This window comes from Triticum dicoccoides, chromosome 4B (genome assembly GCF_002162155.2).
Source record: "Triticum dicoccoides isolate Atlit2015 ecotype Zavitan chromosome 4B, WEW_v2.0, whole genome shotgun sequence".
Taxonomy (NCBI): Eukaryota; Viridiplantae; Streptophyta; class Magnoliopsida; order Poales; family Poaceae; genus Triticum; species Triticum dicoccoides.
This window is the reverse complement of record NC_041387.1, coordinates 558,506,761-558,578,849: the sequence shown is the minus strand read 5'-3', so window position 1 is coordinate 558,578,849 and position 72,089 is coordinate 558,506,761.

Below are 72,089 nucleotides of genomic sequence, written 5' to 3'. Positions count from 1 at the left end.
GGGGGGGGGCACCGCACACGGCTAAGGAACGATCCGTAGATCAACTTGTGTGTCATGGGGTGCCCCCTGCCCCCATATATAAAGGAGCAAGGGGGGAAGAGGCCGGCCCTAGGAGGGGGCGCGCCAAGTGTGGAGTCCTACTAGGACTCCCTAGTCCTAGTAGGATTCCACCTCCCTTGTTGGAGTAGGAGAAGGGGAAAGAGGGGGAGAGGAAGAAGGAAAGGGGGGCTGCGCCCCTTGTCCAATTCGGACCAGAGGGGAGGGGGCGCAGGCCTCCTTCCTTTCGGCCTCTCTCCTCTATTCCCGTATGGCCCAATAAGGCCCATATACTCCCCAGTGAATTCCCGTAACTCTCCGGTACTCTGAAAAATACCCGAATCACTCGGAACCTTTGCGAACTCCGAATATAGTCGTCCAATATATCGATCTTTACGTCTCGACCATTTCGAGACTCCTCATCATGTCCCGGATCTCATGCGGGACTCCGAACTCCTTCGGTACATCAAAACTCATAATATAACTGTCATCGAAACCTTAAGCGTGCGGACCCTACGGGTTCGAGAACTATGTAGACATGACGTAGAACTATTTCCGGTCAATAACCAATAGTGGAACCTGGATGTTCATATTGGCTCCTACATATTCTACGAAGATCTTTATCGGTCAAACCGCATAACAACATACGTTGTTCCCTTTGTCATCGGTATGTTACTTGCCCGAGATTCGATCGTCGGTATCCAATACCTAGTTTAATCTCATTACTGGCAAGTCTCTTTACTCGTTCCATAATACATCATCCCACAACTAACTCATTAGTTGCAATGCTTGCAAGGCTTAAGTGATGAGTATTACCGAGAGGGCCCAGAGATACCTCTCCGACAATCGGAGTGACAAAACCTAATCTTGAATTATGCCAACTCAACATGCACCTTTGGAGACACCTGTAGAGCACCTTTATAATCACCCAGTTACGTTGTGACATTTGATAGCACACAAAGTGTTCCTCCGGTAAACGGGAGTTGCACAATCTCATAGTTGTAGGAACTTTGTATAAGTCATGAAGAAAGCAATAGCAACATACTAAACGATCAAGTGCTAAGCTAACGGAATGGGTCAAGTCAATCACATCATTCTCCTAATGATGTGATCCCGTTAATCAAATGACAACTCTTTTGTCCATGGCTAGGAAACTTAACCATCTTTGATTCACGAGCTAGTCAAGTAGAGGCATACTAGTGACACTATGTTTGTCTATGCATTCACACATGTATTATGTTTCCGGTTAATACAATTCTAGCATGAATAATAAACATTTATCATGAAATAAGGAAATAAATAATAACTTTATTATTGCCTCTAGGGCATATTTCCTTCAGTCTCCCACTTGCACTAGAGTCAATAATCTAGTTCACATCACCATGTGATTTAACACCAATATTCACATCTGTATGTGATTAACACCCATAGTTCACATCGTCATGTGATCAATGCCCAAAGGGTTTACTAGAGTCAATAGTCTAGTTCACATGGCTATGTGATTAACACCCAAAGAGTACTAAGGTATGATCATGTTTTGCTCATGAGAGAAGTTTAGTCAACGAGTCTGTCACATTCAGAGCCGTATGTATTTTGCAAATATTCTATGTCCACAATGCTCCGCACGGAGCTACTCTAGCTAATTGCTCCCACTTTCAATATGTATCCAGATTGAGACTTAGAGTCATCTGGATTGGTGTAAAAGCTTGCATCGTTGTAACTTTTTACGACTGGCTCTTTTATCACCTCCATAATCGAGAAACATCTCCTTAGTCCTCACTAAGGATATTCTTGACCGCTGTTCTAGTGATCTACTTTTAGATCAAAATTGTATTCCTTTGCCAAACTCAGAGCAAGGTATACAATAGGTCTAGTACACAGCATAGCATACTTTATAGAACCTATGACTGAGGCATAGGGAATGACTGTTCATTTTTTTCTATTTTCTGCCATGGTCGGGTTTTGAGTCTTACTCAACTTCACACCTTGCAACACAGACAAGAACTCTTTCTTTGACTGTTCCATTTTGAACTACTTCAAAAATCTTGTTAAGGTATGTACTCATTGAAAAATCTTATCAAGCGTCTTGATCTATCCCTATAGATCTTGATGCTCAATGTGTAAGCAGCTTCACCAAGGTCTTTCTTTGAAAAACTCCTTTCAAACACTCCTTTATGCTTTCCAGAAAAATTCTACATTATTTCCGATCAACAATATGTCATTCACATATACTTATCAGAAATGATGTAGTGCTCCCACTCACTTTCTTGTAAATACAGGCTTCACCGCAAGTCTGTATTAAAACTATATGCTTTGATAAACTTATCAAAGCGTATATTCCAACTCCGAGATGCTTGCACCAGTCCATTGATGGATCGCTGGAGCTTGCACATTTTGTTAGCACCTTTCGGATCGACAAAACCTTCTGGTTGCATCATATACAACTCTTCTTTAAAAAATCCATTAAGGAATGCAGTTTTGACATCCATTTGCCAGATTTCATAAAATGTGGCAATTGCTAACATGATTCAAACAGACTTAAGCATAGATACGAGTGAAAAACTCTCATCGTAGTCAACACCTTGAACTTGTCGAAAACCTTTTGCGACAATTCTAGCTTTGTAGATAGTAACATTATCAGCGCCCGTCTTCCTCTTGAAGATCCATTTAATCTCAATGTCTCGCCGATCATTGGGCAAGTCAATCAAAGTCCATACTTTGTTTTCATACGTGGATCTTATCTCAGATCTCATGGCCTCAAGCCATTTTGCGGAATCTGGGCTCACCATCGCTTCTTCATAGTTCGTAGGTTCGTCATGGTCTAGTAACATAACTTCCAGAACAGGATTACCGTACCACTCCGGTGCGGATCTTACTCTGGAAGACCTACGAGGTTCTGTAGTAACTTAATCTGAAGTTTCATGATCATCATCATTAACTTCCTCACTAATTGGTGTAGTAGTCACAGGAACAGATTTCTGTGATGAACTACTTTCAAATAAGAGAGCAGGTACAGTTACCTCATCAAATTCTACTTTCCTCCCACTCACTTCTTTCGAGAGAAACTCTTTCTCTAGAAAGGATCCATTCTAAGCAACGAATGTTTTGCCTTTGGATTTGTGATAGAAGGAGTACCCAACAGTTTCCTTTGGGTATTCTATGAAGACGCACTTCTCCAATTTGGGTTCGAGCTTATCAGGTTGAAACTTTTTCATATAAGCATCGCAACTCCAAACTTTAAGAAACGACAGCTTAGGTTTACTGCTAAACCATAGTTCATACGGTGTCGTCTCAACGGGTTTAGATGGTGCCCTTTTAAACGTGAATGCAGCTGTCTCTAATGCACAACCCCAAAATGATAGTGGTAAAACCGATAAGAGACATCATAGATCGCACCATATCCAATAAAGTGCAGTTACGACGTTCGGACACACCATAACGTTGTGGTGTTCCAGATGGCGTGAGCTGTGAAACTATTCCACATTGTTTTAATTGAAGACCAAACTCGTAACTCAAATATTCGTCTCCGCGATCAGATCGTAGAAACTTTATTTTCTTGTTACGATGATTTTTCCACTTCACTCTGAAATTCTTTGATCCTTTCAACTATTTCAGACTTATGTTTCATCAAGTAGATATACTCATATCTGCTCAATTCATCTTGTGAAGGTCAGAAAATAACGATACCGCCACGAGCATCAACACTCATTGGACCGCATACATCGGTATGTATTGTTTCCAATAAGTCAGTAGCTCGTTCCATTGTTCCAGAGAACGGAGTTTTAGTCATCTTGCCCAAAAGGCATGGTTCGCAAGCATCAAATGATTCATAACCAAGTGATTCCGAAAATCCATCTTTATGGAGTTTCTTCATGCGCTTTACACCGATATGACCCAAACGGCAGTGCCACAAATAAGTTGCACTATCATTATCAACTTTGCATCTTTTGGCATCAATATTATGAATATGTGTATCACTACGATCGAGATCCAACAAACTATTTTCATTGGGTGTATGACCATCAAAGGTTTTATTCATTTAAACAAAACAACAATTATTCTCTAATTTTAAATGAATAACCATATTGCAATAAACATGATCAAATCATATTCATGCTCAACGCAAATGCCAAATAACATTTATTTAGGTTCAACACTAATCCCGAAAGTATAGGGAGTGTGCGATGATGATCATATCAATCTTGGAACCACTTCCAACACTCATCGTCACTTCCCCTTCAACCAGTCTCTGTTTATATAACTCCTGTTTCGAGTTACTAATCTTAGCAACTGAACAAGTATCAAATACTCAGGGGCTACTATAAACACTAGTAAGGCACACATTAATAACCTGTATATCAAATATACCCTTGTTCACTTCGCCATCCTTCTTATCCACCAAATATTCAGGGCATTTCCGCTTCCAGTGACCATTTCCTTTGCAGTGTAAGCACTTAGTTTCAGGCTTTGGTCCAGCTGTGAGCTTCTTCGCGGGAATGACAACTTGCTTGTCATTCTACTTGAAGTTCCCTTTCTATCCCTTTGCCCTTTTCTTGAAACTAGTGGTCTTGTCAATCATCAACACTTGATGCTCTTTCTTGATTTCTACCTTCGTCGATTTCAACATCACGAAGAGCTCGGGAATCGTTTTCATCATCCCTTGCATACTATAGTTCATCACAAAGTTCTACTAACTTAGTGATGGTGACTAGAGAACTCTGTCAATCACTATCTTATTTGGAAGATTAACTCCCACTTGATTCAAGCGATTGTAGTACCCAGACAATCTGAGCACATGCTCACTAGTTGAGCGATTCTCCTCCATCTTTTAGCAATAGAACTTGTTGGAGACTTCATATCTCTCAACTCGGGTATTTGCTTGAAATATTAACTTCAATTCCTGGAACATCTCATATGGTCCATGACGTTCAAAACGTCTTTGAAGTCCCGATTCTAAGCCGTTTAAGCATGGTGCACTAAACTATCAAGTAGTCATCATATTGAGCTAGCCAAACGTTCATAATGTCTGCATCTGCTCCTGCAATAGGTTTGTCACCTAGCGGTGCATCAAGGACACAATTCTTCTGCGCAGCAATGAGGATAAACCTCAGATCACGGATCCAATCCGCATCATTGCTACTAACATTTTTCAACACAGTTTTCTCTAGGAACATATCAAAATAAACATATGAAAGCAACAACGCAAGCTATTGATCTACAACATAATTTGCAAAATACTACCAGGACTAAGTTCATGATAAATTTAAGTTCAATTAATCATATTACTTAAGAACTCCCACTTAGAAAAACATCCCTCTAATCCTCTAAGTGATCACGTGATCCAAATCAACTAAACCATAAGCGATCATCATGTGAAATGGAGTAGCTTTCAATGGTGAACATCATTATATTGATCATATCTACTACATGATTCACGCTCGACCTTTCGGTCTCCGTGTTCCGAGGCCATATCTGCATATGCTAGGCTCGTCAAGTTTAACCTGAGTATTCCGCGTGTGCAAAACTGGCTTGCACCCGTTGTAGATGGACGTAGAGCTTATCACACCCGATCATCACGTGGTGTCTGGGCACGACGAACTTTGGCAACGGTGCATACTCAGGGAGAACACTTCTTGATAATTAGTGAGAGATCATCTTATAATGCTACCGTCAAACAAAATAGAATAAGATGTATAACAGATAAACATCATATACAATCAAAATATGTGACATGATATGGCCATGATCATCTTGCGCCTTTGATCTCCATCTCCAAAGTACTGTCATGATCTCTATCGTCACCGGCACGACACCATGATCTTCATCATCTTGATCTATATCAATGTGTCGTCACATGGTCGTCTCGCCAACTATTGCTCTTGCAACTATTGCTATCGCATAGCGATAAAGTAAAGCAATTATTTGGCACTTGCATCTTATGCAACAAAGAGACAACCATAGAGCTTCTGCCAGTTGCCGATAACTTCAACAAAACATGATCATCTCATACAACAACTTATATCTCATCACGTCTTGACCATATCACATCACAACATGCCCTGCAAAAACAAGTTAGATGTCCTCTACTTTTTTGTTGCAAGTTTTACGTGGCTGCTACGGGCTGAGCAAGAACCGTTCTTACCTACGCATCAAAACCACAACGATAGTTCGTCAAGTTGGTGCTGTTTTAACCTTCTCAAGGACCGGGCGTAGCCACACTCGGTTCAACTAAAGTTGGAGAAACTGACACCCGCTAGTCACCTGTGTGCAAAGCACGGCGGTAAAACCAGTCTCGCGTAAGCGTACGCGTAATGTCGGTCCGGGCCGCTTCATCCAACAATACCGTTGAACCAAAGTATGACATGTTGGTAAGCAGTATGACTTGTATTGCCCACAACTCACTTGTGTTCTACTCGTGCATATAACATCTACGCATAAAACCTAGGCTCGGATGCCACTGTTGGGTAACGTAGTAATTTCAAAATTTTCCTACGCACACACAAGATCATGGTGATGGCATAGCAACGAGAGGGAAGAGTGTTGTCCATGTACCCTCGTAGACCGTAAGCGGAAGCGTTATGACAACGCGGTTGATGTAGTCGTACGTCTTCACGATCCAACCGATCCAAGCACCAAACGTACGGCACCTCCGTGTTCTGCACACGTTCAGCTCGATGACGATCCCCGGACTCCGATCCAGCAGGGTGTCGGGGATGAGTTCCGTCAGCACGACGGCGTGGTGACGATGATGATGTTGTACCGACGCAGGGCTTCGCCTAAGCACCGCTACGATATGACCGAGGTGGAATATGGTGGAGGGGGGGCACTGCACACGGCTAAGGAACGATCCGTAGATCAACTTGTGTGTCATGGGGTGCCCCCCTGCCCCCGTATATAAAGGAGCAAGGGGGGAGGAGGCCGGCCCTAGGAGGGGGCGCACCAAGTGTGGAGTCCTACTAGGACTCCCTAGTCCTAGTAGGATTCCACCTCCCTTGTTGGAGTAGGAGAAGGGGAAAGAGGGGGAGAGGAAGAAGGAAAGGGGGGCTGCGCCCCTTGTCCAATTCGGACCAGAGGGGGGGGGGGGCAGGCCTCCTTCCTTTTGGCCTCTCTCCTCTATTCCCGTATGGCCCAATAAGGCCCATATACTCCCCGGCGAATTCCCGTAACTCTCCGGTACTTCGAAAAATATCCGAATCACTCGGAACCTTTCCGAACTCCGAATATAGTCGTCCAATATATCGATCTTTACGTCTCGACCATTTCGAGACTCCTCGTCATGTCCCCGATCTCATGCGGGACTCCGAACTCCTTCGGTACATCAAAACTCATAATATAACTGTCATCGAAACCTTAAGCGTGGGGACCCCACGGGTCCGAGAACTATGTAGACATGACCTAGAACTGTTTCCGGTCGATAACCAATAGTGGAACCTGGATGTTCATATTGGCTCCTACATATTCTACGAAGATCTTTATCAGTCAAACCGCATAACAACATACGTTGTTCCCTTTGTCATCGGTATGTTACTTGCCCGAGATTCGATCGTCGGTATCCAATACCTAGTTTAATCTCGTTACCGGCAAGTCTCTTTACTCGTTCCGTAATACATCATGCCACAACTAACTCGTTAGTTGCAATGCTTGCAAGGCTTAAGTGATGAGTATTACCGAGAGGGCCCAGAGATACCTCTCCGACAATCGGAGTGACAAAACCTAATCTCGAATTATGCCAACTCAACATGTACCTTTGGAGACACCTGTAGAGCACCTTTATAATCACCCAGTTACGTTGTGATGTTTGGTATCACACAAAGTGTTCCTCCGGTAAACGGGAGTTGCACAATCTCATAGTTGTAGGAACTTTGTGTAAGTCATGAAGAAAGCAATAGCAACATACTAAACGATCAAGTGCTAAGCTAATGGAATGGGTCAAGTCAATCACATCATTCTCCTAATGATGTGATCCCGTTAATCAAATGACAACTCTTTTGTCCATGGCTAGGAAACTTAACCATCTTTGATTCACGAGCTAGTCAAGTAGAGGCATAGTAGTGACACTATGTTTGTCTATGCATTCACACATGTATTATGTTTCCGGTTAAAACAATTCTAGCATGAATAATAAACATTTATCATGAAATAAGGAAATAAATAATAACTTTATTATTGCCTCTAGGGCATATTTCCTTCAACTACTCGACTAAATCCGCGAATATTTGCCCAAGTTTGCCGAAATTTGTCGTGTTTTTGCCAAACTTTGCCTAAATTTGCTTTACAACTTTTTTTAACGCGCCTGGGGGCGGCCTTGGGGGCGGCGGCTGGGGACCAACTCGCCCCCAGGCACATTTTTTGCGCCGGGTCACCCCCAGGCGGTGACTTTAGGCGCCCCCTGGGGGGCCAATAGCTGGAGATGCTCTAAGGCTCTGAACATGTAAAACATGCCGTTTTGTTGTGCACTGCGTGTGATTTAGTCAGCTCTCTCATTGTTGGTGACCTTACCACATATTACACACGACATTAGAACATCACACCACATATGTAGTATGAATTAAACATACTTGTAATTAAATTGCAGTTCATCCTCCTCGAAACAGGCTTTCGCCCCCGCTTTATAAATAAAGCAACACCCGAAGAAGTATACGGCTGAACAATACAAGATGGTGAGGTAGCCTTCTTACAAAGTTGATCCTGAGATACCGATGCATGCATAAATGGCAGTTCATCCTAGCTACTAACAAATAACGGTACAAATTAACAGTCATATGGCTCAATAGGGGAAGTTCATTCATAGGGGGAGTCCATCCTCTACTGCTTCTTCTTCCACTTCTGTTGTTGTTGCTATTGCTTATTCCTCTCCTGCTGCTGTTGTTTGCTTCTTTCTCTCCTCCTGCTGCTACTTCTTCAAATCCTTGTGCTACCTCTATTTGCCCACATTGTCTCAGCTCATTCCAGTCTTTTGCTCTTCTAAACTTCATTGTCATGTGCCTTCACACCATGACCGGAGTTAATATCATTGGTTGTCACATTTTCCTCCTCCAACACAAACTCATCACAACCCCATTATAGGTTCCAGTTACGCAGAATGTAACATGCAAGAACAAGACTAACTTGAGCGTGGAAAGGGTGGAATGGCTTCTGATGCAAGATCTTAAATCGATTCTTCAGAACTACAAATACTCTCTCAGCCGTAACTCTAAGGATGTAGTGTCTGAAATTGAACCATTCTTGCACAGTCGTAGGATAGTTCCTACAAGAGAAATTAGTCAGATGGTACCTGGTTTCCTAAAGGGTGATAGAACACTGGGCTGGCATGCATGTCCAGCGTCAGTCCTAAGATTTTATGGGCCCGGGGCGAAACTAAAACTTAGGGGCCCTTAACATAAACATCATGATAATGAAATTATACTTTTGCTAAACATCAACGACGTCAACTGATTTTCCTAGACAAAAAGGCGAGGTGGCACCGTCTATGGCACCCCGACGAGACCTTCAGAATCACTAGTGGCGGGGAGTCGAAGGTTGATAGTTGCGGGTGTCATGCGGTCACTGACACCGGAGAAGGGGTCACTAGAGTGATGGTTGCAGAGGTGGCGTCCCGACAGCGGATGAAGAGGCTCGGGTAGACGCAATAGTGCAAGACCGATCCCGGGTAGTGGCGGACAACAGTTTGGCCATTAAGAGAGGACATATCTAACTTGGCGGGCTGGCGGAAAGATTGACTCACGCCAAAAAAAAGAGGCAGCTGAATGATAGCAGGCCAAGAAAAGGCATCAAAGGTTGAACAATGCAAGCCATGAATCATGTACATACAGATAAATTACTTAATTAGTAAAATAGGTACAGAGAATGATAAATTTATCAGTAATACCTGGTATTACCCGATACTCTCTGAAATCCTTTTGGTGACACCGAAACGCTTCCGGATCCTCTCGAAACTATTCTGAATATTAATAAAACAATTCCACAAATATGTTCTCAATCCCATCCTACTAACACTTAGCAGATCGTGATTGCCTTAACCTTGTGACCCCATAGGTTCGGTAAATCATAGACATGAACGAGACCGTTCATTGAATGTTCGATAGCAGAACCGTGTGGACGTCCATATCGATCCCTATGAGCACTCGAATGATATTCGAGTGAACCTTTGGTTATCATGCGATGTTCCCTTTGCTTCGCAATACTTCACAAAACCCGAGATGCATCGGTATCCTCCTGAGTCATCACAGGCAAGACAAGGAACCTTTTATTTAACCGTTTATCATTCCACACGTGCATATGAGTTTTCCACCTAATCGAATATTTCAGGATCATAGCAGTTATAGCATATAATATAAAATCTTTAATTATTAATACAAAAATATAATAATACAAATATTATTGCCCTTGGGGCATATTTCCAACACGTATGCTATGTTCTTGAGAGAGATGCCTCTAGTGAACTATGGCCCCGGGTCTATTCACCATATTTACTAAAATCCTAAAAGGCCCGTTGCAATTTACTTTCTTTTATTTTCTTTTGCAATTTATATATCTATCACTATCAGAATTAATCCTTGCAATTAACGAGTACAAGGGGGTTGACAACCCTCTTGCCTGCGTTGGGTGCAAGTATTTTGTTTGTGTGTATAGGCACTATCGACCTTTGTGCGCGTGAATCTCCTATTGGTTCGATAAACCTTGGTTCTCTAGTGAGGGGAATATTATCTACTATTATATTGCTTCCCCCTTCCTCTTCGGGAAAAAACCCAATGCAGCTCACAAGTAGCAGAAAGAATTTCTGGCGCCGTTGCCGGGGAGATTTCATCAAACAAAGTAAGTTCCCTTCACACACATTATCATTTACTCATTCTAATTTTTATTTGGCTTTATTTAATTTTATTAGTCTCGTTAAAAAATCAAAACCACAAAAATATTTTTTGCTTGCTTTCTTGAATTGTCACTATGTCTCAAGAAAACATCGCTAGAGATCCTATTGATGATGAACTTTATGTTTTAAATAAGGACCTTTATGGGGATGATTTAGATTTTGAAATTATGAATGTTAAAATCACCAATCAAAGCCCTTTTAATTACTTGAGCTCACCTACTAGAAAAATTGAGTATGAGAATAGAGAACTTTTGAGGAAAGTTTTTGAAGACTTGGTTCAAAAGGATTTGAAATCCAAAGATGAGAACACTTGAAACTATGCATTATGCCTAGCTAGGGGAATAAAACAATAACGCTTGTTAGGAGGCAACCCAATAGTTATCTTATATGCAATTGTTAATTTCTGTTTTGATGTGATGACATGATTATTTCTACTATAATGATTATATTTTTATCTTTTAATTAGTGTTTGTGCCAAGTAAAGCCTTTTGGGATGATTTGGATGATAGTTGAATTGATTCTGTGAAAAAACAAAAACTTTTGCGCCCAGTGCAGGAATTTATTATTTTTACTAGAACATGATATTGGTCTGAAATTTTTACACAATATTAAGATACAAATTGTCTTCCTAATATTTTCAGAAATTTTGGAGTTACATATGTATGGTTTTAGTTTAGATCATTACAGATTGTTTTGTTTTAGACAGATTCTGTTTTTATTGCATAGTGTGGTTATTTTAATGATGCTATGGATTATATCGGGGGTATAAGTCATGTAGAAGTTAGAATATAGTAGGTATTATGCAAGAACAATTATGAATCAATATATAACAATTCATAAGTTTATGGTTTACCGGTTGTACTAACGGATCTCATGATGTTTCTATTGAGTTTTGTGTGCTGGAGTTTTCAAGTTTTGGGTGAGATCACAATGAATGAAGGAATACGGGATGGCAAAACCCTAAGCTTGGGGATGCCCAAGGCACCCCAAGGTAATATTCAAGGAATACCCAAGCGTCTAAGCTTGGGGATGCCCCAGATGGCATACCCTCTTTCGTCTACAATTCATCGGTATGTTTCTTGGAGCTATATTTTTATTCATCACATGATATGAATTTTACTTGGAGAGTCTTGTGCCATAGTTTTATTTTGTTTGCTTTTAGTTTGCCACAATCATTGTTTGTCGGACACACCTTTTGAGAGAGATACACATTCATCATGATTTGTTAGAATACTCTATGTGCTTCACTTATATCTGTTGAGTTATGCAGTTGCTCACGCGCTCTACTTATATCCTTAGAGCACGGTGGTGGTTATATTTTATAGGAATCATTTACACTCTTATGATTCACTTAAATATTTGTGAGAGTCTCATAAAATAGGAAGTGGTAATTTGCACTAGTTATATGACCAAGTCTAAAAATGATAGGTATACATGAGTGGTATAATAAAAACTTTCATGTAGATTACTAAATATGATAAGTTTGATGCCATGCAATAGTTTTGCGATATAAAGATGGTAATATGTGGAGGTGCTAGTTGACTATCATGGCCTAGTAGAAATATCGATGTTAAAGTTTGTGATTCTCGAAGCATGCACATATAGTCTTTAGTTTTGCGATGAAGTTGGAGCATGATTTATTATTGATTATCTACCTTATGAGTGGCGGTCAGGGACGAGCGATGATCTTTTCCTCCCAATATATCCCCCTAGGGGTATGAAAAGTGATGCTTTGCTTCAAGGGCTAATAAACTTTTGCAATAAGTAGTTGAGTTCTTTATGACTAATGTGATGCTCTTGGACTTGCGCATTTCCACCTATCCATATTTTGCTAGCCTCTTTGGTACCATGCATTGCCCTTTCTCACCTCGAGAGTCGGTGCAAAATTCACCCGTGCATCCGAACCCCATGATATGACATGCTCTATCACACATAAGCCTCATATATCCTTCCCCAAAACAGCCACCATACCTACCTATCATGGAATTTCCATAGCCATTCCGAGATATATTGCCATGCAACTTCCACCATTCCATTTACATGATTTATGTGTTCATCATCATATTCCTTTGCATGATCATATATAGAGCTGACATGATATTTATGGCAAAGCCACCGTTCATCATTGTTATACATGTTACGCTAGTTCATTGCATATCCTGGTACACTACGAGAGGCATTCATATAGAGTCATATTCTTCAGTTTTATCGAGTTGTAAGTAAATAAAAGTGTGATGATCATCATTATTAGAGCATTGTCCCAGTGAGGTATAGTGTAACACCCTAGATGTCATGCTACAGTAATCTCACGCCTAATGATGCTATGTCATCATAATTATTTTACCAATCCTCTTTTTGTTTCAAACCAAACTCAAATCCAAATTCGAATGCCAAGTCGAATTACAATTTTGTAAAACAGTAAATCAAAAATGTTCCTTATGTTGAAAATATTCACTACATAATTGTCGTACATTAACAAACTTTTTTTGGAATGTTTAAAATGCCTATGGATATTAAACAGTGGACCAACGACCCCCCCCCTTTAGCCCTTTTAAATGCAATTATAATTTAAATGATTTCAATTTGGCCCCAAACTTTTTGTGCTACCCCAAAATTTTGTGTTGGATTTATGTGCCAAGTTTCAGTTATAGCAAAGTCGTTTGCTGCATAAATTAAATGCAGTAGAGTGGTGGAAATATTACAAGAGATAAAAAGGGAAAATATGGGAGACCTACTATGCACTAAGGCCTGCTAAGCTATAGTGCGGCCAGCCCACTTGGAGTCTCCCCCTCTCCTTTGTTCACATAACAGAGGCATGGAGGCCGTCTGAGGCGACATGGCCGGCCAAGCCTCACGTGGTGGCCATCCGTGGCCTCTCCCTCGCCTTCAAGTGCTCCTCCACCCCTGGGCCCCCTTTGAAACCATAGGCCCTCAGTTCCACACTCCCTTGCTCGCCATCGCCGTTCCTCTTACGCCCGAGGATGCCATCGCTGATACGTCTTTGTTGTATCTATAATTTTTGATTGTTTCATGCCTATATTATACAACTTTCACATATTTTTGGCAACTTTTTATATGATTTATTGGACTAACCTATTGATCCAGTGCCCAGTGCCAGTTCCTGTTTCTTGCATGTTTTTTGTATCACAGAAAATCCGTATCAAACGAAGTCCAAATGCGATAAAAATCTATGGAGAATTATTTTGGAATTTATGTGATTTTTGGGAGGTGGAATCAACGCAAACGGAGGCCCACAATGAGCACAACCCACCGGGGAGCACTTGGGGGCCCAGGCGCGCCCTGGTGTATCGTGCCCTCCTCGAACGTCGGTTGGAACCCTGCTTCTGTCGCAAGAAAGATAATTTATGGGAAAAAACCATGTAGAAATTTCAGCACAATCGGAGTTACGGATCTCTGGGAATTTAAGAAACTGTGAAGGGCCAGATCTGGGAGTGCAAAACATAAGAGAACAGAGAGGGAGATCCAATCTCGGAGGGGCTCCTGCCCCTCCGCCACCATGGAGGCCATGGACCAGAGGGGGAACCCTCCTCCCATCTAGGGGGGAGGCCAAGGAAGAACAAGGAGGAGGGGGCTCTCTCCCCCTCTCTCCCGGTGGCGCCGGAGTGCCGCCGGGGCAAGGATCGTGATAGCGATCTACATCAACAATCTTGCTACCGTCAACACCAACTCTCCCCCTATATGCAGTGGTGTAACACCTCTTCTCCCTGCTGTAATCTCTACTTAAACATGGTTCTCAACTCCATATATTATTTCCCAATGATCTATGGTTATCCTATGATGTTTGAGTAGATCCGTTTTGTCCTATGGGTTAATCGTGATCTTGGTTGGTACGATTGTATATTTTATTTATGGTGCTATCCTACAGTGCCCTCCGTCTCGCGCAAACGTGAGGGGCCCCCGCTGTAGGGTGTTGTAATATGTTCATGGTTCTCTTATTGTCAGTGTTGCGGGGGATGACAGCAACCCACACGCGGATAAGTGGGTTATGGCATATGGGAGTAAAGAGGACTTGATACTTAATGCTATGGTTGGGTTTCACGACCTTAATGATCTTTAGCAGTTGCAGATGCTTGCTAGGGGTCCAATCATAAGTGCATATGATCCAAGTAGAGAAAGTATGTTAGCTCATGCCTCTCCCTCATATAAAATTGCAAGAATGATTACCGGTACTTGTTATCGATTGCCTAGGGACAAATGACTTTCTTGTTGACAAAGCTATCCACTTTTATTACCTTGCAATTTATTTGTAGTTTTATTCTTGCAAAGTACTCATTGTTTTATTCTCGCAAAATAGTTTCATACTTGTTTTAGGTAAAGCAAACGTCAAGTGTGCGTAGAGTTGTATCGGTGGTCGATAGAACTTGAGGGAATATTTGTTCTGCCTTTAGCTCCTCGCTGGGTTCGACACTCTTATTTATTGAAGAAGGCTATAACTGATCCCATATACTTGTGGGTTATCAAGACCTTTTTTGGCGCCGTTACCGGGGAGCAATAGTGTGGGGTGAATATTTCGTGTGTGCTTGTTTGCTTTATCACTAAGTAATTTTTATTTCCTGTTCTAAGTTGTTCTCTATCTTTAGTTATGGATATGGAACACGAAACACCAAAAAAATTAGTTGTTCTTGCTACTCATGGAGATGGGGAACCTCCTAAAACCCTCGATGATCGTTATGTGAAAGATATTATGCACTACTTTGATAATCCTGAGAAAACCCCATTCAACTATATAATGGGAGTAACGTTGGATCAACGTGAATACTTTAGGGATTATCGCTTGATACAAAAAGGGAAACTTTTATTGATCAAATTTATATGTTGCATTGGTATGCTCGGGATTTTTGCTTGAGATATGATTTTACTTGTTGCTCTAGGATGAACAATCCACATATTCCCTTTACATGCAAATTTAGTGATAATGAAACCTTGGCTTCTTATGCTAATGGTATATATGATTACTATATGTGGAACGAATAGAAGAATTTGTTGCTTTTAAGGGTGCTTATGAAATTGAACCTTTGTTTTTAAAGTATGAAGCTTTTGATGATGATGTTTATAGACCTGAAAAATTTGGTATCCTTAAATATTGCTGTGATAATTACAAATACAATTCCGATATTGATGTATTTATTGAGAAAGTCTCCGCTGTCCAAGAAGAGACTAATATTTTACAGAAATCTATGGAAAAAGGAATTGATGAAACTATGAGCTCATTGGATGAAAAGATGATGGGGAGAGCGAAGAAAAAAAGGAGGAAGAGCGGATTGATCACCCGTGCCCACCTTCTAATGAGAGTAACTCTTCAACTCATACATTGTTTAACGTCCCTTCGTTCTTACCGAAGGATAATGCTATGATAATTGCTATTATCCCGTTGATTCTTTTAAAATATCCATTTTTGATGAACTTGATGCTTGTGGCCAAGATGCCAATATGAATTATGCTATTGGAGATGAACTTGCTATAGTTCCTTATGTTAAACATGAAATTATTGCTATTGCACCCACACATGATAGTCCTATTATCTTTTTGAATTCTCCAAATTACACTATATCGGAGAAGTTTGTTCTTATTAAGGATTACATTGATGGGTTGCCTTTTACCATTGCACATGATGATTTTGATGAATATAATATGCATGTGCTTGCTGCTCCTACTTGCAATTATTATGAGTGAGGAACTACATTTCCACCTCTCTATGTTTCCAGCACGAAAAAATTGCAAGAAGCTGCTTATGCTATGTATTGGCCTTTACTTGATGTGCATGAATTGTTCTTATATGACACGCGGATGCATAGGAAGAGAGTTAGAATTCGTCATTGCATGATATATGTTGCTTTGTGCTCACTACTAAATGCCAAATCATTGTTAATTAAAATTGGCTTTGATATACCTTGGGATCTGGGTGGATCCATTACTTGAGCACTTTATGCCTAGCTTAATGGCTTTAAAGAAAGCGCTGCCAGGGAGACAACTCGGAAATTTTAGAGAGTCATTTATTTCTGTTGAGTGCCTTTATATAGTTCAAAAACAAAAAATAATATAGAGAGGAACTTAAAACTTCACAAAAAGAAAAGTTAAAGTGAGATAGACGAGCACCATGGAAGCGGGAGCATGCCTTGAACTTTGTTCATGCCCATGGAAACTTTGTGAATCTTGAGTTCCAGAAACTTTTAAACAAAAATAATTATCCCCTTGTACAATTCCATTGCATTATAAAAATAATGTGCCAAGATTTTCCTTTAGGATGAGTAGATTGCTTGTTGGTATGTGCAGTGCAAAGACAGAAACTTTGGCTGTAGCGAGCGATTTTACATTTTTACTAGAATGACGAAAGGTTCTGAAACTTCTTGCCAGTCTTGATATACAAATTTTTTATTTTGTCATAATTTTTTCAGAATTTTTGGAGTACCAGATGTATGGTGAATGTTCGGATTACTACAGACAGTCCTGTTTAAGACAGATTCTGTTTTTTATGCATTGTTTTGCTCATTTTGATGAAACTATCGATTCCATCGGTGGTATAAGCCATGGAAAAGTTATATTACAATAGCTACAATGCAAAAACAAAATACGGATTGGTTTGCAACAATACTTAGAGTAGTGATTTTCTTTATTATACTAACGGATCTTACCGAACTTTCTGTTGAGTTTTGTGTGGATGAAGTGATCAAAGATCGAGGAGGTCTTAGAGAAGGAGAAGAGGCAAGAGCTCAAGCTTGGGGATGCCCAAGGCACCCCATGTAAATATTCAAGGAGACTCAAGCATCTAAGCTTGGGGATGCCCTGGAAGGCATCCCATCTTTCTTCAACAAGTATCGGTATGTTTTCATCTTTGTTTCGTTCTTGTGATATGTGCAAATCTTGGAGAGTCTTTTGCATTTAGTTTTCATTTTTATTTTATGCACCATGTTGGTATGAGATAGTCCATTGTTGATTTATAGAATGCTCATTGCACTTCACTTATATCTTTTGAGTATGGCTTTATAGAATGCTTCATGTGCTTCACTTATATCATTTGAAGTTTGGATTGCCTGTTTCTATCTCTACTACCTAAAAGAACTGTAAGGTTCCCTCTCCCCTCTTACGTCAATCTCTTCGTCCAACCTCCGTTATGTCGCCCCCCCTCTGAAAGTGCAACTATCCCTAGGTGGTTTTGGTAATTCCTAACAACATATAGCTCATTGAGCTAACATCATTCCAAGATGAACATTTCAGGAAAAACTCAAAGAATGGCATGGCATGGATAAGGAAAGTAGATCCCTCAAAATACTAAGGATAAAAGGATTGGCTCAAGCTCAAAAGCTCTAGACTCTACATTTTATATTTTAGTGATCCAAGATCACATTGAGTCTATAGGAAAAGCCAATACTATCAAGGAGGGATGAGATGTTGCTTAATGAGTTTCTTGCTCCACAGTGCTTAGTGATATGCTCCAAAAACCCTCAACTACTTTCTCATATCCACATATGACCCAAACCAAAAGTCAAACTCGGCCCCACCGATTCTTTCTATCCTTCGCCACCGAGTTCAGATGTCATAGCCACTGCCACAAACCCTAGGCAAATTGGTCTCACTGATAGGGATCTCGGTCTCACCGAGATGGGATTGTAATCTCTCTGTTTCCCTTCATAACGTTTCGGTACCACCGAGATGAGCGATCGGTCCCACCGAGATTGCAATGTAAACTCTCTATTTCCTTTTCGTAACATTTCGGTCCCACCAAAATGAGCGAACCGGTCCCACCGAGTTTACCTGACCAACTCTCTGGTTAGCTTATTACCAAAATCGGTCTCACCGAGTTTGTGTAATCGGTCTCACCGAGATTATGTTATGCCCTAACCCTAACCATATCGGTCCTACCGAGTTGCATGTTGGTCCCACCGAAAATCCTAACGGTCACTAGGTTTACTAAATCAGTCTGACCGAGTTTGTTGATTTGGTCCCACCGAGATTGGTAAATTGTGTGTAACGGTTAGATTTTGTGTGGAGGCTATATATACCCCTCCACCTCCTCTTCATTCGTGAAGAGAGCCATCAGAACAAGCCTACACTTCCAACTTACCATTTGTGAGAGAGAACCACCTACTCATGTGTTGAGGCCAAGATATTCCATTCCTACCATATGAATCTTGATGTCTAGCCTTCCCCAAGTTGCTTTCCACTCAAATCTTCTTTCCATAAATCCAAATCCTGTGAGAGAGAGTTGAGTGTTGGGGAGACTATCATTTGAAGCACAAGAGCAAGGAGTTCATCATCAACACACCATTTGTTACTTCTTGGAGAGTGGTGTCTCCTAGATTGGCTAGGTGTCACTTGGGAGCCTCCGACAAGATTGTGGAGTTGAACCAAGGAGTTTGTAAGGGCAAGGAGATCGCCTACTTCGTGAAGATCTACCGCTAGTGAGGCAAGTCCTTCGTGGGCGACGACCATGGTGGGATAGACAAGGTTGCTTCTTGTGGACCCTTCGTGGGTGGAGCCCTCCGTGGACTCGCGCAACCGTTACCCTTCGTGGGTTGAAGTCTCCATCAACGTGGATGTACGATAGCACCACCTATCGGAACCACGACAAAAACATCCGTGTCTCCAATTGCGTTTGAATTCTCCAAACCCTTTCCCTTTACATTCTTGCAAGTTGCATGCTTTACTTTCCGATGCTCATATACTCTTTGAATGCTTGCTTGAATTGTGTGAAGATTGCTTGACTTGTGCTAAGTTAGCTAAAATCTGCCAAAGACTAAAATTGGGAAAAGGTTAAGTTTTTAATTGGTCAAGTAGTCTAATCACCCCCCTCTAGACATACTTCCGATCCTACACCCTCCCATCTCGATTTTTTGGCCCACCTTCATTTCAACTGATTTTCCTCAAAATCAGCCTTAATTAGAGGTTCCTTTTCCTGCCCTATGCTTCGTCCGCCTCCTTCGTCGCCTCGCTACCGTTGTCAAGACATAGTAAATCACCCGCCGCTGAAACCGCCGTCTTCCCTTCCCAAAATCCCTCGTGGGACGTCTTCCTTCTTCAATCTACCCACACAGATTTTTCTCCTCACTCCATCCAGATCGAGATCTCTTCGTCCCATCACTCCTTCGCGTGGCAACACCGGCCGCCTCTGCCGTTGATAGGCAGCGCCACAGCACCACCGGACCCTGCCACATCTTTATAAAATACACCGCCTCCATGGTGTTCTGCTCTAGCACGCTGCACTATGGCCAACCCAAGCAGCGCGACGGCATCGACGACACCGACACGGCCTCCATGGCTCGGTGTTCCTCGCCTACGCAAGCGGCTTTGCCTCCTCTGCTTTGTTGGTGCGGCCGCCCACCTCAACGTCGAGGCCGCCCCTTATTCAACTCTGCCGCATTGTCGTTCTCATCTGGCACGACGTCTATGGCCGATTCCGGTCACCCGAGGGTCCACACAGAATTGTTCACACAGGAGAAGGCGGTCTTCCTCATCTCAGTTAGCCGCTGCCGCTCCCTGACTTCTCCACCACAGTGAGCCCCTCAACCAGCAGATCTTTCACCAGCTTATGTGGAAGCCAGAAGCATCCACTCTAATGTCGCTATCTCCTCACCTCCAGTCACAAGGTGATTAAGCCCCAGGTAGTCCTCCCAAATCTCGTTCCCCCATAGAAGATTGTGTGTTTGTGTTCATTGGGAGATGAGGGCCGCGCTGGTCCTCCAGACAAAGATGTCTAGAGTAAGTATGTGTTGTGACATTAATCAGTGCATCAAACCCAAAAATTTGGGCAGCAAATAGATTTGCCGGGAGTATGATGAACAAGCCTGGCACACAGCAAGCAGAATGCCAGAATTGTGGCCCTTGACTCCAATAGCATGTATGTCATTCAGAAATACATTCAGTAAAAGCAGAGTTGCTGAGCTCATGGCCACCTGTTATCTTCATAAATTCAGAGAAAGCAAAATCCTTTGCACATAGTCAAGTCGTCCTTACTCAACATTTTTTTAGTATTTTAATTGCTTGCACATTTCCATTGTTTACCTGCCATCATGTATGTAAGAAAATAAGAGTAGTGATTTTGATTTTATTTTATTTTGTTGAAGGCATACAAATTGTTTACTTTACCAGTACTCAATAGGCTTATGTAGAATGTATTCCCTTGATTGATATTTCAGTCATTTGGATTTAGGTGACATGTGGTGACATGGTAAAATGGAAGGCCTTCAAGATGTTTATGAATTGACAGAGAGATAAAATACTACTGTACGGTCTACGCTTGCTTTTGGTGATTTGGTGTTCTACATTTCATGAATCCAGTAATGCTAAATGAATCCAGCGTAGTTTTCTGTACTCAGATATGATTTTTGATTCATATATTTCTGGTACATCAACCATTCGTTGTTTTATTCATGTAATAGCCAAAAGTGACCAACGTTGCATTTTAGCAAGTCATTTTTTCTATTTCAAACAATGAATGTACATAGAAGCTTTTTCTGAATATATTTTCTTTCATCAGTTTAGAAGTCATATGGTACCATTCAATCATGCTTTTGATCCATGTTTGGTTATCATGTTGGCCCTAGGAAGCTGGTTTGCCCAACTTGTCTGAGAACTAGAAGGCCCGGCGAAAAAGGTCTCCACGAAATCTCACCTCTTGATTTCTTGCCATGTTGGACCCAGGTGCAGGGTGCCGGAGAGAACTTGTTCTTTCCCTGATAGCTTATAAACATGTAATTTGAATTTGGGTTAATGAGGGTGTTACTTTTGATGTGTAGGTACCCAAATCTACATTACTCTCTGGTTATATGTTTGTGTCCAACTTTTTTGTTTGTCCTTTGGAACATCTATTTATGTCTCCCTAGCATAATGTTTACCACCATTGACTGTGGCATTGCAACTATATATATAGAGAGGGAAGTAACACGCTATATATACTGGTGGCCATGCGAGCATCGGTGATGGATTTTGGACATGGATGATTAAGATGCGGAGGCGGTGGAGCACGGTTGTGTCACAGCTTCCTTTTGAGTCGGTGGTGTTGCTGCTTGCATGTTGTCCTTGCTCGACCTAGGCATCCTAGGTATTCGTATCTTTGTATCAAAGTCATTGGCGGGGATCATCTAGTGAACTCCCGCATGACTTTGTCCTAGCACCGCTACTATTTGTCAAGGTAACACATATCAAGTAGTTCTCACCACCAAGGGCCGATGCCAACGATGGAGGATGATGGTTGTGCTACAACCCCTACACAACATAGGATAATTGAAGAATAATGTGCAACTAACTGAACACATGGCCTAGAACTGATGGTTTTATGTTGCATTTGCCTGTCTACGTACTGTCATGGTAGCGTTTCAATAGACTATCTCCCGTTGCAACGCACGGGCAATTACCTATTCACATAGAAAACCGATGTTCGTAGAATGCTCTTTTGCTTCACTTATATTTATTAGAGCGTGATCTTTTGTAGAAAGAATTAAACTCTCATGCTTCACTTATATCCATTTAGAGAGCCAACAAAAATTGGTTCTTTGCATGGTTAGTCATAAAATCCTACATAAAACTTATGGATCACTGAATATGATATGTTTGACTCCTTGCAATAGTTTTGCGATATAGAGATGATAATATGTGGGAGGTAATAGTAAATGGTTGTGATTAGTAAGAATATTGGTGTTAAGTTTTGTGATTCCCGAAGCATGCACGTATAGTCTCTTGTTATGCTATGAAAGTTGGAACATGATTTATTATTGATTGTCTTCCTTATGAGTGGCGGTCGGGGATGAGCGATGGTCTTTTCCTACCAATCTATCCCCCTAGGGGCATGCATAGTAGTACTTTGCTTCGAGGGCTAATAAACTTTTGCAATAAGTATATGAGTTTTTTATGACTAATGTGAGTCCATGGATTATACGCACTCTTACCACTACAAAAAAAATACACTTTCGTGATGATACGTGTTTGTCATAGTAGGTCGCGTTTTCTGTCATGCATGTACATCCATGACGATTTTATGACAGAATCAAGATAGTCATACCTGTGTTGTCGTAGAAGTGTTCCATGACATTACCAAAATTATCATCACGGAACTGTCCACTTCCATGACGATAAATCATGCGTCACATAAGTGCTTTCGTCAAGGGTGACCGACATGTGGCATCCACCGTAACGGAATGCCGTTAAGCTATCGGGTCCGGTTTTGGATCCGATAACCCTTAATAGCCCGGACCAATGGGAAATTACCATGTGTAAATTCTGATTGTCCGGAGGAAACACATGTCAGCTCGTTAGTGGGCCAGATGTCGCCCGTCCATTGGAGGAGACATGCCTATGATACGTCGACATGTGGCGGGGCCCAACAGAGGCCCATATAGGTTAAAAAGGCCGGCCCAGTCAAAGGCCCGTAGTACTTACTCAGCTACTAGTGGGCCAGCCCAATAACGACATGTTTAATAAAGGCCCATTTATGGCCCGGAGCCAGATTTGGCCAGTTAATTGTTCGCCAATAATTGGGCCCAATTACAGCCCAGTGACTTTCAGCCTGTTAGCAGCCCAATGTAGACATGGGCCTATTTCCTCTCAGTGTGACTTTCGGCCTGGGAATGGCCCGTGCTGCCCATGCGCCATATATGGTCCGACGGGACATCGGGCCCACTAACGGCCAGTGATAAAGGTGGCAACAGTTCAGCCCAACGTGACTTTGGGCCTGTTAAAGTCCTGTCGTATAATTTGGCGCATTGATGCCTGTACTAAGCTTTCGGCCTCTTAAAGGCCCATGATAACAGTGGGCCAACTAAGGCCCGAGATATGTTTCGGCCTGGTAACGGACCGTAATATAACTAGGCCCCAAAAGGCCTGGTCTACATTTCAGCCCGCTGAAGGCCCATCGACGACTAGTGAAAATTGAGGCCCAACATGCATTTCGGCCTGCTAAATGCCCATGGTTTCATCTTGGCTGTAACAGACCGGTAGAATATTTAGCCTGTTAATGGCCCAACGCTACCTGGTCCAAACTAAGCGCTGGGTCCACAAAAGGCCCAACTAAAATATAGGCCGGAGTAAGTTGTGGGCCTGGCGCAAAGTGTGAAGGCCCCAATCATTCGGGCCCAAGAAAGATACAAGCCGACCCAATTGTGGCCCGCTAAAAACTAGGACCGTTAGAGGCGAATGTTTCGGCCCGGTCGACTATATCAGATTTTTTTCCAGATAGCGAATGATGGCAGTAACTAGTAGGAATTAAGAACAAACCTACTCTATACAATAAAGAAATTACAACATAGTAACTAAGAATAAACCTACACTATACAATAAAGGATTTATGGTATATTACATCCACTGGGCATCGAAGTTCGCCACTAGTGATCATAAAGCGCAATGAAGAAGCAGATTACAAAAACTAGGCACCATTGCAGCGTAACAAAATAATACTGAACCGAGACCACTTCCAAGACAGTTCAAGAAAGGTTAGCCTTGCGCGAGAACTGCTGCGCAAGCTGCTGAGCAAGGCTGTGAGACTAGCCTAGCATGTCGGTCATAGCTTCTAGGTGTAGCTGTTTAGCAATGAGGTTCTCATTGGTGTTCTCCGCAATCTTTCTTAGAGATAGGACTTCAAGTCGAATTTGAGTTGCAGAATGCCTTTCTGCTAGAACTTGGGACTGAAGAAGTCGAACTGATTCAGACAACAAATTCTATGAGCTTGTCTAACTGCTAGTCTCAAGTAACTTGAACACTGCATCAAGACAAGACTTTGGGGTTGTCTCGCTATCTTTAAGATGTTTTGCCTTCTTTGCTGCAATATATGTTGGGTTGTCTCACAACCTTCAGCAGACTTGTGCATGCCATCAGGCATATCACCCTGAAACAAGCAGAGAGATGACAGGTTTTGCACGTGTATAAACAAAGATGATAATTGTGCTGTCAATTCCATCCAATTTTAAATTAGAAAATAAAGAGTAAGTTCAAAATATCAATAGCATAATTTGGCATTGTTCATAATGCGGGGAGCTTAACCACACTACTGGATTACCATGTCAACATAACAAGCATAGATGAAGGGCAAAGACAATCATTGTATCTATTTTGGTTAATGTGCATGGCATGTTGTTCATATCATCAGCCACATTAGTAAGATAAAACATGAGATGACAAGGTGCAAACGTGGGCAGCTTCACCACACACTAGATTATAGATCCACAAAAACAAGCATACATATAGGGAGTATTGAGTAATGTGCATGGTATGAATAAGGAATTTGGTTTTACAAGTAAAACTTAGAACTCACGGTTGTTGCGAACATGCATTTTGATAGAAACAACAAACTAAACAGTAGTAAATGATAGGGAGTATGAGCAAATTAAACAATAGTTGAGGATAAAGACTTTAGAAGGACTGACTTACATTAATAGTTAACACCGGCTTTATAATGCCCTTCTCCATGTCAAGGGAAGGATAACTCAAGAATTTCACCACAAAATCTTCTTCATAAGCATTGCGTGTACTCTACATTTTGTAGAGAGTAATTATAGATATGATAATACTGGAAGGGATAGAGGATAATGAAGATAAGATGCAGATTGATGCTACATAAACCTGGACAAACATCGGGCCGGATCGGGTTTCGGGCCGGGCTTGTAAAAGCCTGAACTTCATTTCTTAAGCCCGAGCCCGGCCCGAAGCCCAAAATACTCCCTGATTTCAAGCCCAAGCCCGACCCGAAATCAAGCCCGAAGCCCGAAAGCCCGGCCGAAACGTTGTTTTCTAGTACGTGTACGTGCAAGCCCGGCCCGAAGCTCGAAGGCCCGGCCTAAAAAATATAAAAAGAGAAGCCTGAGCCCGGCCCGAACTACCTTTCGGGCTGCAAAACAAAGCCCGAGCCCGGCCCGAGTGTCAAGCCCGGCCCGGCCCGGCCTGGGTTTTTTGGGCCGGGCTCGGGCCGGGTCGTCGGGCCGGGCTGGCCATGCCCGGGTTTAATGCTACATAATCAACTACCAATCCCTGGAAGTACAAGCGTTACAGGACAAAATGTACTGACAAGAGCAATGGGCCACACTTCTGCACTGGCATTGTCTGTGTATTCTACTTTTTGGTAAGATTAAATATAGATCTGATCTTTTTTAGTAAATGGTGGGCGAGGGAGAAAAGATGCAGAATGCTACACAATGAACCAATCCCTCTTCCCATAATACAAGAGTGTTTTGAACACTGGTGTACTGTACAAAATATTCTTATATTATGGGACGAAGGGAGTAGCTGTTAATGTAAGTATAGTGATAGACGATGTTTAGTCCTTAAAAAAGGACTACAGAGCTAAACCTCTTCAAAAGCATTGGGTTGATTCTAAATTTATGTAAGAGTCCATACGGATCTTATAATGTCCACCAAATGGACGATAACGAGGCTAACATGTGTAGTGATGCTACATAATCAAACAACTATGAAAGTAAGTATGGTCATACAGGGCAAGAGGTACTCACAAGTGCAATGCAGTGTGCAGTATAGTTGCGAGATTCTGTGGTCCCTTGAGAATGAATGTTCTTCTGCTAACAGTTTTTGTACAAGTGAGTCATTAAGGCAAATGCAGAAATGTAGTTCAAATTGTGATGTAATATCGTACACAGTACCTGTCAGGACCCCGACTCGATGTCACATCGATCTAGCCGGTAACACCTCATATCACTTTGCGGCCTCACGCACGGTATCCCCACGGGTGTCGCCTTACCTTTGCCCGGGACCGTTTGCGCCTTTTGGCTCACGTATATGATAGTGTCGCTAGCATCCATATGATAAGGAGCCCGGGCTGACATGACTAGTCGTAAACCCAAAGTGGCACAGACTTACAGGGACAGGCATTCATGACCCAGCTTCGAACGTGTCGGTCATCAGCAAGTGGGTCCGGGCTGTAGCACTGGGCTAGCAGGACTCCGATAAACCGGGCTGTAGCGGGCTAACAGGACTTCGGTACTCAAAGCGTGACATTTCCCCGAAGGGACAGACACAGGAACGAAGAAGGACACATGCCGGCCAGCCTAAATGTTCCTGAGCAGTAGCAAGCTACCATGGCTCAGCGGTAACACTAGGAGACATTTCCCGGTAAGAGAGGCTACTAAAGATGAACAACTAGATAGTCAGATCCCACACATACCAAGCATTTCAATAACATACACACAATATGCTCAATATGTGCAATACAACATGGCATCACAAAATGACTCTACGACTCAAGTAGTTTATTCAATAGGCTCCGAGGAGCGAGATATTACAAACATGGGTCTCATGACCCAACACTCAGAGCATACAAATCAAGCACAAGCGGAAGCTATCATGTCTGGGTACAGACATCTATAAATGAAAAAGGCTGAGAAGCCTGACTATCTATCAGATCCTGCCGAGGGCACAAGATCGTAGCTGAGGTATCAAGCTAAACGTCGAAGTCCAAGCGGAACTACTAGTGAGACTGAAGTCTCTCTGCAAAAACATAAAATAGGCAAACGTGAGTACAAATGTACCCAGCAAGACTTACATCAGATCTATCTACACATGCATCATTATCAACAAAGGGGGTGGTGGAGTTTAACTGCAGCAAGCCAGCTTTGACTCGGTGGCTAACCTGAACTACGACTGCAAGTAACTCTTTTGAGGTGGCGCACACGAGTCCACATATTCACCATATCAATACACCACTATGGATCCGCTCCCGTCTCCCTACGAGAACGCCATCCATAGCACTCACGCTTATCTTGCGTATTTTAGAGTATCCACTTTCACTTGTCTATGAACTATGCAATGGGGTCCAAGTTTCCATATCCGAGGAATCCGGCTATTCGAATAGATGATGTTAACCCTGCAGGGGTGTACTTCTTCACACACGCTTTCGCCACTTACCGCCCTGTACACGTCTTGTACCTCGGCAACCTTCAAGCGGAAGCCGGGCGAGGGAGTCGGCCACGACCTGACTAACCGAACAAGTCTCTAGTCCAGGTTTATCGCCTATTCGGGTTCCATCCGCAAGGAGATCCGGCCGGGGTGTCGCTTACGGCCCCAAACGATGTGTGCAGGGTTCCCAAGCCCACCAACCGGGTGCCACTTGGTACACCGGGCCACTGTGCCTAGTCTGTCCCAAGCCCACCTGTACCGGGTGCCACTTGGTAGACTACTAACACTACCTACAAACACCAGAAACTAGTTGCAACTCCTGGACAGAGATCAAGTTGATTAATAAGCCGAGAGGGGCACTTAAGCATTCCAATGTGTGGTAGTAGCTGGTCATGGATCACAAACACAGAACTCAGTTCCTGAGGATGGCTGCAATGAGACAACCCACCATGTACTCCTACATGGCCTCTCACCACTACCTTTACCAAATCGTGTTCACACACTTAGCTCACACACAGTAGGACATGTTCACAAGCCTCTGATTCATCCCCGATGAATCAGACCTGACTCAACTCTAAGCAGTAGCAGGCATGACAAACAAACATGAATGAGTAGGCACAACAGGGCTCAAACAACTCCTACTCATGCTAGTGGGTTTCATCTATTTACTGTGGCAATGACAGGTCATGCAAAGGATAAAGGGGTTCAGCTACCGCAGCAAGTAACAAATATATCGTTGTTGTCCTAATGCAGTAAAAGAGAGCAGGAGCGAGAGAGTGGGATTTTATCGGAATGAACAAGGGGTTTTTGCTTGCCTGGCACTTCTGAAGATAACATTGAGTCTTCATCAGTGTCAACGATCACATCATCGGTATCACGTCTATCGAGAGGGGACAAATACCGGCAACACAGAAAGGAACACAATCAATGCAATGCACAATATGATGCATGATCATGACATGGCAAAATGAATGTGTTTTGGGCTAATGCAACTAAAACCAGATTAAATGAAGTTGGTTTGAATCCAAGATTCAAATTCAAACTCCATATGTGATTATTCAAATGTCATTCACTTGATTTGTGCTAAACAGTAGTGATAAGTTGTTCTAACATGCATGAAAATGGTACAGATGGATTCCTTGAATTTTTCTGATAATTTTTCATATATAAATTATTTAATTTGGAGTTACGGTTGAATTTCTATGATTTTTGGAAGTTTATACAATTTTCTGGAATTTTCTGAATATTAAAAAAATCCAGAAATGATTTAACTGCGTCAGCCTGACGCCAGCATGACGTCAGCGAGTCAACGAGCGCCGTCCAGGTCAAACCTGACGTGTGGGGTCCACACGTCAGTGACACAGGTGCTAATCCCGGTCAAACCCAGCGCTGACTGGGGTTTGACCAGGGGTGGGGCCCACTGTCAGTGGCTGTGGGGGTGTTTAGTGTGGTCATTAGTGCTAATTAGGCGTGCCACATCGGCAGTCGCCGGAGTTTCGCCGGCGGCGACCATTCCGCACGGCGGGGAAACGCCGGACTTGCGCTAGGGGCATCGGATCGACGCGCCAAGGGCACCAGGAGGTAGCCCGCGCCCGTGCGCATCTAGGGGGACCAACGGGAGGTGCGGGGGTGGCCGGGGTTCGCCGGAATGGAGCCCGAGGCGGCGGCCGGAGCTCGGGGTTTCGCGGGACCGGCGCTGCAGTGCACGGGAGGACGAATGGTTAAGTGCTTTGGGTTCATGAGGTTGCGGTGAGCACGCGGGTGGGCTCAGGAGCGAGCTGCGGTGGCTGTGGCCACGGCCACGCCATGGCCGGCGGCGAGGAGCAATCGGCTCCGGTGAAAAGGCGGCTAGGGTATGGGAACGAGCGCGAGGAGGAGGGGGAATGGAAGAGTAGCTCACAGGGGTTGCGACGGTGGCCTCGGGGAGCTCGGGGAGGCACCGGAGCCGACGAATTTGACGAAGATGGCCGGCGGTCCCGAGGTTGAAGAAGACGGCGGTGGCGACGTTGCAGGGGCTCCCGCGGTGCGCTTCTCGGCGAGAAGGAAGAGGTGGTCGAGGCGGATCTCCTGGGTACTTCGGGTGGCAGTGAGGAGCACGGTGGCTACGGCGAACGACGTCGGCGACGACGAGCTCCGTTCGGTCGCGGGAGGGAGAGGGGGCAGAGGGGGATAGGGACGGAGGGAAGGAGCGAGGAGAGTGAGAGAGGGAGCCAGGGGCTGCGTGGCGTCGCGGGAGGCGACCAGGGGAGGAGGAGGCAGCCAGGCAGGGAGGAGGTGGCCGGGGCGCGTGGCCGCGCGCGCCGGGCGCGTGCCCGTCCTCCTAGCAGGGAGGAAGACGACAGGGGTAGCGGTGGCGGGCTGGGCCGGCCAGCTACAGTGCTGGGCCGGTTTGGCTACCAGGTGAGCGCCAGGTAGGCTGCTGCTCCCTTTTTTTTATTTCTGTTTTCTATTTTCTGTAGTTTGTTTTGATTTAGTTTAGCAACTAAATCATTTAAATAAATTCTGTAGAATTTTATGTGGCTTGCTAAAATATATATAAAGCCACTCACAAACTTCCAGAATTATTGGAGTCATATTTAATATATATTAAATATAAATCCAAAGCAAATAGTTATTGGATTAATTCAAATGGCCAAAATAATTATCTCTGTGACTCCAAAAATATTGGTTTGAATTTTACCTCTTACCAATATTTCCATGGAATATCAGGAACATTTTCTTGGACACATTTGAGAAGATTTAATTGTTGGTTATTTTTAGAGGTTTCCTGAGGCTTTTGAAAATTCCTCAATTCAAATTTCATTTGAATTTAAACATGATGCACACATGGAAGCAAGCATAGGACAGGCCAGAACTAGGGATGTGACAACTCACCCCCACTAAACAAAAATCTCGTCCCGAGATTCAAGCGTAGGGTAAGGTGAAGGGGAAACGCAACTAGTATAATCTTCACGATCCAGGGTGCACTTCAGTTGAACGTTGATTCATTCACCATCATTGTCTTTTCGTATTGCTCTGAGAACTTCAGCTAATCATGACAAGAAGAGGAAAGGAAAACTCTGGAAGGATCGGTCTTCTCGAAGGTCGAACAACTCACAGAATGAGACATAGGACCATTTCTCGGGTTGAGACACGAGATACACATCGAGAGGGGTGGAAGAAACGGATGACGAAGGTTCACTAGGTAGACAATAATTCCACACCTAAGAAGGTGGTAAACGATCGTCAACGTAGCGAGGAGTTAAGTTGCCATGATACCACAATGATGCACCTTAGGGAAGGTGACTCGAAGATATATCCCCTTAAGTGGCAAAAAGAATTACCTTTGATATAGAGATCATTGAGACTCTCTATATCAGCCTAAGGCAAATCACAGCAATCGATTGGCGGGGGTCGGTAGAATGGCATACTCGGACTTGGATGATGTGGATTACCTTGTTGAAGACAACGCAATGGATGATTTTGCTTATCACCAGAAATGGAAGAGACCCATGGTAGAAGGGCACATTGGCGGTGCAAGCTGGGAACAAAATGCAAATGCTGGGAATGATTCTGGTAACTGGGGAAGAACCCAACAAAAGAGAGTGGATTCACTGTTTGAAAGGGTCATAGCATTGCCGAGGAAACTGAGAGGAATCCCAGTTAGTGCCGATGATAACACGTAGCGCTTGTGCGTGCTCTCAAGAACTTGAGCATTTCCATATTCATCAAGGTTTACCAGCATCCGTGTCAAGGATGCTGACAACACGACATACTACCATGATGAATAGCGATGGACGATGCAGATGCAAAGGAGGATAACACTTCCTCAGATTTCATCTTAGCGAGGCCAAGGAAATAAAAATCTGGATGATTGACCGAGAGACATTTAGCACTCCGCTTCTAATGTTCTCCTTGATGTGCTAGGGTAACCCATTCATAGATATGGTTTGATATCTAGAACATCAAGTAAAGGTCGGACTTCGGAAGCAATAGAATCCATAAGAAACAGTTACAGAGGTAAATCCTACGAAATCCTTATGGGGAGGTGGCCAACTTCCTCAATCAAGATACTACAATAACAGGTCTTTCGGCTGGGTGGTGCTGGCCACGACATCCACTTCACCAGTTATCGAGGGACCAATATCATAGTTCTTGGGAAATGCTCCAACCATCATATCTGCCTGAGATTCAGAACTGGTTGGTGTCAGAATATTCCAGACTCATTGAGTCTAGGAAGAAAACGAAAGTTTGCAACACAATTCGACGAGATGACGTTGCGAGATTCTCGGGAAATGATCTACGATAGCAAGCTCCAAAACATGAGCTGGTTCTGCTACACACGTGTGAACACGCTGTCCCAGACAAAACATGATCACATGGTAGTCTTACAATAAAACACTACCGAGTTCTGGTTGGGAACCATCAGCGAGGATATCGAAGTTCTTTCATAAGTCCGGATTAGCTCTTATGAAGATACTCCTTCTCCTTGAACAAATCAGTCAGTGGCTTGGTGTGCTAGGATATACATATGGAATGAAGATGATCAGTCTAACAGACCATAGAATTCTTCGCACGTGCATGACCGACTTGGGATGATTCCAAAGGAGCAAAAACAAACTTTCTCGAATTCACGACGGCAGCTTACATCAAAATGCACGTGAATCAAAGGAAGTCACTCCTTTCATCAAACAAGTACTTCATGAGCTAGCATGAAGAAAATGCTTTCAAAAGTTTCCAACACTAACTTAATGTTCAACAACATCATGGAGGAGATAAGGATGTTGTCAATGGACTCAACAACAACTCATCGGAATTTCCATATCACTGGACTTCCACCATCGTGTGAACACGGTGATAGCATTGGTCAGACCCAAAAAATATAATGGTGTATGCTCGAGGGATCAACCACGAGGAAGACAACATTACGAACATCGTTGGTTCTGACTTGATTTGACGATAGCCCACACTCAAATCAAAGGATTGATAAGACAATAGGTCCAGCAACTGATCACAGGGACCAATCGATGAAGATATCATCTTTCTTCAATACACACTACACAAGAATATCCTTTTGGGACGAACTAAGTCAGGCAAGCTTTTATCTTCCAACTCTCCAAGTTGTTGTCTAGCTTAACCAACTAGCTCAGGGATATCTAACACCGATTCTTGGAGAGAAGGTGGTTCACAAGAAACCAACTTGATCACGAGCTCAACATAGCGGTCAGGTGACAACCTGGTAATACTTCCGAGAAGATCTTCGGAAATCACGAACCACCGATATGTTACTAAGCTCGAGAACAATCTTGCTTTTCAGGGCAAGATGATATGATCAAATGAGCGAGGACTTAACAAATCCTATCTCATCAATCGAGGAGTGCACCAGGAAATAAGGACTAGGTAGCACGATCAATCTTAGAATGGTGATTCAATAACCAACATACTGAGAATAGGATTATTGTCCATTAACTACCAAGCAATGGGGTTGCTAGGAGTATTGAGTTCACACATCATGATTCACTTGTCGGCACTCCGGCTGCAACAACACGGAACCGAGGAATGAAAAAGGATGGCGAGAAGTATCACTATGTCAAGAATTCACAAAAGGTGGTGCAATTCTCATGAAATTCCTGTCATAAAGAAGGTAATACTTCAGGGTAGAACAGAATCAAAAGCTGGGCTGGCATTTTGATCTGCGGAGCACAATTGCTTTGACCCAATCCTAGATATGGAAGAGGTACTGGAGTTTGTTTCTCCCAGTCATTCTGCGATAGAATGGCTTGACGGACCACAAGAGTAATAGGCATCGATAAACGAACGCACGCATACTCTTGACTATCAATTGATAGACGAGGGTCAGAATACAACTAAAGGGAACAACTCAAAGGAACATATAATTTTCTGAGTTGTGGATGCATAGATTAGTATGTCGAACCAAGTTCAACATATTTCTTCCAGATAACCCATGCAGAAAGGTAGAACTGGCAGAGTCACGATTTATGAATGGGGAACTCCTCAAGAGCACTCTGGTTGTGATTGTTCAGTTCAACGAGGAACTTCTGCCATAAGTAGTTCATGGTATTTGGAAGAAGAAGATACCACGGACTTCAAGGACTATCGCAAAGGTTACTAATATCCTAAAGGCGCTAGCAATTACTATCAACATGAAGTAGGTAGAGTGAATCTCGGGTTCAAGAACCCCGGAATGGAATACCTACTAACTAAGTGGCATCAAGGGATGCTTGCGAGAATGATGGCCAGAATCATCACACTGGGACACAATCATGGCTAAATTACTAGATGATCCCCTAAGACACCTAGGGTCATAGTAATAACTCCAACATAAGGGTCGAGGCAGTAGAGTACCTCGACTCAACAATTTGTGTGATTGAGCTGGCATAAAGGAGCATCGAAACCAGAGGGAAAGGATTTTGCAAATGCATCAGACTGTTTAGAAACCTGGAATGACTCGGACAGCATAACAGCTGTAAATGCTCAAAAAAGATTTGAGACATTCACAAAAATGGTGGCATAACCACTCAAAAGCACAATATCAAGGTTTCGAGATCAACAGTTAACATACAGAAGTACTAGGAACTGAAACGAGGCTTAAGTCCAACAATCTATAAGTCTACGGATTAGTAACACGTGATCCTGATAGAAAGAAGAGATAGCTTAGTTCTTAATCCCCGTAGAAGAGAAGATGATGACTCTGATCAGAAGGCCATGAGGTACAAGGAGTAAAAAGAGCCTTACGTTCCCTCCCACAATCAATTCCCTTATATAACTAAAGAATTTCTAGACTCAACTTCGACCAGTTTGGCTTGGTAATCCTACAGGCAGTCAAGCTCTGATACCAACGCTGTCAGGACCCCGACTCGATGTCACATCGATCTAGCCGGTAACACCTCATATCACTTTGCGGCCTCACGCACGGTATCCCCACGGGTGTCGCCTTACCTTTGCCCGGGACCGTTTGCGCCTTTTGGCTCACGTATATGATAGTGTCGCTAGCATCCATATGATAAGGAGCCCGGGCTGACATGACTAGTCGTAAACCCAAAGTGGCACAGACTTACAGGGACAGGCATTCATGACCCAGCTTCGAACGTGTCGGTCATCAGCAAGTGGGTCCGGGCTGTAGCACTGGGCTAGCAGGACTCCGGTAAACCGGGCTGTAGCGGGCTAACAGGACTCCGGTACTCAAAGCGTGACATTTCCCCGAAGGGACAGACACAGGAACGAAGAAGGACACATGCCGGCCAGCCTAAATGTTCCAGAGCAGTAGCAAGCTACCATGGCTCAGCGGTAACACTAGGAGACATTTCCCGGTAAGAGAGGCTACTAAAGATGAACAACTAGATAGTCAGATCCCACACATACCAAGCATTTCAATAACATACACACAATATGCTCAATATGTGCAATACAACATGGCATCACAAAATGACTCTACGACTCAAGTAGTTTATTCAATAGGCTCCGAGGAGCGAGATATTACAAACATGGGTCTCATGACCCAACACTCAGAGCATACAAATCAAGCACAAGCGGAAGCTATCATGTCTGGGTACAGACATCTATAAATGAAAAAGGCTGAGAAGCCTGACTATCTATCAGATCCTGCCGAGGGCACAAGATCGTAGCTGAGGTATCAAGCTAAACGTCGAAGTCCAAGCGGAACTACTAGTGAGACTGAAGTCTCTCTGCAAAAACATAAAATAGGCAAACGTGAGTACAAATGTACCCAGCAAGACTTACATCAGATCTATCTACACATGCATCATTATCAACAAAGGGGGTGGTGGAGTTTAACTGCAGCAAGCCAGCTTTGACTCGGTGGCTAACCTGAACTACGACTGCAAGTAACTCTTTTGAGGTGGCGCACACGAGTCCACATATTCACCATATCAATACACCACTATGGATCCGCTCCCGTCTCCCTACGAGAACGCCATCCATAGCACTCACGCTTATCTTGCGTATTTTAGAGTATCCACTTTCACTTGTCTATGAACTATGCAATGGGGTCCAAGTTTCCATATCCGAGGAATCCGGCTATTCGAATAGATGATGTTAACCCTGCAGGGGTGTACTTCTTCACACACGCTCTCGCCACTTACCGCCCTGTACACGTCTTGTACCTCGGCAACCTTCAAGCGGAAGCCGGGCGAGGGAGTCGGCCACGACCTGACTAACCGAACAAGTCTCTAGTCCAGGTTTATCGCCTATTCGGGTTCCATCCGCAAGGAGATCCGGCCGGGGTGTCGCTCACGGCCCCAAACGATGTGTGCAGGGTTCCCAAGCCCACCAACCGGGTGCCACTTGGTACACCGTGCCACTGTGCCTAGTCTGTCCCAAGCCCACCTGTACCGGGTGCCACTTGGTAGACTACTAACACTACCTACAAACGCCAGAAACTAGTTGCAACTCCTGGACAAAGATCATGTTGATTAATAAGTCGAGAGGGGTCGAGTTACCGGAACCCAATGTGTGGTAGTAACTGGTCATGGATCACAAACACAGAACTCAGTTCCTGAAGACGGCTGCAATGAGACAACCCACCATGTACTCCTACATGGCCTCTCACCGCTACCTTTACCAAATCGTGTTCACACACTTAGCTCACACACAGTAGGACATGTTCACACGCCTCTGATTCATCCCCGATGAATCAGACCTGACTCAACTCTAAGCAGTAGCAGGCATGACAAACAAACATGAATGAGTAGGCACAACAGGGCTCAAACAACTCCTACTCATGCTAGTGGGTTTCATCTATTTACTGTGGCAATGACAGGTCATGCAAAGGATAAAGGGGTTCAGCTACCGCAGCAAGTAACAAATATATCGTTGTTGTCCTAATGCAGTAAAAGAGAGCAGGAGCGAGAGAGTGGGATTTTATCGGAATGAACAAGGGGTTTTTGCTTGCCTGGCACTTCTGAAGATAAAATTGAGTCTTCATCAGTGTCAACGATCACATCATCGGTATCACGTCTATCGAGAGGGGACAAATACCGGCAACACAGAAAGGAACACAATCAATGCAATGCACAATATGATGCATGATCATGACATGGCAAAATGAATGTGTTTTGGGCTAATGCAACTAAAACCAGATTAAATGAAGTTGGTTTGAATCCAAGATTCAAATTCAAACTCCATATGTGATTATTCAAATGTCATTCACTTGATTTGTGCTAAACAGTAGTGATAAGTTGTTCTAACATGCATGAAAATGGTACAGATGGATTCCTTGAATTTTTCTGATAATTTTTCATATATAAATTATTTAATTTGGAGTTACGGTTGAATTTCTATGATTTTTAGAAGTTTATACAATTTTCTGGAATTTTCTGAATATTAAAAAAATCCAGAAATGATTTAACTGCGTCAGCCTGACGCCAACATGACGTCAGCGAGTCAACGAGCGCCGTCCAGGTCAAACCTGACGTGTGGGGTCCACACGTCAGTGACACAGGTGCTAATCCCGGTCAAACCCAGCGCTGACTGGGGTTTGACCAGGGGTGGGGCCCACTGTCAGTGGCTGTGGGGGTGTTTAGTGTGGTCATTAGTGCTAATTAGGCGTGCCACATCGGCAGTCGCCGGAGTTTCGCCGGCGGCGACCATTCCGCACGGCGGGGAAACGCCGGACTTGCGCTAGGGGCATCGGATCGACGCGCCAAGGGCACCAGGAGGTAGCCCGCGCCCGTGCGCATCTAGGGGGACCAACAGGAGGTGCGGGGGTGGCCGGGGTTCGCCGGAATGGAGCCCGAGGCGGCGGCCGGAGCTCGGGGTTTCGCGGGACCGGCGCTGCAGTGCACGGGAGGACGAATGGTTAAGTGCTTTGGGTTCCTGAGGTTGCGGTGAGCACGCGGGTGGGCTCAGGAGCGAGCTGTGGTGGCTGTGGCCACGGCCACGCCATGGCCGGCGGCGAGGAGCAATCGGCTCCGGTGAAAAGGCGGCTAGGGTACGGGAACGAGCGCGAGGAGGAGGGGGAATGGAAGAGTAGCTCACAGGGGTTGCGACGGTGGCCTCGGGGAGCTCGGGGAGGCACCGGAGCCGACGAATTTGACGAAGATGGCCGGCGGTCCCGAGGTTGAAGAAGACGGCGGTGGCGACGTTGCAGGGGCTCCCGCGGTGCGCTTCTCGGCGAGAAGGAAGAGGTGGTCGAGGCGGATCTCCTGGGTACTTCGGGTGGCAGTGAGGAGCACGGTGGCTACGGCGAACGACGTCGGCGACGACGAGCTCCGTTCGGTCGCGGGAGGGAGAGGGGGCAGAGGGGGATAGGGACGGAGGGAAGGAGCGAGGAGAGTGAGAGAGGGAGCCAGGGGCTGCGTGGCGTCGCGGGAGGCGACCAGGGGAGGAGGAGGCAGCCAGGCAGGGAGGAGGTGGCCGGGGCGCGTGGCCGCGCGCGCCGGGCGCGTGCCCGTCCTCCTGGTAGGGAGGAAGACGACAGGGGTAGCGGTGGCGGGCTGGGCCGGCCAGCTACAGTGCTGGGCCGGTTTGGCTACCAGGTGAGCGCCAGGTAGGCTGCTGCTCCCTTTTTTTTTATTTCTGTTTTCTATTTTCTGTAGTTTGTTTTGATTTAGTTTAGCAACTAAATCATTTAAATAAATTCTGTAGAATTTTATGTGGCTTGCTAAAATATATATAAAGCCACTCACAAACTTCCAGAATTATTGGAGTCATATTTAATATATATTAAATATAAATCCAAAGCAAATAGTTATTGGATTAATTCAAATGGCCAAAATAATTATCTCTGTGACTCCAAAAATATTGGTTTGAATTTTACCTCTTACCAATATTTCCATGGAATATCAGGAACATTTTCTTGGACACATTTGAGAAGATTTAATTGTTGGTTATTTTTAGAGGTTTCCTGAGGCTTTTGAAAATTCCTCAATTCAAATTTCATTTGAATTTAAACATGATGCACACATGGAAGCAAGCATAGGACAGGCCAGAACTAGGGATGTGACAGTACCTTATGCTGCAGAAGAGACCAATGTGTAACGAGATTATTCTAGCCACCGTCGGATAAATGTAGCACCAGAGACTTTACAAAAATTTCATTTAGAGGCTTGCCATCGAAGTGCGCTTGCCTCAGGTAGGAACGATACTTCATCAACGAGTGCTTGAAAAGTGCAACCAACCCTTGCTCGTCTTCACAATCTAGTTTGTTCCTCGCCTATTTAAAAGAATGAAATCTCGTGTCTTCTGTCAGCAGAAACATATGCAGTAATGACCATGAATAAGATTAGTACATTACTTACGCGTAAGTTGCGAAAGAAAGACTGGAAATTGTTCTGTGTCTACGGTATAATCTTTCCATGAAGGAAAGATGCGCACAAAGTTCCTGACAACAATATAAGCTTCATCTTCTAAACTGGGAAGAAATGGAACAGGGGTCCTATTTGCTGCAATTGGGGCTCTATCTGGTTCGAAAAGGGATTTGGCAACTGGATTTGGTGTACTCTTTGATGGAATGGGGGTTTTGCATCGTAGAGCTGGTGCTATGTCAACTGGCGTCATCATACTGTTTGCTGCAGTTGGGGTGTGTTGAGTTGGGGCATCAGAAATGACCAGTGTAGTAGGGCTAGAGTCTGCTAGAGTTGGGGTGTTTTGTGGGTCAGGTGATATTGCAACTACACCTAATGGGCTATTTGATTTATCAGGTGCCACTACCTTTTCCAAATACTTTGCTTGTGCTCCTCCGTGATCAGCAATCACCCTCTTCCTTTTGAACGTCTGATACACAAGAACATCATTTGAATGGATAAATATGGTATGATGACAGATGGAATATGTACTGAAAATGGGTAGGCAGGGCGTATTCACATACACGATGTGTAAACTAAGCTAATGGCAGTGCAACAAAGTAGAAGCAATGCAAAGCTTCAGTTGCAAGATATGTGCGACCAATATAACCTTGGAAAGTTAGAGCAAGCACCTTGATGGGTGAATAAAATAGGGCATCTGCCTCTGACTCCTCCACTAGGGAGCTACATTGACTTAGGTCTCCCTCTAGCTCAGAATCAGTGTTACGAGCATGAATCTGTAGGTGGAGAGCGTTTGCATTGCATTGCATTGCATCTAGACTTGATTTCAGTCCCTTAATGCCAAGTTTGACAGCCATGGCATTGTTCTGATTTATTCTTTTCACGCGCGCAAGCTCATAATCATTATGATGTTGTTCAGAATATGAGATTCATGAAAACATAAAAAGTAGTTAGATTATCTATGGAATGCATTGCGGATGCAACTCGAAGAGTGTCTCCCTATAAACCCCTGCATATGCAAAGTTCACCCCAACCGTGCTGACCAGACCACACACAGAAATACAAACCCCTTATGTCTCTATAACAGGCAGACACACATTTCAAAACTCAAGTAGGAACATTAGAATCATATCAAATTCGTATTTGAACAAATAAACTAAGGAATTATGACTGGAATAATGTTTAGCTTCAAGGGTGGAGTGTTGGTAGTGCGACACAAAGCAAGTAGGCAGATTGTATTACATGTAAAAGATCGAAGCCTATGTAAAAGCTGGAAATGACACTTGCTTTCTATACAATGCAGTGTTCGTTGCCCACACATGATGGAAGAGATCACACAGAGAAATACTAATTCATGTCTACGGTTCCAGTATTTTGAAACAGGGTGGTCCACCCTAAAAGAATATTGACAACAAATATGACAAGGCAAGCATAGATGTAGTGAATCAGTCATTTAATAGTGAGCTTACTAGGACAAGTATGCAGAATTGTAACGGCAGTAAGAGACCGTCCAAAATCTGAATCAAGAAGTTTGTCTAGCACTTATTGTTTACAACTAATCGACGTGAATAATTGGATATTATATCGAATGAGTAAGAAAGACAAGTAAAATTGTCAACAAAACTGGCTTGCAGTAGTAATCTGGGTCAATGTCACTACGACCAACAATCCAAAATGACTAGTGTCTGTTCCTAGGGCTGGAATTTTTAAACTCTGTGAACTTTATAGGTACTAAAGATTACTGAAATACATCTGAACCATTAAGTGTAGGTAGCACTCAGCACACAAGAAACCCTAATGATAGTCCTGCCTAATGAGTAATGAATCAATTAGAAAATGGGTGATGAGGAGTGGCTACTGAGTGTTGAGAACGTATCTCAGGATAAATCGGGTTGGCTTAGTGGGTGCTGCACGCCTGAGCCCTGAACGGATTGGGAAGGTAGGCACGACGGCGCGCCCGGGCAGCGGTGACGCTGTTGGGCGAGCGGTTCCTAACCTCCTGTTAGTCTGGCGTCTCCTCCAAGAGTCATGCTGTCCGGGAACGGCAAGTCGTCGGCGAGGCAGGCGGCTGGGGGTGAGTAGAGATCGAAAGCGCGCAGCAGAACAGAGGGGAATTGGGGCCTGGGATGACCCAAAATCCCAGGGTGGGCCGGGGCCCACCGTGGGCACCCTATAGAGATACACACCCGAGCGGCGAACATGCATTTTTTGAAACTAAGTTAGGAACATTTAACTGACCAATTAAACAACTCTGTTTTATTAATATCATATTCGTATTTGAACAACTAAGCTTGTTTAGCTTGATGGGTGGAGCAGTGCTATTATGACACGAAGCATGTATTCTGATCGTATAGTGATCATAAAAGGGGGAACTCTAAGCTTATTTTTTTAGCAAAAGATGGTTTCCCCTCCGATTTGTATTAAAGAAACCACCACGGAACCAACATGATCAATTAAACCCTAAGCATGATCAATTAAACCGTATTATGACTGTGCCATGGCAGATTTGAAGCTGCAAATCGGAGAAATGATATTTAGCATTTATTGTTTGCTTAGAACTAAGAACTAAATTCTAAGAGCTAAAAAGAAAGTAGAGTAACCAAGTTATGATCTATTTTCTAGTTGAGATCAAAAAGTTGAGGAGATATGAAGTACCACCTCTCTTGCGGTGCCGTGTAGGCATCGGGGGTGCGATGGCTGTCGGTGGCGTTGAAGCAGATCTGCGATGGTAGACGGGTGCATCAGGGGATAAGTCCCGTTGCGGTGGAAGATAAGGTTCTGTGAGCGGCCCCGACAAAGAGGACGACAACGTTGTAGGATCGGAAGTATGTCTAGAGGGGGGGGGGTGATTAGACTACTTGACCAATTAAAAACTTAACCTTTTCCCAATTTTAGTCTTTGGCAGATTTTAGCTATCTTGGCACAAGTCAAGCAATCTTCACACAATTCAAGCAAGCATGCCAAGAGTATATGAGCAGCGGAAAGTAATGCATGCAACTTGCAAGAATGTAAAGGGGAAGGGTTTGGAGAATTCAAACGCAATTGGAGACACAGATGTTTTTGTCATGGTTCCGATAGGTGGTGCTATCGTACATCCACGTTGATGGAGACTTCAACCCACGAAGGGTAACGGCTGCGCGAGTCCACGGAGGGCTCCACCCACGAAAGGTCCACGAAGAAGCAACCTTGTCTATCCCACCATGGCCGTCGCCCACGAAGGACTTGCCTCACTAGCGGTAGATCTTCACGAAGTAGGTGATCTCCTTGCCCTTACAAACTCCTTGGTTCAACTCCACAATCTTGTCGGAGGCTCCCAAGTGACACCGAGCCAATCTAGGAGACACCACTCTCCAAGAACTAACAAATGGTGTGTTGATGATGAACTCCTTGCTCTTGTGCTTCAAATGATAGTCTCTCCAACACTCAACTCTCTCTCACAGGATTTGAATTTGCTGGAAAGAAGATTTGAGTGGAAAGCAACTTGGGGAAGGCTAGAGATCAAGATTCATATGGTAGGAATGGAATATATTGGCCTCAACACATGAGTAGGTGGTTCTCTCTCAGAAATGGTAAGTTGGAAGTGTAGGTTTGTTCTGATGGCTCTCTCCACGAATGAAGAGGAGGTGGAGGGATATATATAGCCTCCACACAAAATCTAACCGTTACACACAATTTACCAATCTCGGTGGGACCGAATCAACAAACTCTGTCAGACCGATTTAGTAAACCTAGTGACCGTTAGGGTTTTCGGTGGGACCGACATGCAACTCGATAGGACCGATATGGTTAGGGTTAGGGCATAACGTAATCTCATTGAGACCGATTACACAAACTCGGTGGGACCAATTTTGGTAATAAGCTAACCAGAGAGTTGGTCAGGTAAACTCGGTGGGACTGGTTCGCTCATTTCGGTGGGACCAAAATGTTACGAAAAGGAAACAGAGAGTTTACATTGCAATCTCGGTGGGATCGATCGCTCTTCTCGGTGGTACCGAAACGTTACAAAGGGAAAACAGAGAGATTACAATCCCATCTCGGTGAGACCGAGATCCCTATCAGTGAGACCGATTTGCCTAGGGTTTGTGGCAGTGGCTATGACATCTGAACTCGGTGGCTCCGGGTAGAAAGAATCAGTGGGGCCGAGTTTGACTTTTGGTTTGGGTCATATGTGGATATGAGAAAGTAGTTGAGGGTTTTTTGGAGCATATCACTAAGCACTGTGGAGCAAGAAACTCATTAAGCAACACCTCATCCCTCCTTGATAGTGTTGGCTTTTCCTATAGACTCAATGTGATCTTGGATCACTTAAATATAAAATGTAGAGTCTTGAGCTTTTGAGCTTGAGCCAATCCTTTTATCCTTAGTATTTTAAGGGATCCACTTTCCTCATCCATGCCATGCCATTCATTGAGCTTTTCCTGAAATGTTCATCTTGGAATGATGTTAGCTCAATGAGCTATATGTTGTTAGGAATTACCAAAACCACCTAGGGATAGTTGCACTTTCAATCTCCCCCTTTTTCGTAATTGATGACAACATATAGATCAAAGCTTCGACAAATGATAATGAGATTGAAAAACATCGTCGCTTTGAGAAGTATGTGATAGGCAAGAGCCCCCCCCTAAATTTGTGCATAGTTTTAAGATTTGCTTTGGACTGCAAATGCACAAGTAGTTAGGCTCATGGGTTACTCTTCCATGTCACATACATCTTGGTGGAGCGCTCAAAATAATAAAGATTGAATACATGCACTCATCACCAAGCAAAGTGAATGATCACATAGAGATAAATGAGATAATGTCATCCAACAAGCATAAATGTAGTATATGATCAAACACATGATCATCATTGTATCCCATAGGCAATAAAGTAGTATCTCAAGCAAGCAAAAGCAAAATAAAGTTCAACCACCAAAGCAAGAGAGAACAAAAGCAAACTCTCTCTCTCAAAGCCTATGATCTATACATTTTTCTCCCCCTTTGTCAACAAGTTACCAAAAAGTTCATAGAAAATGCATAGCACTAGATCGACTCCCAGGCTTGATCTTCAGGTGGTGGTGTAGAGATGGCTCCTTGGACGAAGACTTCAGTTGATGTGGATGGAGCTGGAGGTGTAGGTGCTGGAGCTGGTTCAGATGAAGTGGCTCTGGTGTCTGTCACTGGCACTACAGCTGATCTCTGAGCTCTAGGCACTCTGGCAAATGCATATGTGGTTGTCTTTCCCTTCCTCTCCTGCATATCATCCTGAAGCTGCTCAACAACAGACTGGATCTTAGTTACCTTCACATCCAAGTCATAGAACTTCTGCTCCATGATCCTCTCCAGGCTCTCCTGGTTTTGAGTCAAGGTGGCCAGCCCTTTCTCAATCCTCAGAGTGGACGCAATCAAGTAGCCTAGTTGATCTTGTTTGCTCTTCAAAAAGTACTGAGATGCCTCTCCCATTGTTGGCATCTTGGTAGCCTTCTCTGTCCTTGCCTTCTCCTTCTTTGCTTGAGCATGCACAGAAGATGGTTCATCTTCATTCATAACCACTTGGTTATCCTCAAAATCTGGATAGATAGCAAAGTGTTCCTTATCCAACAAGTATGTGCCTGTGCCCATCTTGAGGTTAATCAGCTCCTGGATTTGTGGGGCAAACCCACAGCTTCTCTTCTGGTCAGCTGCTGTCCTCTTAATAGTCTCAACTATGAGGCTCATGACCTTGAACTTTTGAGGCACATCAAATATGTGTAGCAGATTGATAGCATGGCCTCTGATCATGTTGTGATCACCTGACTTGGGCAAGAGTGTGTGCCTAAGGATCCAGTTGATGGTTAGCTGTCCTGACAGAAGGAAATGTACAGATCCAAACTTGTGAGTTTCAAGAGCGTCATCTGGGATCTCCTTGTACATGTGTGCCATAGAATTGTGATCCTTCTTCTTCTTGGCATAGACATCCAAGTCATCTTCACTCTCCTTTGGTGCATTGATCATATTTGCCCATTCCTCAATAGTTGATTGGTACCTTGTACCTTCAGACATCCATACTATCCTGCCATCTGGATAGAAGTGTGCTGTGGAGTAGAATTGCATTATGAGCTCATCATTCCACTTTGTGAACTTCTGTCCAACAAAGTCTGCAACTCCACAAGCACTAAAACTATCATACACACCTGGATAGTGTTCCTCATTCTCCTTCATGTATTTCCAGTCCACCCACCTCATGTCACAAACTATAGGCTTCTTGTCCAGCAACACAGTCTCATAGAAATCTTGCTGTTCCTTAGTGTGGAACCTGTAGTCCACAGCAGTCCTTCTCCTGATTGCATAAGGATCAGACAACCTCCACTGTCTGAGTCTTGCATCCTTCCTTAGCTTCATGTTTTTAGCCACATGATGAGCATCATTGTGGTCTGGAATCTTAGGTTTCAGCTTTCTCAGAACTTGTCCTTCATCTTCTTCTTCAGCAACTTCAGGCACTGGGGCCTTGTTCTTCTCAGCAGCTGTTATGCTCCTGGTATTCCTTTTAGGTGCAGTCTTGGGCTTGGAGGCAGCTTTGGGTGCTTCTTTGGGCTTTGATGTTGCAGCCCCTGACCTAATAGCATCACCCATAAGCTTTTGAGCCTTGGGTGCTGGTGCAGCAACCTCTTCTTCCTCTTCCTCTTCCATCATGGAAGGCTGTCCAACAACTCTGGCCATGGTCTTCTTGACCCTTTCCTTCCTCTTCTTCCCTTCTGCAGCAGCCTCTTTGGGATCATATTTCTCCGGTACTTGAGTAGAGGCTCTGGATTTAGACATGGGAGTTCTCTTTGCAGGTGCTTTGGTCTTCATACCAGGCTTAGTGGTTGCAGCTGTGCCATATTCCTTTTTGAGAACTTTCTTCTTGGAAGTGGCCTCATCCTCAATTGCCACATAGTCTTCATCCTTAGATTCTGAGTTTTCTTCTTTCTGGCCCTCGTGGCAGCTTTGGGCAAGTTCCTTGGGGTGCTCCTGCTGCCATCATCTGAGGTGCTAGAGGGATTAGTTCCCTCACTCATGTGAATTTGCTCCTCTGACTGGTTCTGGCTGTCACTTTGATCAGACATATTGCAAACACTGACTGCAGACCCTGTGAATTATAGATGAGATAGAGTGGATGAGCATCACAAAATGCAGAGGTTTTTGCAAAAGAATGATGCAAAAACTTAGTTTTAGTTTTCCACAGAAAGCATTTCGGATCAACCGATTTGCAAACTCGGTGATTCCGAAGCAGCTTTTGGAACCTAAACTAGTGAACTCGGTTAGACCGAGTCACAGCTTGGTGGCACCGAGACTGCTAGGGTTTCACAAAGTCCTGAACTCGATCACACCAATTTGCAATTCTCGGTCAGACCGAGAATCACTTGTGCAATGGCCTTAGCCGAATCGGTGGAACCGAGTTTTACAATTCGGTGGGTCCGAGATGGTTTCGGCGGAAACCTAACCCTAAATTTCCAATTCACTTCTAATCTAAGGATTGTTTTGAGTGGATAGAATCGTTTCAATCGTGGCAAGAATCATGATGAACACAATGTGCTAGGAATTGGACTGGGATAGCACTGTGATCGAGTCCATACCCTAGCTTGGCGATGAACTCGCTATGGCGGCAACGGCGGGGTTGAATTCCGTTGACGACGGCGGAAACCAGCGACAGGAGGCGGCTGGCGACGAAGTCGACGATCCGGAGACCCTGGAGGCAGAGCGAGCTATGCGCGGGCGAAGGGGTTTGGAGAAAGTTTTCCAATTTTTTGCCCGTGAGTATATATAGCCCGATCCTGTCGGTGTGACCGAGTGGAACTACTCGGTGGCACCGAGATGCATAACTGTTGACAGTTATAGCAACTTGGTGAGACCAAAAAGTTCAAATCGGTTGCACCGAGATTGAAAACCTAGATCGACTTAGTGATCTTGGTATGACCAAAATGGAAGAATCGGTCAGACCAAAATGCACAAAGAAGTTTTGGAGGTTTAAGTCTATGACGAATCGGGGACTCCAAGTGCTCTTCACACAGAGTGGTTCGAATCTAACTTGATCAAATTTTGTGATGTAGCATGAATAGAGTTTGAGACAAGAAAAGCATAGATAGCTAGAGAAGGTTCTTAGGCATTCTTGTTCATCCACTTAGCAAAAGAAAAGAAACCAATCAATCAAAGCAACAAGTGGATGTCCTTGAATGAGTTAAATATGCAACCAACATGCTCACACAATAAAATGGCAAATGAAATATGTGGCAAAGCATGCATAACCAATTCTAGCATCTATCAAACAATTGGCGATGACTAGGTCATCTATATATGAGTATATTGACTTAGGAGTCAAATGAGAACATTTGATCATAGGTCATACTAATCGTTTAAGCTCAAGTGGGGTTACCACTTTTACATAATGCATTGATGTGTTCACACCATTAGAGTTGCTTTGACACAATTCTTAGAGTTAAGCTCCCCCTAGATGTGAGATCCCCCCTTAGAGGGATGAACTAACCTTGGGTTTTGTCGATGATGACTTCATGTAGGTGTTGAAGATGTGGATGCTCAATGTTGATGAAGATCATTTGGAGAAATCCTTTGGAGTGAGTTGCACTTGCAATACCTACACGGGTTAGTCCCACAAGAACAAACAAGGATATCCATAGATATAGAGTGATGCACACATAAGATGATGTCCATGAAAGCATTAGGTTACCTTGTCCCTTGTCTTACCAAAAAGAGGGTTTGTGACTCCTTGAACTAGTGCAAGATGTGGAAGTTGATTGCACTTGTTGTTGCCAAAATGATATGAGTGAAATATGTTGGCGGAGTCACCCTCAAGAACTCTCTAGTTCTTCTTCTTTGGAATCCACATCATCTTGACGGGAATCCTCGGAGTTGTAGTCGTACTTGATGAAGTAGAACTTGACGTTGTCTTGGGAACCCACTTGACCAAGGCCTTAGGAGCTTCTTCAAATGCATCAATCTCCTCTTGAAGCTTGTCCTTGCCTTTTTGCTTGTGGTCTTGTGGTGGAAGATCATCTTGAGCTTGTGTTCCCTTGAAGGAAGTAGGATCATACTTCTCTTGTTGAGGAACAAACTTCGTCTTGGGATATTGATCTTCTTCCCACTCAACTCCATTGGCATTGAACTTTTGTTAAAACCAACACCTTGGTTCTTCCGGTGCCTTCCTTGCTTGCACACAATTTCCTCAAATTGCTTACTCCCGGCAAGGCTCTTGTAAACACCTTTCTCTATAATTCCCTTCAATAAGCTATTTTCTTGCTCAAGTGTAACTTGGCTAAGAGAATCATTAGTGGAATCAAGAGAACTACTAGAAGCAACAATATTGGATTTAGCATGATTATTGTTACTACTAGAGGAAGAATCTTTCTTGTTTTTGTTAATGGACTTGACTTGAGGCATGTAAGTTGATAAGAGTAAACTCTTGGCAATGTAAGAAGAACTTTTCTTACGGATATCATCATTGATTGCCTTTAATAACTCATGCTCTTGCTCAAGGTTGAGCTTTTCAAAGCGTAATTTCTCATGAGTCCTTAAAAGTTCTCGATGATCTTCTAAGATAGTTTCATGAGCTAACATAAGAGTGTTTAGTACTTTAGTAAGAAGCTCAATCTTCTCCTTAAAATTGTCATTCGTTTTATCTTGATTAGCATGATTGATTGATGTTTCATCATAGTATTCATCACTAGAGTTGTCAATAAGTAAATCATCATCACCTAACAAGTCATCTTCATCACTATTGAAATCAACATACTCGGGGTGTGTTACCTTAGGTCCTTTAGCCATGAAGCATCTTCCAAGTCCTTCATTTTGTGAATCAAATATGTCGTAGGAGTTGGTGGACACAAGTGCTAGACCAACAACACCTTCATCTTGAGTATGTTCGGAGTCGGAGTGATAGCTTCTCTCAGAGTGATGTTCAGAGTCGGAACCGGATACCCATTCACCAACATGAGCTTGATGTCTTCGTTTTGTGTAGCTCCTTGATGACTTGTCCTTCCATTCCGAATCCTTGCTTCTCCGGGATGTTCTTCATTCATAACGATCATCTCTACTCCTTCTCTCTCTTGGAGGTGATTCTTCTCTTCTACTTCTTCTCTTGGGAGAATCTTCTCTTCTTTTGTAGGGTACCGTACACTCATTGGAATAGTGTCCGGGTCTCCCACAATTGTAGCAATTGTGCTCTCGATTGGAAGATCTTTTGTCATTGTAGGACCTTGACTTAGAGCTTCTCTCTTTGCTTCTACTCTTGTAGAATTTGTTGAAGTTCTTCACCATTAAGCTCAATTCTTCATTGAAGGTTTGTTTCTCAATTGATGATGTAGGGGCTTCACGTGAGGCTTTGTAAGCACCGCTTGACTTGTTGTGAAGTTCCTCCTTATCCTTGAGTGACATCTCATGAGCAACAATTCTTCCAATGACCTTCGTTGGCTTGAGATTCTTGTAATTGGGCATCATTTGGATCAATGTGCACACGGTATCATATTTTCCATCCAATGCTCTTAGGATCTTCTTGATGATGAATTTGTCGGTCATCTCTTCACTTCCTAAGCCCGCAATCTCATTTGTGATAAGAGCAAGCCTAGAGTACATTTCAGCGACACCTTCACCATCCTTCATTTTGAACTTGTCAAGTTGACTTTGGAGCACATCCAATTTGGATTCCTTGACGGAGTCGATACCTTCATGCATATCAATCAAAGTATCCAAAATTTCTTTGCATTCTCAAGACGGCTAATTTTGTTGAATTCTTCGGGGCACAGTCCGTTGAAGAGGATATCACAAGCTTGAGCGTTGTATTGCAGCATCTTTAACTCATCCGCGCTAGCTTCACGGTTCAGTTCTCTCCCATCAAAGAATTCACCTTGCAAGCCAATACACACAATAGCCCAAATGGCGGGGTTATGTCCGAGAATATGCATTTTCATCTTATGCTTCCAACTAGCAAAATTCGTACCATCAAAGTAAGGAACTCTACGGTGATAATTTCCCTCGCTAGACGCCATACTCTCCTAGGTTGTGAAACCAAGGCTATGACCACCAAAAGCTATGGAAATCAAAGCAAATGGAGACCAAAGCTCTGATACCACTTGTAGGATCGGAAGTATGTCTAGAGGGGGGGGGGTGATTAGACTACTTGACCAATTAAAAACTTAACCTTTTCCCAATTTTAGTCTTTGGCAGATTTTAGCTATCTTGGCACAAGTCAAGCAATCTTCACACAATTCAAGCAAGCATGCAAAGAGTATATGAGCAGCGGAAAGTAAAGCATGCAACTTTCAAGAATGTAAAGGGGAAGGGTTTGGAGAATTCAAACGCAATTGGAGACACGGATGTTTTTGTCATGGTTCCAATAGGTGGTGCTATCGTACATCCACGTTGATGGAGACTTCAACCCACGAAGGGTAACGGCTGCGCGAGTCCACGGAGGGCTCCACCCACGAAGGGTCCACGAAGAAGCAACCCTGTCTATCCCACCATGGCCGTCGCCCACGAAGGACTTGCCTCACTAGCGGTAGATCTTCACAAAGTAGGCGATCTCCTTGCCCTTACAGACTCCTTGGTTCAACTCCACAATCTTGTCGAAGGCTCCCAAGTGACACCTAGCCAATCTAGGAGACACCACTCTCCAAGAAGTAACAAATGGTGTGTTGATGATGAACTCCTTGCTCTTGCGCTTCAAATGATAGTCTCCCCAACACTCAACTCTCTCTCATAGGATTTGAATTTGGTGGAAAGAAGATTTGAGTGGAAAGCAACTTGGGGAAGGCTAGATATCAAGATTCATATGGTAGGAATGGAATATCTTGGACTCAACACATGAGTAGGTGGTTCTCTCTCTGAAATGGTAAGTTGGAAGTGTAGGTTTGTTCTGATGGCTCTCTCCACGAATGAAGAGGAGGTGGAGGGATATATATAGCCTCCACACAAAATCTAACCATTACACACAATTTACCAATCTCGGTGGGACCGAATCAACAAACTCGGTCAGACCGATTTAGTAAACCTAGTGACCATTAGGGTTTTCGGTGGGACCGACATGCAACTCGGTAGGACCGATATGGTTAGGGTTAGGGCATAACGTAATCTTGGTCACACCGATTACACAAACTCGGTGGGACCGATTGGTAATATGCTAACCAGAGAGTTGGTCAGGTAAACTCGATGGGACCGGTTCGCTCATTTCGGAGGGACCGAAATGTTACGAAAAGGAAACAGAGAGTTTACATTGCAACCTCGGTGGGACCGATCGCTCTTCTCGGTGGTACCGAAATGTTATGAAGGGAAACAGAGAGATTACAATCCCATCTCAGTGAGACCGAGATCCCTATCGGTGAGACCGATTTGCCTAGGGTTTGTGGCAGTGGCTATGACATCTGAACTCGGTGGCTCCGGGTAGAAAGAATCGGTGGGGCCGAGTTTGACTTTTGGTTTGGGTCATATGTGGATATGAGAAAGTAGTTGAGGGTTTTTTGGAGCATATCACTAAGAACTATGGAGCAAGAAACTCATTAAGCAACACCTCATCCCTCCTTGATAGTATTGGCTTTTCCTATAGACTCAATGTGATCTTGGATCACTAAAATATAAAATGTAGAGTCTTGAGATTTTAAGCTTGAGCCAATCCTTTTATCCTTAGTATTTTGAGGGATCCACTTTCCTCATCCATGCCATGCCATTCATTGATCTTTTTCTGAAATGTTCATCTTGGAATGATGTTAGCTCAATGAGCTATATGTTGTTAGGAATTACCAAAACCATCTAGGGATAGTTGCACTTTTAGGCGTTGATGAAGCGAGAGGACGTGATGCAAGGCTCTTGGTCCATTGCCGTGGATGAGAAATGTCCATCTGTAGCAGTGGATGACGCGGTCTTGGTAGGCGCTCCGGCATGGTGGAGGATGGTGACGATGGATGGGGTGGAGGACAGTGGCGATGGATGGGGTGGAGGATGGCGGCAATGGATGGGGTGGCGGACGGAGGAGGCTGGCGTGGGGATGGTGTTCTAGAGCGAATGGTGTATGAATGGGGAAATGGAGGGAGAGGTACGGGGAACCATGTTTTTAGGACGCGCCTGTCTGAAATATGGGAAAGTTACGAACTTAGTCCCCATTTAAAATTTGGATGTCTCGTTGGTTGTGGATAGGACGGTAATCTTGCATCTCGCCAATATTTGCCCAGAGCAATTTTGGGCGAGGAGAGGGTGGTTGGTGCCCATGGTTGGCGCACACGGTGTATGAACATGGCTGACAGGTAGGGCGCTTGTGTCACGTCTGAGTGAAGTTACAAACCTGCCCCTGTTGAAAATATTTGCCTACATCGATTTCGGCCGAGTCGAGTTTGTTTTGCCGCCCACCGTGTATGAATGGGGAAATGGAAGGAGAAACAGATGTCTTTTGGACGAGCTTGAATCAAATGTGCTTGCCACCCATGTTTGGCGCCCACCGTGTCGGAATGGGCTCAGAGGTGGTCGTGTCACGTCTAATTGAAGTTACTAACCTACTGATACGTCTCCAACGTATCTATAATTTATGAAGCATTCATGCTATTTTATTATTTGTTTTGAATGATTATGGGCTTTATTATACACTTTTATATTACTTTTGGGACTAACCTATTAACCGGAGGCCCAGCCCATATTGCTGTTTTATTGCCTGTTTCAGTATTTCGAAGAAAAGGAATATCAAACAGAGTCCAAACGGAATGAAACCTTCGGCAACGTGATTTTTTGGAAGATTATCATCCTAGAGACTTGGAGTTCACGTCAGAAGATACTCGAGGAGCCCATGAGATAGGGGGGTGCGCCCCCTGTCTCGTGGACCCCTCGAGCACCCCCCGACCGACTTCTTTTGCCTATATAAGCCTACGTACCCTAAAACCATCGAATATCAAGATAGATCGGGAGTTCCGCCGCCGCAAGCCTCTGTAGGCACCAAAATCCTCTCGGGAGCCCGTTCCGGCATCCTGCCGGAGGGGGGGGGACCCATCACCGATGGCCATCTTCATCATCCCGGCGCTCTCCATGACGAGGAGGGAGTAGTTCACCCTCGAGGCTGAGGGTATGTACTAGTAGCTATGTGTTTGATCTCTCTCTCTCTCTCTCGTGTTCCCTCTATGGCACGATCTTGATGTATCCCGAGCTTTGCTATTGTAGTTGGATCTTATGATGTTTCTCCCCCTCTACTCTATTGTGATGAATTGAGTTTCCCTCTTGAAGTTATCTTATCGGATTGAGTCTTTTATGAGAATACTTGATGTATGTCTTGCCGTGCTTATCTGTGGTGACAATGGGATATCATGTGCCACTTGATGTATGTTTTGGTGACCAACTTGCGGGTTCCGCCCATGAACCTATGCATAGGGGTTGGCACACGTTCTTGACTCTCTGGTAGAAACTTTGGGGCACTCTTTGAAGTACTTTGTGTTGGTTGGATGAATCTGAGATTGTGTGATGCATATCGTATAATCATGCCCACGGATACTTGAGGTGACAATGGTGTATCTAGGTGACATTAGGGTTTTGGTTGATTTGTGTCTTAAGGTGTTATTCTAGTACGAACTCTTTAATAAATCGATCCGAAAGAATAACTTTGAGGTGGTTTCGTACCCTACCATAATCTCTATGTTTGTTCTCCGCTATATGTGGCTTTGGAGTGACTCTTTGTTGCATGTTGAGTGATTGTTATATGATCTATCTATGTTATTATTGTTGAGAGAACTTGCACTAGTGAAAGTATGAACCTTAGGCCTTGTTTCCTACCATTGCAATACCATTTACGCTCACTTTTACCATTAGTTACCTTGCTGTTTTTATTATTTCAGATTACAAAAACTTATATCTACTATCTATTTTGCACTTGTATCACCATCTCTTCGCCGAACAAGTGCACCTATACAATTTACCATTATATTGGGTGTGTTGGGGACACAAGAGACTCTTTGTTATTTGGTTGCAGGGTTGCTTGAGAGAGACCGTCTTCATCCTACGCCTCCTACGGATTGATAAACCTTAGGTCATCCACCTTAGGGAAATTTGCTACTGTCCTACAAACCCGTGCACTTGCAGGCCCAACAACGTCTACAAGAAGAAGGTTGTGTAGTAGACATCAAGCTCTTTTCTGGCGACGTTGCAAGGGAGGTTAGCGCTTGAAGGTATATCTTTAGATCTTGCAATCGAATCTTTTTGTTTCTTGTTTTATCACTAGTTTAGTTATAAAAGAAAACTACAAAAATAAATGGAGTTAAGTTTGTCTCATACACTTCGTCTTTTTAATATCTTTCGTGAGTTTGATGGTAAGGAAAATTGTGCTCAAGTGCTAGAAGAGGAATGCATTAAAATGCTTGGTACTATGTATTTGAATGATGAGCATTATTGCAATGTTGTTAGTATGAACTCCTTGAATATCCATAGTACTAATGATGATTCCTCTAGTCATGATGAAAATATATCTTATGAGCATGTCAACTTTTGTGGAGCGCATGTTTGCATGAACGCACCAAATAGAGAAGATATATATTGCAATAAGCATAAGTATTTAGAAACTAAGAGGTTGCAAGAAAGGCTAGATAAGAGTGCGAAGAATTTAAGATATCTTTCCCGTGGTGAATTTTGCAATGACCAAGATCATTTACATCTCCAATGCAAATTGTTTCATGATCGGATCGTGTCCAAAAATTGTGATGATTTGATCTCCCTTTCTCATTATAATGAACTTAGATTGCTTTTGGGTTATGAAGAATTGAAACGTGAAACTAATCTTATTCCAAAATTTAATCTTGAGCATTTCCTTGATATTGATCTAGAGAAGATTTATTTGTATTGTACGGTGAATTGCATTGAAAATCCTTATATTGCCAATTACATAAAGAAAAGAAAGCAAATAGAAGATGAAGAGAATATTAATGAAAGGTAAGAGACTTCCCAATCTCCTCCTATTATTTCTTATGATGAATCAGGTAACGAGGAGGAGCTTTCTATTCAACCAATCTCATCAATAAGGGGCTCAAAGAGGAAGGTTGAACCCACACATAATGTGAAGAAGAAAAAGAAAAGAAGGAGCAACAAAGGTAGAAAGGTATCCCTCCCAAATTATGTTGCTCCTACTACTCATTGTGATGATGATAATTGCTTTACTATTGGTGCTATCCATATTTTTAATGATGAGAGTGATTATACTTATGATATGAAAGGGCCCAAGCTTGGGGAAGCTATGTTTGATGAGGATGAAATATTTGATAATATATTTGCTGAAATTAATGTTTGTCCCAAGCTTGGGGATTCTACGTTTAATGAAGATGATATTTTTAGTATCCCAAGTTTTGATGTGCAAAGTTGTTATGATGATAGCATGCCTTGTGCCTATGATGATTATATTGATGAAAGTGGGTTTGGAAGAGTGTCAACTTTAGGAAGTAGTGATCCCACTATTTTGGAGGATGTTGAATTTTATTGTGATGAATATGAAAGTGGATTTGGAAGAGTGTCAACTTTATTTAGTGATTCCACTATCTTGGGAGAGGTTTCAATCGATTATGATGAGAACGAAGTTGCTACTTATAATGATTATTGTGATGAAACTTATGCTATAAAAACTAGTGATGATTATATTTATAAATTTTGTCATGATTATGATTACCCTTTTTCTGAACATTACTCTTTTAATGTGTAAACATTTTTTAGTGTTCAAGTCTCTTATGATACTCTCACTATTCTGAATGAGAAGAATTTTGCTTATGTGGAGAGTAATAAACTTTCTATGCATATAGTGCTAGTTATATTGTTGAATTCATTCATGATGCTACTGATAATTATTATGAGGGAGGAACTTATGCTTGTTGGAATTGCAATAATGTCAAGTTTCCTCCCTATGTGTTGAAAATCTTGAAGTTATGCTTGTTGTGCCATCCTATGCTAGTTGATTATTGTTCCCATAAGTTGTTTGCTCACAAAATCCCTATGCATAGGAAGTGGGTTAGACTTAAATGTGCTAGTCATATTCTTCATGATGCTCTCTTTATGTTTCAATTCTTATCTTTTATGTGAGCATCATTGCCATCATCATGCCTATCTAAAAATGCATTATAGAAAAGCGCTTGTTGGGAGACAACCCAATATTTACCCTTACTGTTTTTATGTACATGATTATGCTACTGTAGTAATCATGTTTTATAGCTTTTGTTTCAATAAAGTGCCAAGTAGAACCTTTGGGAAGACTTGGGTGAAGTTTATGTGATCTTGCTATAAAAAACAGAAACTTTTACGCTCACGAGATTAGCTGCCATTTTTTTACTGGAGAGTGATTTTAGGTTGATTCTTTCTTCATATGATTAATAGACAAATTTATCATGTCCACCAATTTATTTCAGAATTTTTTGAGTTACATAGGTATACGTTTGATACAGATTACTACAGACTGTTCTGTTTTTGACAGATTCTGTTTTCTTTGTGTTATTTGCTTATTTTGATGCATCTATGGCTAGTATTAAGTGGTATGAACCATAGAGATGTTAGAATACAGTAGATATTACACCAATATGAATTTAGAATGAGTTCATTACAGTACCTAAGTTTTGTTTTGAGTTTTGTGTGGTTGAAGTTTTCAAGTTTTGGGTAAAAATTCGATGGACTATCGAATAAGGAGTGGCAAGAGCCTAAGCTTGGGGATGCCCAAGGCACCCCAAGGTAATATTCAAGGACAACCAAGAGCCTAAGCTTGGGGATGCCCCGGATGGCATCCCCTCTTTCTTCTTCGTTCATCAGTAACTTTACTTGGAGCTATATTTTTATTCGCCACATGATATGTGTTTTGCTTGGAGCGTCATTTTCTTTTGTTAGTGTTTGCTTGCTGTTAGTTAGAATAATGTTTTGCATCTTTAGTTTCAATAAAAATTTCAAGGATAGCCTTTGCCATGCTTATTTTGCTAGTATACATGTTGCTGTTTGGAAACAGAAAGTTTACCACTGTTGCAAAAATTCCCGAGAAAAGTCAGAGAATGGTATAACATTGAATCTTTTTGCATAATAAGCTCTGATAAATTTACTACAGTGGGAATTTTAGTTCATAATTTTTGGAGTCAGGGAAGTATTGATACTCTTGCATTCTTTATAGACTGTACTGTTTTGGCAGATTGCTGTTATGTTTGCATTGTTTGCATATGTTTGCTTGTTTAATGATTCTATTTGAGGATAGGAGTACTAAATATGCAGAGGCATTTAGTATGCAATGTTGAATAATAATTTTAGTAATTTGTTACAGTAGAAAATGATAAGGTTTTGCATTGGTTTATACTAACCTATCTCACGAGTTCTTATTGAGTTTGGTGTGGATGAAGCTTTTGATAAAAAGAGAAACCATGATATGAGAGGAATTAAGGAGACACAAAAGTTAAAGCTTGGGGATTCCCAAGGCACCCCAAGATAATATTTTAAGAAGTCTCAAGCATCTAAGCTTGGGGATGCCCCATTAGGCATCCCACCTTTCTTCTTCAACAACTATCGGTTAGTATCAGTTGAGCCTAAGTTTTTGCTTCTTCACATGAGTTGTGCTATCCTTGCAATGTCATTTTGTTTTGCTTTGCTTGCTGTTTGAATAAATACCAAGATCTGAAATCCTTTAATGAGAGAGAGTCTTCACATAGTTGCATAATTATTTAGCTACTCATTGATCTTCACTTATATTTGGAGTAGTTTTTCATTTACTCGTGTGCTTCACTTATATCCTATGAGTAGATGGTTGAATGAGTTGAATGTCATAAATCTGAAATTATATATGTTTCATTTGCTTATCCCATGGGGAGTAATGACTTCACATCTAAGAAGTAGAGGTTGTAAATTTATTGACGGTTAGCAAGCATTGTATTAGTCATCTGAACAATTCATGAAAGAATATTGAAGGAAGAGAGATTTCACATATAAATAAATTATCATAGACATCTTTTATAATTGTGAGCACTCATTATGTATGACATGCTAAAGAGTTGATGTTGGACAAGGAAGACAACGTAATGGGTTATGTTTTCTCGCATCTCAGTTAAAGTATATTGTCATGGATCATTCAAACATGTTGAGCTTGCCTTTCCCCCTCATGCTAGCCAAAATTCCTAGCACCAAGTAGAGATACTACTTGTGCTTCCAAATATCCTTAAACCCAATTTTGCCATGAGAGTCCACCATACCTACCTATGGATTGAGTAAGACCCTTCAAGTAAGTTATCATCAGTGCAAGCAATAAAAATTGCTCTCTAAATATGCATGACTTATTAGTGCGGAGAAAATAAGCTTTGTACGAACTTGTTACGGAAGCAATAAAAGCGACGAACTGCATAATAAAGTTCCATATACAAGGGGCAATATAAAGTGACGTTCTTTCGCATTAAGATTTTGTGTATCTAACCTTAAAAGCGCATGACAACCTCTGCTTCCCTCTGCGAAGGGCCTATCTTTTACTTTATGTCTTTTACTTTATGCAAGAGTCAAGGTGATCTTCACCTTTCCCTTTTTCATTTTATCCTTTGGCAAGCACTTTGTGTTAGGGTGATCCTGATATATATATATATATATATATATATATATATATATATATATATATATATCCAATTGGATGTACGTTAGCATGAATTATTATTGTTGACATCACCCAAAGGTGAATACGTTTGGAGGCAACATTATAAGCCCCAATCTTTCTCTGTGTGTGATTAAAACTTCATAACCACAAGTATTGCGTGAGTGTTAGCAATTGTAGAAGACTATATGATAGTTGAGTATGTGAGGTTTGCTAAATCAAAGCTCTGACATAGACTCTTCCTGAAAGTAAGATGAATTGCAATTGTTTGATGACTAATAATAAAGTTTGCTAGTTTTCAAGAAAGTTTATGGTCTATGCTTTAACATGTGAATTGCTTGTTACTTGATTATGAAAAGTTTTATGAGATGAACTACTGTTACGACATATTATCATGCAAGAAAAGGTGATTGCAATTATCATTGATCAAACTTGTGCACCTCTAGCATTCACACTTCGTAAATTTTTTCTTTATCATTTACCTACTCGAGGACGAGCAGGAATTAAGCTTGGGGATGCTTGATACGTCTCCAACGTATCTATAATTTATGAAGCATTCATGCTATTTTATTATCTGTTTTGAATGATTATGGGCTTTATTATACACTTTTATATTACTTTTGGGACTAACCTATTAACCGGGGGCGCAACACATATTGCTGTTTTATTGCCTGTTTCAGTATTTCAAAGAAAAGGAATATCAACGGAGTCCAAACGGAATAAAACCTTCGGCAACGTGATTTTTTGGAAGATTATCATCCTAGAGACTTGGAGTTCACGTCAGAAGATACTCGAGGAGCCTAGGAGATAGGGGGGCGCCCCCATCCTACTGGGCGCGCCCCCTGTCTCGTGGACCCCTCGAGCACCCCCCGACCGACTTCTTTTGCATATATAAGCCTACGTACCCTAAAACCATCGAATATCAAGATAGATCGGGAGTTCCGCCGCCACAAGCCTCTGTAGCCACCAAAAACCTCTCGGGAGCCCGTTCCGGCACCCTGCCGGAGGGGGGACCCATCACCGGTGGCCATCTTCATCATTCTGGTGCTCTCCATGACAAGGAGGGAGTAGTTCACCCTCGGGGCTGAGGGTATGTACCAGTAGCTATGTGTTTGATCTATGTCTCTCGTGTTCTCTCTCGTGTTCCCTCTATGGCACGATCTTGATGGATCCCGAGCTTTGTTATTGTAGTTGGATCTTATGATGTTTCTCCCCCTCTACTCTATTGTGATGAATTGAGTTTCCCTCTTGAAGTTATCTTATCGGATCGAGTCTTTTATGAGAACACTTGATGTATGTCTTGCCGTGCTTATCTGTGGTGACAATGGGATATCATGTGCCACTTGATGTATGTTTTGGTGACCAACTTGCGGTTCCGCCCATGAACCTATGCATAGGGGTTGGCACACGTTCTTGACTCTCCGGTAGAAACTTTGGGGCACTCTTTGAAGTACTTTGTGTTGGTTGGATGAATCTGAGATTGTGTGATGCATACCGTATAATCATGCCCACGGATACTTGAGGTGACAATGGAGTATCTAGGTGACATTAGGGTTTTGGTTGATTTGTGTCTTAAGGTGTTATTCTAGTATGAACTCTTTAATAGATCGATCCGAAAGAATAACTTTGAGGTGGTTTCGTACCCTACCATAATCTCTATGTTTGTTCTCCGCTATAGGTGGCTTTGGAGTGACTCTTTGTTGCATGTTGAGGGATTGTTATATGATCTATCTATGTTATTATTGTTGAGAGAACTTGCACTAGTGAAAGTATGAACCCTAGGCCTTGTTTCCTACCATTACAATACCGTTTACGCTCACTTTTACCATTAGTTACCTTGCTGTTTTTATTATTTCAGATTACAAAAACCTATATCTACTATCTATTTTGCACTTGTATCACCATCTCTTCGCCGAACTAGTGCACCTATACAATTTACCATTGTATTGGGTGTGTTGGGAACACAAGAGACTCTTTGTTATTTAGTTGCAGGGTTGCTTGAGAGAGACCATCTTCATCCTACACCTCCTACGGATTGATAAACTTTAGGTCATCCACTTGAGGAAAATTTGCTACTGTCCTACAAATGTGTGCACTTGCAGGCCCAACAACGTCTACAAGAAGAAGGTTGTGTAGTAGACATCACCTACCCCTATTGAAAGCAGTGGAAATCGGGCCGATGGATTGTCCGTGTAATGGGTAGACAATAATTTCCATCTCCCAAACACTTGGCTTCGGGCAACCGACGTGGGAGTGGACATTTTGCTGCTTCTTTCGAATTTTGGGACAATAAGCATCCACGTTTACCCTGGAACTAAATTCAAATCCATTTTGTATTCCTATACGAATCTTTATAGATCATTCTATGTGTTTTTATATATCTTCAAAAGCACGACAAAGATGTATTCCACTATCATATGTGAATATGATTTACAAATGCCGATACTCAAATTTAGAAGCTAGAATCCACTTTAAGGTGAATTCGAATATTTGGAACACTTTATGTCCAACTCAAATGTCACACGCAACATAATGTGTACTCCCATTTAGATATGTACACAAGCGATGTATCAAGATTCGAATACCGAGTCAATCAACCAAGAATGTACAGAACTAACAGACATATAGACACTTATAGAGTACTCCCTCCGTTCCTTGATATAAGGTGTATAGATTTTTGAGAAAAAATCTGAAATATAAGGTGTATTACGTTGCAGCACTCGTTTGGATAATTTTTTTGGGATTTGATTACATTGTCTTATACTAGGCAAGCTCCTCTATTTCCTCTTATCAATTAGTCAGGTGTAATCTCGCCCAAAACTTATGAAAATTTTCCTCCATGTGCGTTCTTTAATTTCCGTGCCAAAAACTATACACCTTATATTTAGGAACGGAGGGAGTATATGGATCAATAATATCAACTAACATACATAAGCCAGGCCCCTGTACTTTTTTTTGCTAGAACAACATCCTTTTTTTAGCCAAGCTACTACAACATCTCGGCCCTTTCCGATGCGTGCCACTTATGGTCCATCTATACCACTATTATTGCTAAATGCACATTCAGCCCGATTGGCATATTTGTAGGTCTGGCACAACAATCAAAATGAAATGTCTCCGAGTCTTATCAATTAATACAGACTTGTGCTCAAATAAAATTACAAACCAAAAAACAAAAAACAATTATTACATGATCTCTAAAACAAATGGTTTGATTGATTACATGAACAAACAACACAAAGGTTATTCAACAATGGAAAGAACATTTCATCTATGATTTACCAAGTGGGAATTTAATTTCCTTTTTTCCTTCAGGACCTTAACAATGCAGTCAGTCTCATCTTGCTTCATTTTGAATTCCACCAAATATTTAATGGTTGTCTTGAGTACTGCTTGTGAGTGTGCTGTTTGCTTCCTCAACATGTCAACTTCATCTCTAAGTGCAGAAGCAAAATCTCTTTCTACCACTAGTTTAGCCTCTAGAGCACCAGCAGTTGGCAATTCATAATGCACGATTGGGTCGGTGCCACTGTTGTGGGGTGATACAATGTCCATGAGGACCTCGCTCTTTGATCTTGGGCTAACCTGTTTTGCCATTAAAGTTCCGATTGGATTCAGAAAACTTGAAGTTAGCAAAACATCTCAACTGGAAGTTATAACAGCAAACCGGTTAAACAAACAAGGAATTAAAGAGTTTCAATTGGATGCTGAAAAGTAGTTATTAACATCATTGTAACTCATTGTTGCAGCAGCAAAGAAGTTAAACAAACAAGTAGCTATTTAAGTTCATGCAAACAGGTAATTCTTAACAATAAGTATCAAACACATAAATAGGCACAATGTATAATAAAATTAACAGGCTGTGGCATTATGTAATCAGTAGCAAACTAAATTAAGCTAAGCAACATAATTGAACACTTTTGCAATAAGTGGCTAACTAAAATTCCGAGAAGTAGGTAACTGAACTTACGCTAGCTCTTTGTACAGGCACACTGCAACTTCTTTTTCGCTTACAAGGTTCTACAAAGGAGTCCATGGCATCAATTGCTTGGATACGCAGTCCCAATACTTCTTTCTTCCCACACTGCATTGGTAAGTCGAATGGTTAATCTGGTAAGATGGTGCGTCCTTGATATGTTATATGAGGACGTGTAGTCAGACTAGTTGTAGCCACACACATCACACTGGCTTTTACTGTATATTTCATGTGATTACATTTGGCATATTGAGATCTAAGCAATCTACAATAGGATGAAAATACTGGCATCCTTCACATTATTGGCGAACTCAGTTCATAGAAACAAGCAATTCAACCATTCTGTGGGTAAATCAAAAGCGCCACTGTAATATTTTCACTACCGCAATCATACACGCAAAAAGGGGCGACACCACCATAGGGGCTGGTATGGGTAGCCGCCTCGAGGGGCTGGAAAGTGTGCACCTAGTTTGAGTCGTCCAGGTTGGCCCAGGCTAGTTTTATTCGTCCCAACGCACGAGTAGGCAATGTAAAAAATGAAGAAAAATGTTTCAATTTGGATGGGCCAATAACATAAGTGCAAGGCAGGCCCTATAGCAGGCTCGCGGCCCAAACGAGCGCCTCCCATATGGATCAACATCAGGAAAAATACCAATTCATTCGCTCCAGCCTCTAGTCTGGTTCACTCCTAACCTAGTCACCGCTGGACAGACCGACATAGCACTTCCTCGCGTCCTCGTTGGAGGGTGGTCGCCAGGCTTTAAGCGAACAAAAGGACAAGAAGATGAAGATCCAACCCTGGGTGTAGCCTGCATGGGAGGCAACAACGGGAACACGGGCATGGCATCCAGTTTGCGCAAACGGACAACCGCAGCTTTCAAGAGTAGCATGTGCAACGAGCAGGTACATCACATCCCTGATTATATCTAATTCAATTGTTCAATTTCTGGCCAATAGTTAAACCTGACGGTGTTGTAAAACTGCTTGTATGTAGGGAATCTATGAGAAAATGAGACCAATTTTTGCTTATTTTATAACTCCCCCAATCAATACTGAACTGACTGAATCTGATGTATCCAATCAAGTTTCCGGTGCAAACATACAAGCTCATGTTGTTCTTGAGCCTGAAGTGTCTAATGAACAGACTGCTAATGAAGGATTTGATGCAAACATTTTACATGCTCCTGGTGACGAACATATAGTGTCTAATGAGGGATCTAATGCAAGCAATTTGCAAGCTCCCATTGAAGGATTTAGTGTCTAATGATGTTCTGCTATGTTGAGAGAGACATAGAGATTTGCAGGCATGGATGACAAGAAAATTATAGTGCATTTTCATGGCTTGAGGAAACGTTGATGCCATTGATGTCTACTACGCAACCTTCTTCTTGTAGACGTTGTTGGGCCTCCAAGTGCAGAGGTTTGTAGGACAATAGCAAATTTCCCTCAAGTGGATGACCTAAGGTTTATCAATCCATGGGAGGCGTAGGATGAAGATGGTCTCTCTCAAACAACCCTGCAACCAAATAACAAAGATTCTCTTGTGTCCCCAACACACCCAATACAATGGTAAATTGTATAGGTGCACTTGTTTGGCGAAGAGATGGTGATACAAGTGCAATACGGATGGTAGATATGAGTATTTGTAATCTGAAAATATAAAAACAGCAAGGTAACTAATGATAGAAGTGAGCGTAAACGGTATTATAATGCTAGGAAACAAGGCCTAAGGTCCATACTTTCACTAGTGCAAGTTCTCTCAACAATAATAACAGAATTGGATCATATAACTATCCCTCAACATGCAACAAAGAGTCACTCCAAAGCCACTAATAGCGGAGAACAAACGAAGAGATTATGGCAGGGTACGAAACCACCTCAAAGTTATCCTTTCTGTTCTATCTATTCAAGAGTCTGTAGTAAAATAACACGAAGCTATTCTTTCCGTTCAATCTATCATAGAGTTCGTACTTGAATAACACCTTAAGACACAAATCAACCAAAACCCTAATGTCACCTAGATACTCCGTTGTCACCTCAAGTATCTGTGGACATGATTATACAATATGCATCACACAATCTCAGATTCATCTATTCAACCAACACAAAGTACTTCAAAGAGTGCCCCAAAGTTTCTACCGGAGAGTCAAGACGAAAACGTGTGCCAACCCCTATGCATAAGTTCACAAGGTCACTGAACCCACAAGTTGATCACCAAAACGTACATCAAGTAGATCACGTGAATATCCCATTGTCACCTCAGATAAGCACAAGAGATACAACAAGTGTTCTCAAATCCTTAAAGACTCAATCTGACAAGATAACTTCAAAGGGAAAACTCAATCCATTACAAGAGAGTAGAGGGGGAGAAACATCATAAGATCCAACTATAATAGCAAAGTTCGCGATACATCAAGATCGTGCCAAATCAAGAACACGAGAGAGAGAGAGAGATCAAACACATAGCTACTGGTACATACCCTCAGCCCCGAGGGTGAACTACTCCCTCCTCGTCATGGAGAGCACCGGGATGATAAAGATGGCCACCGGTGACGGGTTCCCCCTCCGACAGGGTGCTGGAAAGGGCTCCTGAGAGGTTTTTGGTGTCTACAGAGGCTTGCGGCGGCGGAACTCCCGATCTATTGTGCTCCCCGATGTTTTTAGGGTATATGGAGATATATAGTCGAAAGAAGTCGGCCAGGGGAGCCACGAGGGTCCCACGAGGGTGGGGGGCGCGCCCAGGGGAGGTGGGCGTGCCTCCTTGCCTCGTGGCCACCTCGAAGCTTCCCTTACGTGCACTGCAAGTCCCCTGGATTGCTTCCGTTCCAAAAATAAATTTCCCGAAGGTTTCATTCCGTTTGGACTCCATTTGATATTCCTTTTCTTCGAAACACCGAAATAGGCAAGAAAACAACAATATGGGCTGGGCCTCTGGTTAATAGGTTAGTCCCAAAAATAATATAAAAGTGCTTAGTAAAGCCCATAAACATCCAAAACAGATAATATAATAGCATGGAACAATCAAAAATTATAGATACGTTGGAGACGTATCAAGCATACCCAAGCTTAATTCCTGCTCGTCCTCGAGTAGGTAAATGATAAAAACAGAATTTTTGATGTGGAATGCTACCTAGCATAATTCTCAATGTAATTTTCTTTATTGTGGCATGATTGTTCAGATCCAAATGATTCAAGATAAAAGCTTATAAAACATAAAAATAATAATACTTGAAGCATACTAACAAATAATCATGTCTTATCAAAATAGCATAGCCAAAGAAAGCTTATCCCTACAAAATCATATAGTTAGGCCATGCTTCATTTTCATTACACAAAATACTCCCATCATGCACAACCCCGATGACAAGCCGAGCAATTGGTTCATACTTTTTAACACGCTTCAGCCTTTTCAACTCTTACGCAATACATGAGCATAAGCCATGGACATAGCACTATGGTGGTATATGGTGGTGGTTGTGAAGACAAAAAGGGAGAAGATAGTCTCACATCAACTAGGCGTATCAACGGGCTATGGAGATGCCCATTAATATATATCAATGTGAGTGAGTAGGGATTGCCATGCAATGGATGCACTAGAGCTATAAATATATGAAAGCTCAACAAAAGAAACTAAGTGGGTGTGCATCCAACTTGCTTGCTCACGAAGACCTAGGGCGTTTTTGAGGAAGCCCATCATTGGAATATACAAGCCAAGTTCTATAATGAAAAATTCCCACTAGTATATGAAAGTGACAACATAGGAGACTCTCTATCATGAAGATCACGGTGCTACTTTTAAGCACAAGAGTGGAAAAGAGATAGTAGCATTGTCCCTTCTCTCTTTTCTCTCATTTCATTTTTTTCTTTTCTTTTCTTTTTCTTTTTTTCCTTTCTCCCTTTTTTTTATTTGGCGGGCTTCCTTGGCCTCCTTCTTTTATGGGCTTCTTTGGCCTCTTTTATTTTATAAAGTCTGAAGTCTCATCCCGACTTGTGGGGGAATCATAGTCTTCATCATCCTTTCCTCACTTGGGAAAATGCTCTAATAATGAAGATCATCACACTTTTATTGATTTACAACTCAAGAATTAAAACTAAATACTTAGAACAAAATATGACTCTATGTGAATGCCTCCGGCGGGGTACCGGGATATGCAATGAATCAAGAGTGACATGTATGAAAAATTATGAAGGTGGCCTAGCCACAAATACGATGTCAACTACATGATCATGCAAAGAGCAATATGACAATGATGGAGTGTGTCATAATAAACGGAATGGTGGAAAGTTGCATGGCAATATATCTCGTAATGGCTATGGAAATGCCATAATAGGTAGGTATGGTGGCTGTTTTGAGGAAGGTAAATAATGGGTGCATGATACCGGTGAAAGTTGCGCGGCATAATAAAGGCTAGCAAAGTGGAAGGGTAAGTGTGCGTATATCCATGGACTCACATTAGTCATAAAGAACTCATATACTTATTGCAAAAGTTTATTAGCCCTCGAAGCAAAGTACTACTATGCATGCCCCGAGAGGGATAGATTGGTAGGAAAAGACCATCGCTCGTCCCCGACCGCCACTCATAAGGAAGACAATTAAAAGAGCACCCCATGCAACAAATTTGTCACACAACTTTTACCATACGTGCATGCTACGGGGCTTGCCAACTTCAACACAAGTATTTCTCAATTTCATAATTACCCACTAGCAAGACTCTAACATTACCACCTTTATATCTCAAAACAATTATCAAGCATCAAATTGATCATAGTTTTTAATGCACTTTCTATGATAGTTTTTATTATACCCAACTTGGATGCTCATCATTCTAGGACCAAATTTATAACCATAGAAAATACCATGCTGTTCTAAAAGACTCTCAACATGATATAAGTGAAGTATTAGAGATCAACAATTTCTTCAAAATAAATCCACCACCGTGCTCTAGAAAATATAAGTGAAGCACATAGAGCAAAACTATCTAGCTCAAAAGATATAAGTGAAGCACATAGAGTATTCTAATAAATTCCAAATCAAGTGTGTCTCTCTCAAAAGGTGTGTACAGCAAGGATGACTGTGGTAAACTAAAAAGCAAAGACTAATATCATACAAGACGCTCCAAGCAAAACACATATCATGTGACGAATAAAAATATAGCTCCAAGTAAAGTTACCGATAGAGGAAGACGAAAGAGGGGATGCCTTCCAGGGCATCCCCAAGCTTAGGATTTTGGTTGTCCTTGAATATCTTGGGGTGCCATGGGCATCCCCAAGCTTAGGCTTTTGCCACTCCTTATTCCATAGTCCATCAAATCTTTACCCAAAACTTGAAAACTTCACAACACAAAACTCGTAAGCTCCGTTAGTATAAGAAAATAAAACCACCACTTAGGTACTGTTGTGAACTCATTCTAAATTCATATTGGTGTAATATCTACTGTATTCCAACTTCTACTGTATTCCAACTTCTCTATGGTTCGTACCCTCCGATAGTACTCATAGATTCATCAAAATAAGCAAACAACACATAGAAAACAAAATCTGTCAAAAACAGAACACTATGCAGTAATCTGTATCATTCGAATACTTATGTAACTCCAAAAATTCTGAAATAAATTGGTGGACATGAGGAATTTGTATATTAATCATCTGCAAAAATAATCAACCTAAAAGAACTCTCCAGTAAAAAAAATGGCAGCTAATCTCGTGAGCGCTAAAGTTTCTATTTTTTACAACAAGATCATAAAGACTTCACCCAAGTCTTCCCAAAGGTTCTACTTGGAACAAACACTAATTAAAACATAAAACCACATATAACAAGAGGCTAGATGAATTATTTATTACTAAACAGGAATAAAAAGAAAGAAACAAAAATAAAATTGGGTTGCCTCCCAACAAGCGCTATCGTTTAACGCCCCTAGCTAGGCATGATGATTTGAATGATGCTCACAAAAAAGATAAGAATTGAAACATAAATGGAGCATCATGAAGAATATGACTAGCACATTTAAATCTAACCCACTTCCTATGCATAGGGATTTTGTGAGCAAACAACTTATGGGAACAATAATCAACTAGCATAGGAAGGCAAAACAAGCATAAGTTCAAGATTTTCAACACATAGAGAGGAAACTTGATATTATTGCTGTTCCTACAAGCATATATTCCTCCCTCATGAAAATTTTCAGTAGCATCATGAATGAATTCAACAATATAACCAGCACCTAAAGCATTCTTTTCATGATCTACTTGCATAGAAAATTTACTACTCTCCACATAAGCAAAATTCTTCTCATTCGGGTTAGTGGGAGTATCATAAGAGACTCGAATACTATAAATTGTGTCCACATTAAAAGAGTAATTTTCATAAAAGGGTAATCATAATCATGACAAGTTTTATAAATATAATCATCACTACTTTTTATAGCATAAGTTTCATCACAATAATCATCATAAGTAGCAACTTTGTTCTCATCATAATCGATTGAAACCTCTTCCAAGATAGTGGAATCATCACTAAATAAAGTCATGACCTCTCGAAATCCACTTTCATATTCATTATAAGATTCAACATCCTCCAAAATAGTGGGATCATTACTTCCTAAAGTTGACACTCTTCCAAACCCACTTTCATCAATATAATCATCATAAGTAGGAGGCATGCTATCATCATCACAAATGTGCATATCAAAACTTGAGAGACTAGAAATATCATCTTCATTAAACATAGCATCCCCAAGCTTGGTACAAACATTAATTGCAGCAAATATATTCTCAAATATGTTATCCTAATCAAACATAGCTTCCCCAAGCTTGGGCCTTTTCATATCATAAGCATAATCACTCTCATCATTAATAGTATGGATAGCACCAATAGTATAGCAATTATCATCATCAAAATGAGTAGTAGGAGCAACATAATTTGGGAGAGATACCTTTCTACCTTTGCTGCTTCGTCTTTTCTTTTTTGTCTTCACATTATGTGTGGGTTCAACCTTCTTCTCTGAGCTCCTTATTGATGAGATTGGTTGAATAGAAAGCTCCTCCTCGTTACCTGATTCATCATAAGAAATAATAGGAGGATATTGGGAAGTCTCTTCCCTTTCATTAGTGTTCTCTTCATCTTATATTTGCTTTCTTTTCTTTAGGTAATTGGCAATATAAGGATTTTCAATGCAATTCACCGCACAATACAAATAAATCTTCTCTAGATCAATATCAAGGAAGTTCTTATGGGCAAATTCCGGAAGGTCCTTAATTAAATGTTTCATTTCTTCATAACCCAAAAGCAAACTAAGTTCATTATGATGTGCAAGGGAAATCATATCATCACAATATTTGGACACGATTCGATCATGAAACAATTTGCATGGGAGATGTAAATGACCACGTTCATTGCAAAGTTCACAAGTACGCCAAAGAAAATTTAAATTTTCAGCACTCACATTTAGCCTTTCTTGCAACCGTTTACTTTCTAAATTCTTATGCCTCTTGCAATATCTATCTTCCCTATTTGGTGTGTACTTGCAAACCCAAATGCACTCCACAAAAATCGACATGCTTATAAGAGACATTTTCATCATAACTAGTGCAATCATCATTAGTACTATGGATATTCAAAGAGTTCATACTAACAACATTGCAATCATGCTCATCATTCAAAGATTTAGTACCAAACATTTTATAGACTTCTTCTTCTAGCACTTGAGCACAATTTTCCTTTTCATCATACTTACGAAAGATATTAAAAAGATGAAGCGTATGAGACAAACTCAGTTCCATTTTTTTGTAGTTTTCTTTTATAGAAAAAACTAGTAATAAAACAAGAAACAAAAAGATTCGATTGCAAGATCTGAAGATATACCTTCAAGCTCTCACCTCCCCAGCCATGGCGCCAGAAAAGAGGTTGATGTCTACAACGCAACCTTCTTCTTGTAGACGTTGTTGGGCCTCCAAGTGAAGAGGTTTGTAGGACAGTAGCAAATTTCCCTCAAGTGGATGACCTAAGGTTTATCAATCTGTGGGAGGCGTAGGATGGAGATGGTCTCACTCAAACAACCCTGCAACCAAATAACAAAAATTCTCTTGTGTCCCCAACACACCCAATACAATGGTAAATTGTAGAGGTGAATTAGTTCGGCGAAGAGATGGTGATACAAGTGCAATACAGATGGTAGATATGAGTATTTGTAATCTGAGAATATAAAAACAGCAAGGTAACTAATGATAGAAGTGAACGTAAATGGTATTGCAATGCTAGGAAACAAGGCCTAAGGTTCATATACTTTCACTAGTGCAAGTTCTCTCAACAATAATAATAGATTTGGATCATATAACTATCCCTCAACATGCAACAAAGAGTCACTCCAAAGCCACTCATAGAGGAGAACAAAAGAAGAGATTATGGTAGGGTACGAAACCACCTCAAAGTTATCCTTTCTGTTCTATCTATTCAAGAGCCGTAGTAAAATAACACGAAACTATTCTTTCCGTTCAATCTATCATAGAGTTCGTACTAGAATAACACCTTAAGACACAAATCAACCAAAACCCTAATGTCACCTAGATACTCCATTGTCACCTCAAGTATCCGTGGGCATGATTATATGATATGCATCACACAATCTCAGATTCATCTATTCAACCAACACAAAGTACTTCAAAGAGTGCCCCAAAGTTTCTACCACAGAGTCAAGACGAAAACGTGTGCCAACCCCTATGCATAAGTTCACAAGGTCACTGAATCCGCAAGTTGATCACCAAAACATACATCAAGTAGATCACGTGAATATCCCATTGTCACCACAGATAAGCATGGCAAGACACACATCAAGTGTTCTCAAATCCTTAAAGACTCAATCCAACAAGATAACTTCAAAGGGAAAACTCAATCCATTACAAGAGAGTAGAGGGGGAGAAACATCATAGGATCCAACTATAATAGCAAAGCTCGCGATACATCAAGATCGTGCCAAATCAAGAACATGAGAGAGAGAGAGAGAGATCAAACACATAGCTACTGGTACATACCCTCAGCCCCGAGGGTGAACTACTCCCTCCTCATCATGGAGAGCGCCGGGATGATGAAGATGGCCACCGGTGATGGGTTCCCCCTCTGGCAGGTTGCCGGAAAGGGCTCCCGAGAGGTTTTGGTTGCTACAGAGGCTTACGGCGGCGGAACTCCCAATCTATTGTGCACCCCGATGTTTTTAGGGTATATGGAGATATATAGGCAAAAGAAGTTGGTCAGGGGAGCCACGAGGGGCCCATGAGGGTGGGGGGCGCGCCCAGGGGAGGTGGGCGTGCTTCCCTGCCTCATGGCCACCTCGAAGCTTCCCTTACGTGTACTCCAAGTCCCCTGGATTGCTTCCGTTCCAAAAATAACTTTCCCGAAGGTTTCATTGCGTTTGGACTCCGTTTGATATTCCTTTTCTTCGAAACACTGAAATAGGCAAGAAAACAACAATATGGGATGGGCCTCCGGTTAATAGGTTAGTCCCAAAAATAATATAAAAGTGCTTAGTAAAGCCCATAAACATCCAAA